At 58.0% G+C, this 70,200-nt stretch overlaps 1 protein-coding gene and 1 long non-coding RNA gene across 2 annotated transcripts; one reads left to right on the forward strand and one right to left on the reverse strand.

Annotated features, from left to right (window-relative positions):
• Positions 1–27,382: 27,382 nt before the first annotated feature.
• On the forward strand, positions 27,383–31,330 carry LOC125754800 (uncharacterized). Its single transcript, XR_007409645.1, has 3 exons — positions 27,383–28,293; positions 30,650–30,955; positions 31,040–31,330. It is a non-coding gene; the product is annotated as an uncharacterized LOC125754800 (long non-coding RNA).
• A 1,735-nt stretch (positions 31,331–33,065) lies between these two features.
• On the reverse strand, positions 33,066–37,510 carry HMX1 (H6 family homeobox 1). The gene is made up of 2 exons (XM_025437868.2): positions 37,126–37,510; positions 33,066–34,511 (listed from the first exon to the last, which is right to left on the reverse strand). The coding sequence occupies exons 1-2, from the start codon at positions 37,508–37,510 to the stop codon at positions 33,856–33,858; spliced, it is 1,041 nt and encodes a 346-aa protein (XP_025293653.1). The 3' UTR covers positions 33,066–33,855.
• Between the last annotated feature and the right edge of the window lie 32,690 nt (positions 37,511–70,200).

The following is a 70,200-nucleotide window of genomic DNA, read 5'->3' on the forward strand; positions in this document are numbered from 1 at the left end:
TAAACTCAGGAAAGAGTCAGGATGGGTATTCTTCTAGATGCACAACTAATTCATTTAATCTTCGTGAAAACCTCATGGGGCAAAGCTCTTATAAAGATCTCATAACGATTTTATTTTAAAAATAAAGCTCTTATTTCCACTTTGCAGATGGGTAAACTGAGGCCCAGGGGGCATAATTACTTGTGTTCAGACCCCAGAGCAAGCATGTGGTAGAGGCCGAATGGGAACCCCGAGAGACCAGAGCCAGGGCTTTGCCTAAGCAGGTGTCTCTGCAGGTGCAGCCATCCGGGGCCTCTCTGCCCAGCTCCCTCTGGGACGTGCCGTCTGTCTACAGATACGCGTGCTGGGCTCCTTCATCTGAGTTCTGTAACCAGGGGGAAGGGAAGCTGGAGCTTGGGAGGGCTGGCTCTCAATCCAAGTGTCCACACCCTCTGGGCCCCTCCAGGACAAGTGCGTCAGGCCGCCTCTGAGGGTCCAACCTGTGGCCCAGCACTGGGCAGTGGGGGGCCTCAAAGCACCACTGTCAATCTGGCTCAAATTGTTCACGTGGAATCATCATGATGTGTAAAGATGTTCATTGTCTATTGTTAGGCTATTAAAGGTGAGCAGGACACAATCGCGTGTGTAATTTGCACATACCGCTGTAGTGGCCGATGCAGGAGACACAAACCGTGTCCTTCCTGGGGGAGTGCAGGAATCAGGACCCTGGAACCCCGCCAGCTGCGGGGCTTTATCAAGACTCCTCAGCCGTGTGGGTCAGGGTCGTGTACTGAGCCCAGGGAGGTGCCCCGTCTACTGGGTGAACACAGGAATGAGCGAGGCCATCATCTGCTCACCGCTGGACACCAGGGCCACGTCGGTGGGGGCCCCCGCGCCCCACGCTCTACTTGGGTCACCATGCTTCCACGTCTGTGTGGTGCACACGGCAGTATCTGTGTAGAAGGGGGCGGGGGGCGGCCCGGGGCCTGCATGCCTGTCACCCTCGGCTGAGCCGGAGGAGCAGCAAGAGAGCCGGAGCTCCCATCCCTCGTCCCAGACACCGGCGCCTCAGCAGGTGGGGCATCAGCCCCGCACAGAGAAGGCAGGGAGGCTCGGGTAGTCTCGGGGCTGGCACAGGTGACCTCCTAGCCCCGGCCCCAGGAGCCAGCCGGGCCACGACCAAAGCCAGGCATGAGGCGCACAGATGGCCGTGCTGGGTTTTCTCGGAGCCTCTCACCCCATGGGCTCGTCCTGTAGGATTCGCGCCCAGGACACCCCACAAGCTTGAGCGGCCTCCTGGCTGGACTCTTATGGGCCCCCAGGTGTCCACCCCCACCCCGCACCCGGTCAGGCAGCCTCCCCTCTGCTTTTCATCCAGTCTGAGGCCCAGGGCTCAGCCAGCCAGCGGCTTCTCTCCCTTCGAGGCTCCAGGTCACCACTCAGCGGATCATTCAGGCTGAAGTCAGAATCTCCCCCCAAACGCCCCACTAATTCAGACCAGGCCCGACTGCTGGACTCTATCTGGGGAGCCTCAAGCAGTCACGGATGCAATGCATCAAATGAGGAGCACGTTTACAGTGCTTGGCCCCTAGCAGACAAATGGAATTCTAGACTCTCTGGGGTGGAAAAGACCTTAAAAGTCACCCCCCATCCCTCCCCATCTACCACCCCCACCATCCAGGGCTCCGAGCTCCCCCACATGACTGAGAAAACCTAACACCAACACTAAGCCTGTCACACACCTCCAGGAATGGGGAGCTCACTACCTCACAGAGCAGAGGTGAAACAGGTATCTCTCCTGCAGTCCTCAGCATGGGCCTCAGAGCCCCCACAGCGTCCTCATGACCCCTTTTCCGTGCCACGCTGTTCCCAGGCTCTGAAATCCCCTTCACTCGGTGACAAGACCTGGCTCCTGCCACACCACCCCCCTGCGTCCTGGGAACCCCCCAGACACAATGCAACCACCCCTAGTCTCTGAACAACTTCAAGGCAGCCAGAGGAGTCTGGGAGCTGCCCCTCCACGGGGCACAGGGCCTGAGCCAGCTCTGAATCTGGCCCAGTGGCTGCACTGTGCCCCCTTCTAGGAGAAGCCACATTGGCCACAGGGCCTGGAGATGGCCCCACATGAAACCCAAAAGAGAGCACTGTTCCTCCCATGGCACAGGTGAGAAAACTGATGCTCAGAGAGGTATAGTGATTCATCCAAAGCCACACAGCGAGGGTGACAGAGCCATTCCTGCTGGGTCCTCTCAGCCCAAGGGTGGCCTGGGCCCATGTTCCCATGCTCAGCAAGCCCGGGGACTCTCTCTGATGGGTGCTGGTCTTCACAGGTGCAGCCCAAAGTGCCAGAGGATCCATGCTTCCCACCCACCCAGGAGCAGCCTCCCCACCATGCCAGCAGGAGTGGATGAATTCCCCAGCCCTGCACCCCCAGAGCAGGACTCCATCCTCTCTGTCCCTTCTTCACCTCCCTCGTGTGTTTCCTAGGACCTCCTCCCAGGTAAATGCTCATCTCGGCTTCTGGGGACCCAAACCAAGACACCGAAGGTCTGAGATGGAGTAGCCTTGAATAGCCTCAAGGACAGCTTCGTAATCTAAACCGTGGGGAATATTTCTGTTTGTGTTTCACGTGTCTGTGCTCTTGACACTTCATGATGCAGTTTGTGTGTCTCAGTTTCTGGAAATGAAAAGAAATGTATCCAAAAAAAGAGTTTGGGGATGGAAGTGATTATGGAGGTGGGAAGATTAGCTTGGATGTCACCGATCCCAGGACAGCCTTAAAAATAATAGTGACAACCCAGCAAGTGTACTCCTGGGTATTTACGAACATAGTGATCTGAAGGGACACCTGCACCCCAAGATTTATAGCAGCAACATCCACAATAGCCAAACTATGGAAGGAGTCCAGATGTCATCAACAGATGAATGGATAAAGAAGATGTGGTGTATATAAACAATGGAATATTACTCAGCCATCAAAAATGATGAAATCTTACCACTTGCAATGATGTGGATGAAACTAGAGAGTATTATGCTGAGTGAAATAAGTCAATCTGGGAAAGGGAATTGTGATATGATCTCACTCATATGTGGAATTTAAGAAACAAAACAGGATCATGGCGGGAAAGAGGGAAAAATAAAACAAGATGAAATCAGAGAAGGAGACAAACCATAAGAGAGAGACCCTTTGCTGTAGGAAACTAACTGAGGATCTCTGGAGGGCGGTCGGTGGGGGGACGAGGTAACTGGGTGATAGGCAGTAAGGAGGGCACATGATGTCATGAGCACTGGGTGTATATGCAACTGACAAATCACTGAACTCCACCTCTGAAGCTAATAATACACTATATGTTAATTAATAAATTTAATCATTTAATTGATTGCATTTAAATAAAAATTTTTTAAAAATTGTAGTGACAGCAGCACAACAGCGACAGAAGAGCCTTGCTCTCATCCTTAAAAAACTCAGGAACAGAACGGGCCCCGGGTTCTGGCCTCCAGCTCCTCCAGTCCCACTGGGAGCAGATAGAGAAGGGCCGGGGCAGGGGGCCTGGCTTCCAGAAGCTGCAGGATCCCACGCTGGAGAATGGGCAGAGGGCCTCATGAGTGCTGGGGGGACACGCCGTGGGGCAAACAGATCCCCGGGCCCTGCTCAGCCAGCCCCACTGCAGTGAGACTTCCCAGCCGTGGTTCTCTCCCAGGGTGCTTCTAAGGGTCATGAGACAAAGCCACACTGCATCGGGCACCAGCTCTCTAAGTGGCAGTGGTCACCAGGACCTGGGCAGAGAAGGGGACCAGGACCCCGAGCCAAATGAGGACAGTGTCATAGAAGAAGCCAGAAAGCCCAGGAGAGGATGGGAAGGTCATGGAGGCCAGGTGGGCCTCACCATCTGCAGAGATGGACGGTCACCAACTAGAAAGGTGACCGTGCACAGATGAGCGCTCCACACGGTCCCCATACCACCGCCAGAGCTGGTGGGCCACACGCCTCTGACTCCAATGTCATACCCTCCTGCACTGGGCGCTCCCCCCCAGCACGTTTACTAAGCACCTACTATGCGCAGGCATCGTGCCCGCTGCGCCAGCCACGTTTTCTCAGCTGACACTTCCCTGGGAGCATCTGCCAGAAAGGATTAAGAAGTTGCCGTAGGAAGCCCTGGCTTTGTTTGGGGATTTTCCCCCAGCTGAGAAGGAGAGAATGACCAATTATTCCCTGTGTTGTCTTCAGATGAAAGGCCCTTTTTGTGGCCCTGCCCGTCTCCTGTTTGGGCTGTCAGCAGCAATTTGACGAGGAATGTTGCTGGGCCTGACCTGTTTTTTCAAGACGGTAACCTATATTGGGGATCATCTCAGCCCAGGAGATAACCGGCCAGCATCCTCCCCGGCACAGCCCCTCCCCACACACCCCGGGAGCTGAACTTCACCTCCAAAACCAGCCAAATTGATTGGAAGAAAATTCAGGGAAATCTCCCACTAATGATATTTTGAGTTCAGGAATCGGGGGGTGGGGGGTGGAATTAAAGTGGCTTTAATCTGACTGTCCCAACATGGATTTCAGCGCTGAATGGTCAATTGTTACTAAATTCTAATTGGTTCTGGGTCACTCCCTTTGAAATAGTGGCTGCGTTCTGTTCATTTTTTCAATTAAATCTTAACAATTCACATCTGACAAAACTCAAAAATCTTGTCAAAAATTGTTCAGATTTGTGTAAGTAAGAATGTGCAAGCAGCACGATGGAGTGGGAGCCGCGGGGAGCTTCTATACGGGAGACAATTTAAGAGCTAATTATGAGAATGCTGACTTCATTGTTTCCAGACTCACCTCCTTGCACTGCACAGCGCGGGGCTTTCTCATCAGCTTGCAAAAACCGCTTCGGAGGAAACCGTAAGAGACCACAAATGCCTTTGCCGAAGCGATGATTGTTCCCTGGATTTAGAAATCCAAGCCCTCCGCACATTTCATCCCTCATTATGAGAAAGTTTTATTTTATTCCCGGAGGTAACGCGCAAGTCGGCTGGATCCAGAAACAGCCGAGGGCTTTGCAGGAAGCAGCCCGGGGCTTTCAAGCTGGCCACCATCGCCCAAGAGCCGGGTGATTGTTTCCCGCAGGGGAACCACACCTTGTGCCTCAGTTTCCCCACTGGTAAAGAGGGTGCACTGCTTCCTAGACCTGTGGTGGAGATGAATGTTGCCCGGTGGGATGAGGGTGTTCTGGAATCAGAAGCTGTCGCGACTGTCTTTCTGATTGCAGAGTTCGTAATGGCTTGGCACAGCCTCCTGATGCTCCTATCGAGGACCTGCAGACCAGAGAGGCTCGATGACTTTCCCAAAGTCACACAGCCAGTTCCTTCTGAAGCCAGAAATAGAAGTCAGAGCTTTTCTCGAAAGTAACACTTTGGAATGTGTGCGTGGCTGCCCAGAGCCCAGGACTGGGGGCTCTTGCCCAGCTTTTCAAAGTGCTGTCCCCGAACCAGCAGCAAGGGCGTCACCCAGGAGCTTATCGCAAACGCCACGCCAATCCACCGCCCCAGACCTGGCAAATTGGAATCTGCATTTTAACAAGATCTCCGCTGGTTCTAGCGCTCGGAAGAATCTAGCAGTGCTGGCTGATGGCATTTCATCAGACTCTGATGGCCTGAGTATCAGAGCCCTTGGCAACTCCAAGAAGCCTCCATGTCCCTCTGCCCTCCCGGTGAGGGCTGCTTCTGCTGCAGGATGGCTGGGCAGCCCTGGGAGCACGCAGAAGGAAGTCTTCACGCTGCAGGAGACAGCCTCGGAACCCTCGGCCACATGGGAGTCTTCCCTCTTCTTACTCACCCTACGGTTCCTGCTCAAATCCTCCCCGTGGCTGCTTCTGACCCCCTCTGAATCCGTGCCACCCTCACCACCTATACCGCCAGGCCCGGCCCTTGTGGCAGGTGTGTGGCTGATTTCCCCCATCAGTGTCCACATTGCTTTACCTGCGGGGTGGGGAGAGGGTGTGAGTGAATCCACCCTCTCAGGTGGCCCTTAAGAAATGACTCCAGAGTTAGGGAGCAGACACAGGCCCCCGCAACCCTCAGGTGGGTGACCAGGGTGGGCAGGATGGCTTGTTGTCCAGGGACTTACCGGCTTCCCTACCCACCCCCCACCCCCCCACCCCACCCCCGCTAACATGCCCTGTACCCTCAAATCGCTCAGCTATGATCTTGCTCTGCTTGGGGGGGAATTCACCAGTGAGGTCCCCCAGCTGAGGAAAGATGCAGGGGTGGTCAGATAGGTTTGGGGGCAGCATTAGGACAGGGGGCAGCACTGGACCACAGGGCATCCTGACAGGCAAGTGTGGGTTGGGTGGCCATTCTGGAGGCTCAGGGTGGGGACAGTGGAGAAGATGAAGATGAGATGGAGGGTGCTGCAGGGAGATGACACAGGCAGCCAGAGTGGTGTTGGGGCTGGAACTGGCAGGATGGAGGCAGTGGCAGGAGGAAGAGGGGCCTGGAGGATGCTGAGGTGGACCCCACATGGTTCATCCTGCCTCCCACCCTCTGGACCAGTCTCAAACCTACTCCAACTCCAAGGCCGGGCTGTATGTAGTCTCACCTCCTCCAGGGAACCCTCCCTGACTGCTCCACCATGACCCCAAGAGCTCTCTGACCCCCACTCTCTTCAGGGGTCCTGCTGACCTCGGCACAGCTCCCAGGGGTTCTCAAGTCTTTCCCCCACTGAGGCACATAACACTGGCTGCCCAGGGAAGGAGAGAGGCCATAGTGCCCTGACCAAGAGAGACGACCAGCATCTGACCTGGGCCCACGAGGGACAAGCCACCTGGCCTCTCTAGCCCCGGTCCCCCTCCTGGGGCCTCTGGATGTGTGTGCCAGGGTGCCCGCAGCAGTGCCTGGCCGGCATGGCCAACATGCACCCAGAGCTGGGGCCCCAAGCTCGCTCCAGTGGGGGCTCCAGCAGAGGCTGCACTGACAGGCAGAGGAGAGGACGCGGGGGTGTCCGCCTGCGGGAACTGAATCCAGACGCAGACCTTAAACCCTCATGGGGAAGCGGATCCGGAACAGAACCGTACAACCCCCTGAAGAGAGCACTGGGAAGGGTGATCTGTGATGCCCTGAAGGCTCCATCTGTGAAAGAAGAAACTGGGAAATTGGACCACATTAAAATCACAAACTTCTCTCTGCAAGAGACCTCTTGAAGTGAATGTAAAAAAGAATTCTCAAAAAAAGCCAACATCAGGGGATCCCTGGGTGGCTCAGCGGTTTAGTGCCTGCCTTTGGCCCAGGGCGTGATCCTGGAGTCCCGGGATCGAGTCCCACGTCGGGCTCCCAGCATGGAGCCTGCTTCTCCCTCCTCCTGTGTCTCTGCCTTTCTCTCTCTCTCTCTCTCTCTCTCTCTCTCTCTCTCTCTCTCTATGTCTGTCACGAATAAATAAATAAATCTTAAAAAAAAAAAAAATCCAGGGATCCCTGGGTGGCGCAGCGGTTTGGCACCTGCCTTTGGCCCAGGGCGCGATCCTGGAGACCCGGGATCGAATCCCACGTCGGGCTCCCGATGCATGGAGCCTGCTTCTCCCTCTGCCTGTGTCTCTGCCCCTCTCTCTCTCTCTGTGACTATCATAAATAAAAAAAAATAATTTAAAAAAAATCCAACATCAGAAAACCATCATCCCAGTTGGAAAAGGGACAGAAGACCCGAAGAGACAGCTCACCGGAGAAGGTATGCAGGTGGCAGATGAGTCTGTGAAAGGTGCTCACGGTCACGGGGGGACCGTGAATCCCAGCAATGAGGAGACACCACTGCACACCTGTCAGAACAGCCGGATCCAGGCCCTCGACCACAGCACATGCTGGTGAGGTCACTGAGCCGCAGGGGCTTCCACTCACTGTGCTGGGGACACAGAATCTCCGGTGTGGCCACTTTGGGAAACAGCCTGACAGCTTCCTATAAAACTGAATATACTGGGATCTCTGGGTGGCGCAGCGGTTTGGCGCCTGCCTTTGGCCCAGGGCGCGATCCTGGAGACTCGGGATCGAATCCCACGTCGGGCTCCCGGTGCATGGAGCCTGCTTCTCCCTCTGCCTGTGTCTCAGCCTCTCTCCTCTCTCTGTGTGACTATCATAAATAAATAAATAAATAAAAAAAAATAAATAAAACTGAATATACTCTTCCTATACGATCCAGCAGTGATGCTCCTTGGTATTTATTAAAGGAATTAAAAGCAGGTATGTGCACAAGAACCTGCACAGAAATGTTTACGGCAGCTTTCTTCATTATCACCAAAATCTGGACCATCCAAGACGTCTTTAGCTGGTGATGAAGGAATAAGCTGTGTCCATCTAGATGGTGGATTATTCAGCGTTAAACAGAAACAAACTATCAAGGCACAAAAGGGCCTGGAGGAGCCTCAGGTGCACGTCACAAAGAGGAAGAAGCCAGCCTGCAAGGCTGTGTGCTGTAGGAGTCCCTCTGCAGCACATTCTGGAAAAGACAGAGCAATGATGGGGACAGGAAAGAGACCAGTGGGTGCCAGGGGCTGGGGTTGGGGAGGAGGACCCGGGGGAGCACGAGGGTGTTTAGGGCAGCAAAGGTCCTCTGTGTGATACCACAGGGGTGGACACCTGTCATTCCGCAGTGGTCCAAGCCCACAGAATGCACAGGGACCCCGCACATACACAGCCCGCTTAGTTAATAATAATGTATCAGCATTAGCTCCTCAGTGTATCATATGGATGCAGGGTGTTGACAATCCGGGAACCTATAGGAAGACGGGGAGCAGAGTCAGAGAGGAGCTCTCTGTGCTTTCTGCTTATTCTGTAAACCTAAAACTGCTTTAAAAGTAAATTCTATTAATTAAATTTTTAAAAATCTTCAGCATGAGCTGCCCCAGAACTGCTGCATGAGGAGGCCAGAGGCAATGAAGCTGAGCTGTGTACACACTAGAACACCTACCAGCCCCACTCTGCTCTGCTCAGGGTCAGGTTTGCATGGGGGCCACCCTGTGCCCAGGGAAACCCCTGGAGGAGTCTGGCCTTGCTTGGGGCCCAGGGTGTGGGGGCGGCCTGGTAACCTTGGTGGGTGGGAGGGTAAGTGACACAGGCCACTGGACTCTCTGGACTCTCAGGGGAGGTGAGGTGATGAAGCCCCAGAGACAAGCAAGGGCAGGCTGGGAGGCTTCCAGGAAGAGGGATCTTGTGGCTCTAACTTGAGGGTCAATGAGGAAGCTCCCTTCCTCAGGCCAGTCCCCGGGGCTAACCATACCACCACCTAAGGTGTAGACACCTCCCTCCTTCCCATTCCTCCCCAACCCCTCCCTTAGGACTTGCCCTCCCACTTGCTTCTCCACCTCCCGTCCAAACCCTCCTCACAGCCCACACCTGGGACTGTGGTTCAGCACAATCCCTTCTGTGGCTTCCCATTGCCCTCAAAAGGGCCAGTGCCTGGGCCAGCTTCCAGCCCTAGAGACCAGTCTAACCCTTGTCTCCCCCGGACCCAGTCACAGGAGGAATGTCTAGATAAAGACACAGGGACACCTCAGGTAGGCTGGAACTGGAGGTCAGATCCCACCAATGACTGAGCTGCTCTGAGCATAGGTTGCACTCAAGGAGCCTTCAGGACACAAGCCCTTTTATCCCTGGCAGATAAAAGAGCCCTGCAAGGTGAACAAGTAACCCCCCAACACCCCGCCATATACCCAGTGGTCAGCCCACTTGTGAGCAGAGGGGTCTTGGCAGGAGAAACGCTCCCCAAGCCCTGGCTGGGGGACCTCAGGCCATTTGTGACCATGACCTCTGCCTGCCCCGGGTTGTGGCCAGGTGGGTCCAGCGCCAGCTTTCCGAGTCCTGGGGAGTGGGCAGGGGCAAGGGGGAGGGACAGCACACAGCTGCAGATAGCTGGGCAGCCCTGGGGAGAAGAGGCATCTTTGGAGCACTTGGCCTTGACCCTGGGAGGTGAAGGCCACCCCTGTAGTGGCTGTAGCAGTCCGCTAATCCATTATTGAGCACCTCTGCTGGCCACCAGGCAATTAGCGCCAGGGCCTCCATCCTGACGGCTAATTGTACTAATTGATAGGGTCGGCCACGGTCCTCCCCAGCCCTGCACTTGTCCAGGATAGCTTCACGCCTGGGAGCCCAGCTTCCCAACTCCCTCTCTCTCCTGGCATCTTTTCCTAGGGGCCGCAACCTAGGGACCATTCAGCCAGCCCTCAACTTTGGCCAGGACTCGACTCCAGTCACCCCTCCCTTCCCCTTGCTCTGACACTTGGTCCTCTGTCTACATCTCTATAAGACAGGTGAGTGGACTGGACTCAGAGCAAAGATCAGCATTCAGCAGGCCAGAGAAAAGGTTCTAGGGGTGCAATGGGTGCACCTCTGCCAGCGTCATGACACTTGGATGCAGTTGGGATTAATGAATTATGTGATAGATACATAGGGCTCCAAGACTGGCTCCAAGTGAGGAGTTCAGTAGATTGTCCAGGGGCCATCACAATGATAACCATGATGATGGTTGGTAATGGTGATGGCAGTGATGGTGATCATGGCAATGATGGCAATGATGATGGTGATGATGACAGTGATGGTGGTGATGGGGATGGGGATGGTGATGGTGGTGATGATGATGGTGGTGATGATGGTGGTGGTGAAGGTGGCAGTGATAAAGGTTAAGATGAGGATGATGGTGATGATGGGGTGATGCAGGGGATGAAGATAGTGATGGTGAGGACAATCTCTCTTACCCTGTAGTAAAGGCTACATTGAGTGGTTAATAGCCTTGGCTCTGGACCCAGCTGCTGGGTTGAAATCCTGCCTCTGTCCTGTACTAGCTCTGTGACTTTGAACCTCTTTCTTGTTCTCTCTGTGCCTCTATTTCCCTGACTGTAACCCAGGGACAATGACAGTCCTGACCTCGTGGGCTGGTGTGAGGCTTCAGTGAATCAATACATACACTGCTATGGCATATGGTAGTTGCCCTTATACTTTGTTATCTTAGATATAAGAATCTCCCCAATAACTTCAACAAAATTTAAATAAAGCCTTTGCCTCAAAGGACTTTCTTATGAAAGTACAAGGACAGTACAAAGAACGGGAGAAAATATTTTCAAAGCATGTGTATGTCAAGAGACCCGTATCCAGAAGATCTAAGAGACTCATAATTAAGAATAAAAAGACAAATAACCCAATCAAAACATAATCAAAGGATTTGAATAGGCATTTTTCCAAAGAAGACAAACAAATGGCTGACAAACACATGAAAAGATGCTCAACTTCACTAGTCGTCAGGGAAACGCAAATCAAAAACCACAAGACACCATTTCATCCCCACTAGGTGATAAGAATGAAAAAGACAAGCCATGGGGCGCTGGAAGGCTCAGTCAATGAAGCATGCAACTCTTGATCTCAGGGCCATGAGTTCGAGCCCTGTGTTGGGGGTAGAGATTACTAAAAAACATAAATAGAATTTTTTAAAAAGGCAAATAGTGACACATGTTGGTGAGGACATGGAGGAGCAAGGACCCTCACATACTGTTTTAAATAAAATGGTGCAACTATTTTGGAAAACAGTCGGATACTTCCTCAAAGACATGGAATTGCCATATGACACAGCAATCCAATGCCCAGGTACCTCCCCAAGAGAACTGAAAACATATGTCCACACAAAAGCTTGTGCGTGGGTGTTCCTAGCAGCATTATTCACAGTAGTCAAAAAGTAGAAACAACCATTTATGTCCATAAACAGTGAATGGACAAGCAAAATGGTGCACCTACCTGCCCAAAGAGACTATTATTTGGCCATAAAAAATAATGAAGTACTGACACATGCTTCGCCGTGGGTGCATGAAGCCTGAGAGCATGCTCAGTGGTAGAACCCAGCCGCGAAATCACACAATCTCACCATTCCATTGACAGGAAACTTCCAGAATATGCAAACGCATAGATAGACACAGATTAGTGGCTGCCAAGGTGGGGAGAGGGAGGGCGGAGGAGGGCTGCTGATGAGTGCAGGGTCTCTATCAGGGATGACAAACGTGCTCTAAAATTAGACAGTGGTGACAACTGCCTAAGTCCAAAAACACTAAAAACCACTGAATTTTATGCTTGAAAATGGGAGAATTTTAGGATATATAAATCATACCTCAATAAAACCACTATTTTAAGAAAGAATTCTCCAGGGAATATTCCCAAATGAGACACGAGGGGTCAACGTGATTCTGTGTTGCTGAAGGGCCTCCTTACTCTTGAACCCCAGGCTGGCTGGCTTCCCACTACTCAAGGGTCCTGGGCTGGGCGTTTGCCGGAGTGTTTGCTTCCAGGGTTTTGAAACCACTGACAGATGGGCACAGCAGACGGGGAGGGACGTGCAGAGGGATGTCCTTCTGTGGCTCCAACCCCAGTGAACTTCCCACCCTCTGAATCCTAAGGACCATCCCCTGGGGAAGCAGCAAATCCTGTTTAGCAAAACTTAGCAGAAAAAAAAATTCAGAAAATTCTGTCTGTAGGGTTTTTCTCCCCCCAGCCCCATGTCCACCCCTTCCATCTCTCCTTTAGGAATCCCACATGTCCACAACAGAATAGCTTTCCTCTCCCTCTCTCCTTATCAAACCTATGCTTCTCCCCACGTTTTCTACTCTACCACCCACATCCCGGTCAAGAGCTTCCCTCACTGTCCTCACAGCCCTGGGCCTCCTCTGCCCAGAGCCTTCCTACACTGATTGCGCTGAGGGTCATTCTACAGCCTGTTGACTTTGTCCAGCGTGAGCTCCTTGAGGATGCACATAACATGCTACTCTTCCTGCATCTTCAGAGCCCAGCCCAAGGCCTGATGCTCAGTCAGCCCTCAGTTAGGGGACAGATGAGTGCTTGAGTCTCCCTGTGTAGGTTGGGCACTGCTGAAAAGTGCCTGGCCAAGGGAGTGGGCCAATGCTAAAGTCCAGCTTGATCTCTGCTCACTGCTTGCGGAGCTGAGCAGACCAGAACTCTGTCCAGAGAGCAAGCCTTCTTGTGATTTTCACAAGGGTGCTCTACAGGCTAACTGCCGCCCTGGAGGCAGGGAGACAGGGAAGGAGATAAACGAAAGAATGGAAGGGAATGGGAGCCTTTCTTATTGTACAGAATGAGTATTCACACACATTTGTAAATGTGCTCACTGGAGCGGGCTCCACATTTGAGTGGATGCATGTGTATTAGTCAAAACAGGCTAAGTCACAAAGCAATAACAAACAAAATCGCAGGTGGGTTAACACAATGAAAATTTATTTCCTGCTCATGTTGCATGTCTTCTGGGGGGATGCACTGGATGCAGTCACGCTGGGACAGGGGCTGACGGGAGCTCCACCCTGTTGTGGATGTACCATCCCATATGTGAAGCTTGCTCAGCCCCAGGGAGAGGGAAGAGAGACTGTGCATGGTGCAGGGCCCTTTGCTGTGCATTCCTGGCCACTCTGCATGGGCCCAGACCAGTCACCTTCCTGCCCTGACCGCACCTGGGAGGTGCAAGCCTTCCCCAGGCCTGTGGGGGAGAAAAGTCAAATACTACGGGTGCTGGCTATGGCTACACGAAGTGTGAGCTGACCTGGATGCTCCACTGACCTGCATCTGGGGCTCAAATGGCAGGGGCCTCAGAGCGCCCAGGAGTTCACCTATATGCAGGTTCCCACCCCAAGACCAAGGCAGGAGGTCCAGGTGGGAAGCTGGGTTTAACGAGCTGTGGGGCCAGGGTGCTGGGATCCCCTGTGGACAGTGGTACAATGCACCCTTTCATACCGCCCTATCCACACGCCCCACCCCACGTCGGACATCAGACCCTGCACACAGCTCCCTCTGAGCCTCCGAAGTCCCTTACCCTGTTATATGTAGGCTCACCCTTCAGAATCCATTCAGACGTCACCTCCTACAGACAGGCCTCCCTGATCCTCTGATTGGAAACACCTCTGAGCTCCAGCACATCATGGTTTCAGCTCTTCTCTTCAGCTCATGTTCTGATCAGTGATCACTGCCAGATGCCTGCCATGGGCCAGGTACAGCCAGGGTTCTGCTGTGTGCAAAAGTGACACGAAGCCACAGGATGAGCGTGACTTAGGTCCTACCTCAAAGTGCCAGACCCAGGGCTCTCAATGTGCTGGCAAAATGGGGATTCCCTGCCCTATCTCATCACAATTCAATGGCCCCCTCAAAGGCTCTGAGAAGTGCCACTGAAAGAAAAGGCTGTGGGACGCCTAGCTGGCTCAGTCAGTGGAATGTACAAGTCTTGATCTCAAAGTTGTGAGTTTAAGTCCCATGCTGGGTGTAGAGTTTACTTTGAAAAAATAAATAAATAAATAAATAAATAAATAAATAAATAAATAAATAAAGTTTTGAGTTGCATTGGACCCAATGTCTCCCAGGAATATCTGACCACAGCATCCATGAGTTGAGAATCACCCATTGATGAACCAGAGGTCTCTGGGAAATGGTTTTGGAAAAGCTGTCCAGGCGAAGCGACATCTGGTCCAGCGTTTCTCTAGCACGATGCTGCCAGCAGCCTGGAACTGCCAGGCCACACGCCCAGCTCTGGCTCCGACAAACAGCGCAGGACTGAAGGAGCACCAGCCACAGGTGCCGAGTGTGCGGCACTGCCAGTCAGGGAGGACAGCTCCTGGGTTGCAGAAGTGGAATCGGAGGCTTCCAAGGAGTTGGAAGCATCCGAATTTGAACTGAGGACTGTAGGGCCTGCTCTGGCTCTAGCCGTTCCTTATTGCATACTGTATACAGTCAGTGCTCCATCAGTGATTTCTGGACACAATGATAAAGGAACAACATTCAGAAGCGGGAGTGGCCTTCAGAGGAGGTGGGTGGCTATTGAGAGGCCTGAGCTGACAGTGGGTGACTAGGATCGGACCGAGGAATTCAGAGGCCCCTATAATCTGAGATTTACGGCAAGGGCCCAGGAGGGCAGCCGGGGGACCCCCTCCCCCTCCACCCCTGCCAGCCCAGTGGCCTGTGACAGGGTGGACACAGTTCTTACAACCAAGGAATTTAATTTTAAATCTAAAGACTGACAACCCATATCCTAGGCATGAGTGTGTAGTACGGACAACTGCTTGGAACAACCGGTGTATGGGCACCTGCTTCCTCAAGTGATACACAGTACGGATGGAGTATTTGCAGCAAACTACCCAGACCGAGGCACGAGTGTAATACAGACGCCATATTTCAAAGACAATAGCAAAAATGTACACTGCCCCAGGTTTTACATCGATTGTATGCTGAAACGATAATAATCTTGACCACACTGGATTAAGTGATTATTTATTTGTACCCATGACTATAACATGGCTACTGGGAAATTTAAATCCCATATGCGGCTCTTGTAGCATTTTCTCTCAGACAGCACTGCCTTAAAGTCTATGATATTTTGATAAAACGGGAATAAAACATCGGTGAAAATTTTATGACTTTTTCACTCACCTGGGGAGAGTCCTCAGAATGGCCTAATTCAATGCCCTGGTCTTACAAAGGAGGAAGTCCAGGCCCAGAGAGCACAAGTAAGTTCCCGGTGTCACACAGCATGGTGTAGAGGTAGCTGGGCCCAGACCTGGGCACTTGCTCCAGACATGCTTGGAGGGGCCAAGTGCTCTGTGACAAACCTAGACTGGGCCCCCGATGCCCCCTGTGCCTCAGATCTGCCTCCCAGGGACTCAGGTCTACAGCCACAGAACCAAGCCAGCAAGACACCCATGAGTGTGACATCTGACCTCAGTCAGATTACCCCGGAGGCAGCAAAAAGGCAGCCAGTGTTGCAGGCAGCATGAGGGCTTTCCCAGCAGGCGGGCCTCTGCAGAGCCTCCACTTTCCCACCTGTGATATGGGGCTAGGTGTCGCGGTGCAGAAGCCATGGGGCTAACACATCTGTGAGCACACTGGCAGCTGCTGTGGGCTGAACTGCACCCCTGATTCCTACACTGGAGATGTGAGAACGTGACCTTACTTGAAGAGAGGGTCGTTACAGAGGTGACCGGCTATGATGAGGTTCTCAGGTGGGCCTGTGTCCTCACGAGGCAGGGAAACCCAGGCCCAGAGACACACACACACAGAAGGAGGACATGGAGATATGGGGAGGACGGCCATGGGATTGGAACCAAGGATTCTGCAAACACCAAAAGCCCACAGAAGCAAGGAAGGACACACACGGACACACACACACACACACACACACACACACACCCCACCCAAATGGAGCCTTTTGAGGGGCCTTGCCCTCACCCTGATTTCAGATCTCAGGCCTCCAGACTTCAAGGGAACACTTTGGCTGCCGTCAGCCCTGCTGTGTGATGCTCTGTTATGGCCACCCCAGGACCCTGACAGGGCATCTATGACCCCCGGTCCTTCTGGAGCCCCCGGCTTGATTCCCACCAGACCCATTTCTGGCTCAGCCCTCCCGATACCCATGGTTGTGTCCCACTCCCCAGCACCCCTCCTGGCCTCTTTCCCTCCTCTTTCCCTCTTTGCTGGCTGGCTCTAAACAGGACATGAGGGTGAACAATCCCCCCTTGGAGGCCGTGTGCACACAGCTAAGGTCATCTTGTAGGGTCTGCAACTTCTCACCTAACCCCATCCGCAGCTCCAGGCGCCAGGAAGTGGGTCCTCAGCCCCTGCATTCTGCCACTGGGGCCCAATGAGGGGACACATGCAGGTGCATGATAAAGCCACGGCCCAACTCCCAGGGCGCTGGTCTCTCTGGGTCTCCTTGGCCCACGGCTCCATGGCTCCAGGCCACCCTCTCTTCCAAACCCAACACTTGGAAAACCCACTGCTCATGGGCCTGGCACCAAATGAGTGAGCAGAGTTTGTTGAATGAGCGAGCGAGTGAGCACAGACAGGTGCTGGCTGGGTGACAGCTGGCAGAGTTGGCCACCCAGAGAGCACCTGCTGCTGTTGTTGGGAGGCAGGAGGGGGATCCGGGAGAGCCCCCAAATCAGCTGAATGTTCAACCCCAAGCCCTGGGCCCTGGGACCTCACTTCTGAGCCTGTACCTGCCTGCAGGAGCCCCCACCTGAGGTGGGGAGTCCAGAATACCTCCTCCAGGGTGCTCCGCTCTGCCCTTTGACACCTTCCCAACTTTGGAAGCATTTCTCCTTCCTGGCCCTGGTTCTCCACCCAACTGGCCCCACTGACGTGCATCACGGCCCCTCCACGGCTGAAGCGAGGAAAGCCCAGGGCTGCCCGCGCCCCTGACTGTGGTCTGGAATGAAGTCCAGACCCCTGGCCGGGGGTCAAAGCCGTGCTTTCCTGCAGGCCTGGCCACTACTCTCCAGCTGATTCCCTGCATTCGGGACTCGAGGTCTCCAGCAATGTCCAACAGCACCCCTGACTCACCCTCAGCCACCCCCACCCCACCCCACCCCACCCCCCTGCCCATCACTTGGGACCTTTGCTCAAACCGCGCCCTCAGTCTGGAATACTCTCCCAGCTCCTGCCCCCAGTCTGGGTAAATCCCACTCACCCTCGGTGTTGGGGCCCCCTCTTGCCCAGTGTCTTGAGCCTGTCGCCACACTTACCAGCCAGGCTGCGTTATCTGTGCTCCTTTGTCTGAGTCTCTCCGGGTAGAATGAGGCTCCTAGACCAGGGACTGAGGCGCCACCTTCTTCTGGAGCCCTGGTGCCCAGCACGGCGCCTGCACACAGTGGATGCCCCAGGAAAGTACATCACGCCTGGTGAGGGGGGTCCGCAGCCTCTGGGCTCATCTGCCTCCTCGACAAGGCCGGGACCCCCCAAACCTGTCTCTGGATCCTTTGTGTGAAAGGCATCCGCGGACCTCTGCAAGCCTGGAGTACATTTCCATCTGCACATGTGACCACTAAGGGTTGCCGCCGCTCTGCCACCTGCCCACTGGACAGCTTCACCACGCAGAGGACCCAGATCCCATGTGTCTGTCTGACTTGCGCCTGGGCACTGACCCCCTACAACGTGGAAGGACGGGCAGGGTCCGGGGAGCATCTGGGTCTGGGTCCAGATGGCAGAACAAAAGACCTGTGAATGAACAACAGGTTTCCTTTCCCAGAGGATGGCCCAGAGGCCCCCCACCCTCAGAAGTTGGGTGCTCCATGGTGGGTGTCTTCCAGTGCAGCTGTGCCGGGCTGGCTCCGATTCCCAGGAATCCCCGTCAGGGCTGCTGCATCTCCCACCGGTCAGGGGGCAGGGCATCGGGCATCCATCACCTACACACAGGACAAAAGCTGGGCCCCTGCCTCCCCACCAAGGCACGGAGGGCCTCAACACCTTGCAGAGGTAGGACGATGAGAAGTGCTCCTCCGTGACTCTGTGTGGATGAAGAGCCCTGCGGAGCAGCTAAGGAGGGAGGCAGGGGGAGCACCCCATGCCCAGGGGGCTTTCATAGTTCTTAACCCTTGGGACATTTTGTGAGCCAAATGACACAGTCCAGGGGCCCCCACCCCACGCAGGCGTGCACACACGGGTTTGGTCCAGTCCGGGTGGTTCACCTGAGGCCCGTGTGTGGGTCACTGATGGCTCCGTGGGCCTCAGGGTAAACCCCCTAGAAGGGCAAGAGAACCCCTGAGATCCATGGTCATCTCAGCCGCTAGCCACTGTGTGCCCTTGGGTAAGTCTCTGGGGCTCTCTGGGCCTCCATTCCTCCACCAACAAACAGGGAGGCCAAACCCCACTCCCTACGTCCGAGGAGCACTCCCCACCTCCGAAGAGTACTCCCTGTTTCTCCGCAAGGTGGATGACACTGGCATTCTGGGCCGACCATGCTCCACGGCACTGCGGAGACCACACGCATTCCGCGCTGACTCCCCAGGGCCAGCCCAGCGGGTCTGATCTCAAGTTGGGCAGGCCCTCGAACCCATGCCTGGTCTCAAGGAAGCCAGTTCCATCGACATCCTCAGAGCCACGCGGGATCTTAAGAGAAAGCTGTTTCTCCGGTGGGGTGTCCCCCCGGGCACGGAGCTCTCCCCGGGGCCCCATCCCTCTTGGCTCGGAGAACAGAGCCAGTACTGACCCTGCGCTCCTTGGGCAATCACTCACGTTATTTTGGGCAGCAGGCCTTGGCGTAAGCCAACTGAGTGGCAACTTATAATAAAAGTTACAGATGGGCCCACCCAGCAGGACAGCCGTCCAAGGAGCCTGGCTTTAGGGGAGGAGCTGAGAGGGCCTGACCTACCTGCGGCCTACGCCCTGGGTCTGAGCATTTTGCTCACAAGCAGCACTGCCGCCGCCGCCGCCGCCGCCTGTGCACCTACTGTGCTTGCCCTACGAGGTCCCACATGATAGGGATTCACTCCTAGGATCCTCTCAGCACCCGTGTAGCCAGAGCGAAGGGAGCATGTGGCAGCTCAGAGAGGTCAAGGGCCTTACCCAAAGCCACACAGCTGGAGAGCCAAAGCGCCAGGGCCCCCTGGTCTGTCTGACCACACCCAGGCTCCCTGCCCTGAACCACCCCACCTTGCAGGAAGCTGCATCCCCTCTGGGTGCACTAGAGCCTTCAGGCCTGGTGTGGGGGGGACTGCACACCCCTCCAACCCGCTCACTGAGCTCAGCAGAGCTGCTGGCCAGGCAGGCGCCTGCAGGAGAACCGGGGAGATGAGTTATGGATCTTTCAAAAGACTTGGTCTTGTTGATGATTTGTGGTCATAGCTCACAACCTTCTCTGCAGGGCCTCCTACTTGCCTCCTAGTACTCAGGCCCACTCCACTTTGAGAAGAAAACTGTCTCTGGAAATTAAGGGTAGCCAAAGAGATGAAGACACCTCTGGGACATCCCTAAAAACTGGGAGGAGGCCTCTTTGCTTCTTGCCTTTCTCCTTCTTCTGAACAGATCAGAGGTATGAAGGCTGGAGCTTCAGCAGCCATCTGGCAACCTGGAGGACAGAACCCATGTATTGGGATGGCAAGAAAAAAGGCAAAAGAAGTCCCTGGGTCTCTGGTGTCTTCATGGAACACCAATCAAGCCCTGGGTGCCCATCTCCAGACTCATTTTATGGTGCTGTGGTCAATACTCTGTCATCAGCAGCCAGACGGAGGTGCTAACTGGCCCAGGTTAGAAAGGCCTCTTGCGTTAGGAAGGATACTGACTCAGTTTCCTGAATAGAAACCAAGTCACAGTGGCTTACCCAACACAGATGGTTTTTCTCTCTCTCACAAAACAGCAAACTGGTGAATGGTCCAGGGGTGAGGCAACTCTGACCAGATGCAGCTCCTTCTATCTGAGGCTCTGCTTTGCTCTAAGTGACATATCCTCACCTGGTCATCACAGCCCCGTCCCAGGCAGCCAGAAAAGGGGAGAGGAAAGCCCTGAGGACCATCTACTCCCTGATAAAAGAAAGATCTGGAGTTGCATATGGCTGGTCCCCCCCCCGCCCCCACCTGTCACAAGTCAGAACCTTGGTGTGACCAGGCTGAGAGCTGCAAAGGAAGCTGGGAAAGTGGCTCTAGGTGAATGGCCAGCCAGAGCTCAGAGGGCCCAACTGGTACAGGCAGAGGGGGAGAACCCATATGCCTCTCCTTCCCTGGGACCATGGGAAAAATTAAGAGTATGTTCAGTCTTTTATGCTTTTTTATTTTGCATGTACATCTTTAATCGCCCAGAGATGAACACAGGTGTATGCTGTGAGCCAATCTTCTGGAACCCTCCTACCCCCTCCACTGCCACCACCTGGACAATGTGGGAGAAACAGCCCAGCACCTGGGACCGGACCACTACCTCTCATGGCACTGACCCAGCTTCAGGGGAGGCCCTCCAGCATGAGAAGTGCTGGAGCCCAGTCCCGAGGGGTGGCGGCTGCTGGCAGGGTTGTCCTGCTCCCCGCGAGCCAGCACCCTCATGGGGCCTGCACTTGGGGATCCCAGAGTGGGTGGAAGAGCCGAAGGCTCTCCAATTCATGTCCTCCATGCCAGTGGAAATCCCAGTGCAGGAGTCCTTTGCTTTTTGATACAGAGGGAGCATGTTGAAATCCACCGGCAGGCCGGAGGACCTGAGATGTTAATATTATGCTTGGCTGATGGTTTGCCCGAACTTGGCCTAGATGTCCCATGAAGGGGTTTTTTAGATGGCATTAACATTTAAGTCAGTAGACAGTGGGCAAAGCAGATGACCCCCATGGGGGGTGGGGGTGGGCTTTGCCCAATCAGTGGAAGGCCTTCCAAGCCAAGGCTGAGCTTTGCAGGAGCAGCAGGAATTCTGGAAACAGCACCATACACACCCTGCCTGAGTGCCCACCCAACAGCCTGCTCTACAGATTTGGGATTTGCCAGCCCCCCAGAGCACATGAGCCACTCTCTGGAAATAAATCTTCTCTCTCCCTGACTGGCTTTCTCTCCCTCTTTCTATATATACACATAACCGGTTCTGTTTCTCTAGAGAAACCTAATACGATACCCAAAAACAATGTGAAGAAAAAGATATATAACTTCTCCCACCAAGTTAAAAAACCTGGAATTATAAGGTAACAAAACGGATTTTTTTTAAGATTTTATTTTATTCACAAGAGACACAGAGAGAGAGGCAGAGACAAGACAGACGGAGAAGAAACAGCTCCATGCAGGGAGCCCGATGTGGGACTCGATCCCGGGACTCCAGGATCACGCCCTGAGCTGAAGGCAGGCGCTTACCCGCTGAGCCACCCAGGTGTCCCAACAAAATGGATTTAAGCATGAACCAGCGACCTCCAGACTCTCCTTGTGGATATAATCACCGCATGAAATGCACTTTACACTCTGAAATAAATCTACAAATACAGAGTGTACAAAACCAATTCAACAAACAATGCTAATCCCAGCAGGTGAGAAACCCTGGGTTTCTTTTTTTCTTTTTTCTTTTCTTTCTTTCTTTCTTTATATATATATATATATTTTTTTTTTTTGGTAGATTTACTATCATAGAACACACATGTGCAGGACGACGAGTCCCTGTAGACGCTGGGTGGCCACACCCCCCCACAGGCTCTCCCAGCCACGCGGAAGCCCCTCCACTCAGACATTCAGTAGAAGTGGGTTGGCCAGTCTCCTGGGGTTCATCGCTACATGAAGAACCAGTCTTGAGAGGCGGGTTTCACAGATTTGGATTCACTCCCCCAGGTAACTGGCTGTGCAGGGCCTGGCCCACATCACATGGTTGGTGTGAGGATCCAACCACAGTCCTCCCACTCACTATTTACTAGATCACTGATGATAAAGAAACACCCATCAGGGGCAGCCTCTGAGCAGCTCACAGGGATGGCAGGGGCTGATTCCTGCCCCCAGAGAGCTCCTCAGAAAGGAATCAGATGAGAAACAGCAGTGACCATAGAGACCAAGCAGTGGGATGATGAGAGGGCATGAGGGCTGTAGGGGTGTGGGGAAGGGGTCACTTAGCTCCGAGGGGGCAGGTGGGGTGGAAGTCCAGGCAGGCTCACTATACGGTGAGCATCCAGTTGAAGGAGTCCTGGTGGAGATAAGACATGTTTCCTTTCAGTACACCTGGGTGGCTCAGTGGTTGAGCATCTGCCTTTGGCTCAGGTGGTGATCCTGGGGTCCTGGGATAATTCCTGCATTGGGCTCCCCTCCATGCAGGGAGCCTGCTTCTCCCTCTGCCTATGTCTCTGCATCGCTCCTGAATAAATAAATAAAATCTTCTTAAAAATTAAAAGAAAAAAAAAGAAATGTTTGTTTTACCTGGCGCTGAGTCCCCGACCCTCTCCTTAAGAGATTTCCCAGGGAGGCTAATAGAGGATTCACCCTCAGGAACTCACTCCTCAGCCAGGGGCCAGCCAGGGGCCACATTCCTGCAGGACGCTTTGAAATCTGGAGTCTGTACCTGCTGCATTCCCTGCCCACAGGGTGTGAACGCAAGTGAAACATGTCCCCGAAGTCACCCAGAAGGCTCCCCGTGGGGGTGGGAGGGCTCAGAGAATCTGGGAGGCCGGGAGTAAGGAGAGCTGCCCAGGGTCCTGTGGCCTTTGACAATGGTACCCAGGCAGAACCGGGACCAGGAGGGTCTCAGGGGAGCCCTAGCCAGTGCTCCACCCTAAGGCATAAGGTCTCTGGGTGTACATGCCCTCCATCCCCCAACAAGACGGGCTTACTGGAAGGGAGTTTGGGGATGGATGAATGGAGGCACAAAGAAAACAAAACGGGAAAATTCGTTGGGGGCGGGCAGAGAATGCGATCGCAGCTTACACCTAGTGCACAAGGATATTTATGGGATGGCAGCCCTGTGAACTAGGGTCCCCAGCTCAGCACCGGGTGTCAGAGGACAGCATTTTGAGGAGGAGGATGGAAGAACAGCGAGTGCTGGATGGTGTGAGCATGACTTGTGAGCAAACGAACTTTCCATCTCCAGACGGGCCTCAGGCACTTGATAGAGCCCTTGAAAATTAAAACAAAACATTAAAAAATGAAATCAAAAGACAGGATAAGCATGCTCTGTAGAAGTGAGGGCAGGTGGGAGCAAACAGAGCTGCTAGCCCCTGGGTAAGGACAGCCTTGTCTGCTGATGGGGGCTGGGGTGGGGAATCTTTTCTGGCTGTGGCTTTTATTCCTTTCTTGGAAGCAGAGGACATTTTAAATCGTGTGCATGAATAATGTTGGCAAATTTTAGTAGTAACAAGAACAAGAAGGAAGGGGGAGGGAGGAAGGGGAAGGTACATTGAATCTCTCAATTTAAATCCTCTAGACATTTATTGGATTTTCTTTTCTTTAAAAAAAAAACGGATTCAGGTGGTGGCTACACGCGTGTGCACATTTGTGAAAACTCATCATATTGTACTTTTAAGATACGTGCTTTTCTCGATAAGTAAGTGTATCTCCAGTTTTAAGGAGCGGAGGGAGCCCTCCCAGGAATACGTGGTCAAACGTTGGAATTCTGCGTCAAGCCCCTGCCCTACCCGTTCTAAAAAAAAATAATGGGGAAAAAAAGCAAATTATTGAAAACTTTCGCTATCCAGGTAGTCGGATTCGTGGTGCCTCGTTCTTTTTTCCTTTCCTGTATTTTCCGAATTTTCTACAACGAACTGCGTTTCCCAGCGAACCCGCAGGGACCCTCCCCAGGGGGAGGCCTCGGAGGGCGCGCAGGGGCTCAGGCGGTCCGGCTGCCCGCGGCTGCCCCGACCTGAGCCCTCCCGCGGCCGCCGCCCTGGAGCGGGTCCCGGGGCCACCGGGGTGGGGTCCCCGCGGCGCCCGCGGCCCCTCCGCGAGGCCGCCGCCTCCCCCAGCTCCTGGATGGGGCGGTGCCCTGCCCGCGCGCGGCTCGGTCCCGGTTCCGCATCCTCCGCGCGGGGGAGCCCGGGGTCCCAGAGGGGGGCCCCTCCCCGGAGCGAGCCTGCGCCCTCCGCCCGCCGCGCGCTCCGCCAGTGGCGTCTACACCCGCGGCGCTGCGGCCGGGCAGTCCCCGGAGCCGCGTCGCCCCGGCCGCGGGCCCCCAAAGCGCGGGGCTGCGGGCGCGCCGGGGCCGCAAGGCCCGGAGAGGGGCGGGCGGAGGAGGGGTGAGGACCGAGGGCGGCTTTTAACGAAAAAGAAGTTGAATCATCAGCGAAACCATTAGGGCTAATGCGCTGCGCAGAGACGCGGGATCAATGCGCCCCCGGGTCGCGGCGGGTGGAGGTGGGGGCCGGGGGCCGAGGGCCGGCGCCCCGCCCCCCGGGGGGAAGGGGATTCGCGCGATTTCAGAAACCGCCTGGAACCCGGGTGAGCGGGGCCCGGATGTGCTGACGCCGCGATCCGCGCGCAGCCCGAGCCCGAGAGCTGCGGCTCCGGGAGGGGGGGAGGGGGCGAGGGGCGCAGGGATGCGGGGCCGGGTCACCCCGGCAGGACCCACCCGGCGGCGCGGCTGCGGTGCGCCCCGGGCCCTCCCCGCGCCCCGCGGGAGCCCCGAGAGCCCGGACGGGGCCCAGGCCTAGGCAGCACCGAGAGGCCGGGCTCCCGCCGGGCAGGACGCGGGAGGCCCGGCGGGGCGGAACCCAGAGCTCACCATCCCTGGCCGCAGGTCAGGCCTCCCTCGCCGCCGGGCTGGGAGAGGTGGGCACTGGCACGCGCAGGCACCCACAGACACACACACTCCACCCCTTGGTCACAGGCGGATTGGCGGGCGTCCTGGGGTCCAGTACTGGGTGCTCCCTGGCCAGGCCCTGCCGGAGAATCAGACTTTCAGAGGAGAGATCCTGGGAAGTCCGCGGGGAAGGGGTGGGAGATTGAGGAGCTCAGGCCTGGCACCGAGCAGACGGGCCTCTCGGCCCCTCCTCTTCACGCTGGGGGTGATGGGAGGGGCGCAGTGGCCCCTCTTGTTCCCAGGGTACCTGGCCTGGCCTGGGGCCTCCCTCCTGGAGCAGAACTAAACTGCTGCTGGGTTCAGAGGCCTCGGTCAGAGGAGGGAGGAGGCTGGCTTCTGGCTTCTGAGGAGCCTATCTCTGCCTTTCTTGGGGGCCACATGGGGTTTGCCTGTAAAATGTGACCAGGAGGTGAGCCAGACTGGCAAGAGTCCCTTTGGGGGGAGGGGGGGCTGAGGCTTCGCAGGGGAGGTGGCTCAGAGGCTGTCACCTGCCTCAGGAGAACGAAATAGTTTTACACAGCCCCCACCTGCAGAAACAGTCTAAATCCTGACAAATCATTGGGACAGCATCCCTCCATCCACCTCATCACCCCAGCTGGAAGCTGGCCAGGCTGTCCTCCAGTGATCCAACACACAGGTCACCCCAGCCAGCCATCCTAGAGGGCCTCAGAACACTCCGAGAAAGGCACTCTGCAGTGTGGGCCCTCTGGGGTACAGCCTGGGGCACTGAGGCACTGACTCTGAGGCCTTCCCACTGTGGGGGACCCATGTAGGGCCAAAAAGTGCTAGTGGAAGAGGGGGAGGCTTGGGGAAGATTGAGAGAGAGCAGTTTGAGGACCTAGACCTTCTGGGGTGAAGAGCTGCTCCCACCCACCCAGTCTCCCCAACCTTACTTAGCCTGGGGCCCAGGCATGGGCTGAGCGCTCCCTGTTCCCTGGCCTCCTGTCTTCTCCTCATTGGAGAGAGCTGGACACCACTCTGTCTTTCCCTACACGTGGCCTGCACAATCTGGAGTTGGACTGCTACTCCAATCTTCCTCATAAATGAGGACACCCACACACACACACCAGGTTATTGTAGGAATGTTTTTGAGGCAATTCAGGTGAAGTGCTGGATCAGTTCCCAGCCCAAAGAAAGCCCTACTGGAAGGTGGATGGGCTTATCGGGCATCCACCATCCCGCAGTGGGTGGAACAGGGCCCTGCGGCTTAGGGCTTAGGGCCAGGGTCTGTGTCCACTTCTGGATACGGAATACCTGCAGCCAGCTCTGCGGTGGGGACTTGAGCTTCAGTTACCCATGGTGGGAAGGGGGTGCACAGGCGTTTGGACATGTTGGGGTCCCTGCAGACAACCAGGCAAAGGGCAGAGGATTTGTGTGCCTTGGAAAGTGGGGGCTTGGACCCTGGCGGGGCAGGTGATGGTGCTGATGGCATCTTCCGGCTTAGGCGGTGCAAGTGTGCTCCTGGAGGGCGTGGTGCCTGCACACGCTGGCCTGCCGGACAGGGTGCACGGGCTGGAGAACCAGGGTGCTGTCCTGGGGAACCAGTGGGACCATGACTGTGTATGTGAATGGAGGCTGGGGTCACGGGACTGTTTCTGCGGCCCAGACCAAGGGGTTGAGCATCCCGATGGCGCCACAGACTGGCGAACTGCGCTCAGAAAAGCGAAGTGAGTTTCCCAAAGCCACGCAGGCGCCGGTGAAGACCGTACAGGGCGCGGCGATCTTAACTCTGCTCCCCATCCTTCTGGGAGGGAAGAATGGAAAAGGAGGAGGCCAGACCCGAGGCCAACCGCAGACTGGGGTGTAGCCGCCCCCACCGAGCGCTGAGCCTCGGGGGAACCGACCGCTGTCCCACCTGCGCGCCGCCTTCGGGTTGGCGCCGCCTCCTCGCAGAAGCCTTGCGGGACCCAGGCGGGCGCGGGCACCTCCCTTCCCCCGGCCCCGTCCTGAGCTGGAGCTCCCGGAGCTGGCTTCCCGGCTGGGGGCGCGGAGGCGGGACGGGGCCGCGGCTCCGGGCCCGGCGAGGAGAGGACCGGGCGGGGGAGCGGGGAGCCGGGGCGGGAAGGGGCGAGGTGAGAACCGAGGGGCGGGGCCCGGGGGCCGAGCCAGACTCCGAGACGCCGCGGCGACGCCAGGTGAGCGGGGCCCGGGGGCCGGGCGGGGGCTCGGGCGCCGGCGGGCAGGGTGGAGGCGGGGCCGGAAGGACCGCGGCAGGGGTGGGGCCCCGGGAGGACCTCGGGCCCCCACCCGCGAGGGTGTCGGCGTTCGCGGCCTTGCGCTTCCGGGGCCGGGGAGGCGGGTCTCTCTCCCTCCAGCTCCGGCAGCCCCGAGGGACACCGAGGCCGGGGGAGGGGCCCCGCGGGGTCCGGAAGCGCAGCGGGTACCGGCCTCCCCGCAGCCCCACCGGGCGACGCCGGCCTCGGTCGGGCCCGTGCGCCGCACGGTGCGCGCCTCCCCCGGCCTAAGTCCCGGACACGTCCCCGAAACGAAAACCCACAACGGAGGCCCCGGCCTCCCCGACTCCCACCAGGGCGGACCCCCAGGGGGTGCAGTCACGTCCCGGGGAGGGCAAATGGAACAAAGGGGGCCGCGCTCGTTGGGGCCGGACGCTCGGGCGGGACGTCCCTGGCCTGGGAGCTGGACGGCGGAGAGCGGAGGAGGAATGGAGAGAGACGCAGAGGCAGAGACCGGCTCCATCCGAGTCCCAGCGAGGAGGGAGGCGCGCAGCCGCACAGGCGGAGTCCGGGAGGCACCGCCAGGGTCCGCCGGGTCAGTCACTTCCACTAGAGCCCCCTCCAGGAGGCTGCGAGACCCGGGGGACACCCGTGATTCGGGGCGGGGGCCCTGTGCGCAGCTCGCCGGCTCCTCACCGGCCTCTCCCGGGGCCGCCTGCCTGGGCGCTCACATCCCGGGGTCCCGGACCTGATGCCCTCAGCAGGGGATGGGTGGGGCGCGCCCTTCGGACCAGTCTGCACCTGGGAATGGAGCCCCAGGCTGTGGGGGCCTCCTGGCCAACCAGGGGCCACCTGGCCCAGCTTCGGCCACAAATCCGGGCGCTGTGCTCCCAGGGACACCGACCGAGGGCGCCAAGGAAGCACTGGGGAGCCCAGGACACGACCGCGGACTGGAGGGGCCGCCGCGGGGTCGCGCCGGGCTGCACCGGGCGTCCGACAGCCGGAGATCGTGCTCCGGGGGCAGCGCCGGCGTCCTGCCGCCCTGCTGCGTCCACCGAGAGACTCCGGGGCCTCCCGCGGGCAGCCCGGCAGCCGGGCAGCCGGAGCGGGCTCCTGGACCCGTGCGGAAGGGTGAGACAGGGTGAGCTTCGTGGGAAAGAGGAAAGCTGGAGACTGAAACAGATCTGCAGATGGAGGGAACGGTTGGGAGCAAGCAGGGTGTCAGCACACGGAGGCCAGACCCCTGATCCGAGGAAGGCAGTCCGCCCCGAAAGGAGAGAATCAGTCGCCAGCAGCACATCCCTCTTTTGGTCCCCGGTGGCCACTTTTTAAGGCACTTTTATCACGGAGGTTTTCAAATGTAAAACAAAGTGTAAAGGAAGCCTCAAAGTGAACCCCCAAGTACCCACCCCCCATTTTAACCACAACTCCTGACGGGCCTGGGGCCATCTGCTCTGGCTTTCGATTCTACTATTTAATTAATTTGTTTATTCTGTTGCAATATTTTTAAGCAAACTCAGACATCACATCATTTCCCTGGTAAATACATAAGTGCATCTTTAACTGGTAAGAACTTTTTAAAATTAGCCATACGGCTGTAAATCACCTCACAGTAAATCCACAGTCTGGCCTAACACTCAGAAGCAGCTGACACTGGATGGTGGAAATGCAGACAACATCCTGTCAATTTCCAGATAAACAATAATAAACACCATTATTTTTATAATTTAAAAAAAACCAAACTAACAAAAACCGAGGCCAGCAGCTTCGGGAGCCGGCAAGGGCTGCGCAGCCAGGCTGCCCTCCCTTCCGTTCCTTGGGCTCTGTGAAGCCACTCGCTGCCTCCGACTCTTGATGTTTCTTTGAGCCTTTGTCTGACCTGCTGGTCCAGATTCAGAGCTCAGCACTGTCGGGACAGGGCAGATCCCCCTCTCCCGCCCGCCCCCCCCCAAGAAGGCAGACTGCCAGAGGGGGAGCGAGCCACCTTGGGTACCCGGCTTGGATCACTAAATCCAGCCATGCTTCTAACGGATTGAATGAGGCCGGACCCCACTTTCTAGTGAGAAACACCCCCCTGCCCCACCTCATAGGCAGGCAGCTTGGTGGTGGATGCCGGCACTGGCTACTGGAGGGACAAAGTAGCCCAAGGCAAGGATCCAGATACTTCAGATGGTGGGAAAGAAGAATGGGCCCTGCCTGAGTAGGCCCCCTCGGGGGCGGGGAGGAACCCCAGTTCGGGTCAGCAGCCAGGATGGGTAGCTGAACTCCTAGAGCAAGGTAGAAGAAAGAAAGAAGGGCCTCTGGGCTGAGTGACCTCTCAGTCCCTGCCCCCAATCTCTGTCCCCCTTTGAGCCTCAGGCCCCCTTTCTGAGAATAGCAAAAAGGCCACTAAGGATGCTTAGCAGGGAGACACCTACAGACACAGGAAACACAGGGACAGGAGCCCACCTGGCTCTTCCTGCCTCCCTCCCGGTGCCCACCTGACCAGCTCCCAGCCCTTTCCAAGAAACTTCTGGATAGCCTAGCTCCCGGGGAGCCCGTGTCCCACACAGCTGGGCCTGGCTTGGTGGAGGAGGGTGGAGGCCACAGAGCACCTCTAACCCATGGCCTGATGAGAAGGGCCCGATGGGCTCTTACCTGAAAGGGCACCTCAGTGGGAAGCCCTGGGTGGGCTGGAGGACAAAGGCCAGAGCTCCCGGTTCAGAGTGGAGGGGCTGGTTGTCAGGGTGCTTATCATTCCCCCAGCAGGGTTCTGGATGAGGCAGGCTGGAGAGAGCCCAGGGTGCTCCCCACTCTCCCAGCCTCGGGCCTGGCAGGGCAGCTCTCTGGGAGGAATAGGGCAGGCATGTCTGCTTCTAGCATGTCTGGTTCTATGGGGAGCAGGAACCTGGCTGGGGAAATGCTTGCCAGCTTCAAGTCCACATTTGCCCTTGACACAAGGAGGGCCCTGAGCCCACAGTGGCCCTTCCCAAGACCTCGAGGGTGAGTTCTGCCCACCTTCCCAGGGTCTGGAAACAAGCTCTGGGGGGGGGGGGTGCTGGTTCTCCAAGTTCTTTTCAGGGCAGTGCTGGTGGGAACTCAGCTCTCATAGTGCCAGGACAGAGAAGTGAGAGGTGCCCACAGGGTCATTCCCCCGATCCCACATCATTGTGGGAGGGTGTCCCCACTGGCCTGGGGTACCTTGTCATCTTGCTTGGGTCAGAGAAAATGAAGCCTTTATAGGTTATAGACCACCATCCTCACACAGGTCTGTCTTGGGGAAAACCAAGCCCTGGAGGCAGGAGGGATTTGCTCAAAGTCACTGAGGGGGTGGGCATGCCCCAGGTGTCCAGGACCTATTGGCCCTGCCCAGGCTCAGGGACTCTGCAATCTGCAGCCCCAGGGCAGTCCACCGTGGCAGGGAATGGCCCTTGCTTTTAAGAAAGAGGTGAGGTGGGTTCAAGAGCAGGGAGGGCAGGTGTGGTAGAAAGACCTGGAAGACATTCGTCTTCTTCCAGGAGCTGAGCTGCGTGCCCCGAGTTCCTGGCGACGGATGCTGCTGGAGCCTGGTCCCGCGCGCCCTCTAGGGCTTCCTGGGCTTCGTGTTAGCCCTGCTGAGACACCCAGGATGCTGGCTCAGTATGGGGCAGAGCCAGCTTCGTGAGCCCAGCCGGACTGACTCCAGTTTGCACCCACTGTCTGTGCTTCAAAGTTGGGCTCCTGGCTCCTAGCCCCACCCACACAGCAGACAGCCCCTCTTTCTACCTCCTGGCTCCCTCCAGCTGAGGACCTCAGAGCCCACAGGCAAGGAACCCTCTCTACAGGTCAGCTTTTCACTATTCCATTGAAAGCCGTAGCCCTTCTTCCACTGAATTTGCAGCTATGGACCCTTTCTCTGTTTGAGGCAGTGACGGACACAGGCTGGGTGTCCAGGTGACGACTGAAGGTCTGGACGGGTCTGCTGGCTGACTGGCTTCCTGGGAGGCAGAGGGGAGTTTCTAGACAAGGCATCTGCACTCTCCTCCACCTTCTCCTGCACCTGTGGCCCTGGCAGCCTCCAGGGACACCTGCTGGAGACCTACTGCAGAGGCGACCCTCCTCCTCAAGACCTCTCCGCCACAGGTGCTCAGTGGTGAGCGGAGGTCGCCAGGCCACCTTGGAACTGTGCCCTCATTGGCCACAAAGTTAAATAAAATGGTTGCGTTGTAGTGATAACCTCTCTGACTTGGGCTTTCATTGTCCCGCTTGAGGTCCCAAAGTCCCCATGACCAAAGCTGTTCCCGAAAACCATTTCCTGTCTGTACGGTGGAGAGGGTGTTCCTGGAGCACTGGAACCTGCCTGGTTCGAGAAGGCAGAGAGCCAGAGTGGATGGCAGCTCCCTGCAGGACCTGCGCTGGCCCCAGAGGCCTCTGCCCAGGCGGGTTTGTGGTATCCTTACCAGAACTGGCAGTGGTGCATCTGCAGACAGTCTGAGGCCACCACGAAAGCAACAGAAGAACAGAGAAGGGCCCCAGGTGGGAGTGTGGAGGGCTTTTGAAGGTGGGGAGAGTGGGATGGAGCAGAGATGAAGGGATGTGTCTGTGCTGGCCCTGGAGCGGCAGCGAGAGGAGACTCCTGGGTACCCCATATCCCCCTTGGCCGCTGACCGGGAGCCGCAGCCTTTGGAAATAACACCAAATTTGTTTTATTGAAGTAGATTATAGGTACTTCCTAAAGTCCAGTGAAACCTATTTTGGAAAACAGCGTGGGTCTGCTCCCCCCTACCCCCCCCCCACCCACCCACCCAAAAAAGAGGATAGCCAGCCCCGGAAAGACTCAGGGAAGGCTGAGGTGGTCACTGTAAATGCACCTATTGAGGAGGAGGCTGGGCTGGGCGGAGGGACCCTGGGAATCTCTATGCCATTGTGCTGCAGGCAGGCACTGCGCTGGAAGGCAGCCACCCAGAGGGGCAAGGACCGCCTAAGCCATAGGCTCCCCCCCCCCAGGGAGCCACACTTTCTGGGCCTGGCCTCTGGGCACTGGGAGCTGACTGGCATTGGGGCAGGGGATGATTCCGGGTCAGGGAGCTGGATGGCAGGGGCAAACAGACAGATGGGTCGCCAGCCCAGGGAAGACCCCTGTGGCGCCTTCTGGGCCGTCTGGCGCCACCACTGAGAACACCGAGGCCCCAGTGTGGCCCGGTTGCTGTGCATCTCAACCTGGGAGCCAGAAGCTGAGACAGAGACAGGTTTTCAAGGGGCCTCGGTTCTGCTAGAGGTGACCCTTTCTAGCTGCAGATGACCTCTCTCCCCAGCCAGAGAAGCACACCCAATACAGAGTCCATCACCTCACCCCCTGTGCAGGGGACCCAGTATTCACCCTGTAACGGTCTATCTTGGGGCCAGTGGAGGCTGGACAGCCCCTGTACTCCAGACTATCAGAATAAGCTTTTGTTAGGAGCTCATAAACTCAGGCCCTGAGCTGGGGCTTTGCCCACAGGTCTGAACCCTCCCAAGCTTGCCAGAGATTGCAGATGGTCCAGCGGGTGAGGAGAGGCTGGGGAGCAGCCTTCCCCATCTTTGGGGAGTGTTGCAGGGAGTGTTGGGGTTTTGTTTTGGTCAAAAGAAAACCCCATATGGTTAGAGATGGCTCTCAGCGAAGGGGGCAGCAGGTGTGGGGGACTACACAGCCAGCACCCCTTATGCCGAAGGAGAGCACCGAAAGGTTCTACCTTCACTTGACTCATGGCTTCTGGGTTTTGTGGAGGCCTCTGGACTATGGGACCTTGGACACACAGTCCCCTCCTTCTCCCCTCCCCTTTACCTTGCCTGCCACAAAGTTCCCTGAGGTCCTGCTGGGAGCCAGGTGTGGGGGCTTGAGCTGGGAGTCCCCAGACCTTGACCCTTCCTGTCCTTTCCACCTTCCCACCGGTCCTCGGTCCTTGGTCAGCAGTGCACAGAGCTCCAGGAAGGAGGGACAGCTGGCACCCAAGGCAGCTGCTACCAGAGGAGGAGCCCTGCCCCTGGGATCACAAATCAGCAGAAACAGTCCAGAAAAGTCCCTTTTATTCCATACGCAAATAAGTAGATTCATTTTTAAAAAAAGTCTTCGCCAGAAGAATTGGAGGCCACGGCCCAGGAGAGATGCCCCAGTCCGGCCCTGTCTTCGGAAGGGACACTCTGACAGAAGTACAACCCCGCCGGGTCTTTGCCCCTTTCCCTCACAGGGTGCTCTCCCTGGGGTTCTCCCTCTGCTGGGCCCACCGGCAAGGCCACGAGGCTTATCACAGTCCTCCCGGAGGCCCACTGTTCGGGGGGCCTGCACAGTCCTGGGAAGGGACGTTCATGTCAGGGTGGGGGCTGTGTTGGGGAGCAGTCACCCGGGAGCACTCGGACAGCCTGTTTGCGGCCCAGGCAGCGGCCTGGGCCTGGGCACTCGCTGGCTGCAGCGGGGTTGTGTGAACTTGCTGCCAGGCTGGGGCCCGTCCTGCAGGGGCTCTGGGCTGCCTGGCGCACTGTCTCTCTGTGATGCCCTCTTCCCTGCCAGGGGTCCAGCCTGTCTGGGAGCCGCTGGAAGACATCTCCGTTACATTCTGGACGCGCTTCCTTCGGCCAGGGCTGTGGCCAGCGCACAGCCCGCCCTCCGGCGCAGAGGGGCCCTGGAGCGCCCCAGCCCTCCCCAGCTCTCCCTGGGCCGCCCAGGAGGTCCCCGGCGGCCACGGGGAGTGGGCCCAGCGGGTGCGGCTCACACCAGGCCAGGCATCTGCGCCCGCAGGAAGGGCACGGAGGCAGCGGCCGGGAAGGCGGCCAGCGGGTAGGCTAGGGCCCCGGGGAAGCCGAGCAGCGGCGGGGGCGGCGCGGGCGCGGCGGGCGCCAGCGGGAAGGGCAGCGCGGCGGCGGGGGGCCCGGGGGCGGCCGCGGCCTGGGGGCTCTCGTGGTAGAGCACCGGCACGCGGACGAGGCGCTGCGCGCCCGGCGGGGACAGGCTGGCCGCCTCCAGCTCGGCCGCCAGCTGCCGCTTCCACTTGTTGCGGCGGTTCTGAAACCAGATCTTGACCTGCGTCTCGGTGAGCTGCAGGGAGGCGGCGAGCCCCGCGCGCTCCGCGCTGCTCAGGTAGCGCTTCAGGTCGAAGGTGGACTCGAGCTGGAAGACCTGGCTGCGGGAGAAGACCGTGCGCGTCTTCTTCTTGCGACCGCCGCCCACGCCGCCGCCGCCGCGCGCCTCGCCCGCCGCCGCCGGGGCCTCAGCCAGCTCCGCCGCCTCCTCCGCGCCGGCCGCCGGGCCCCGCGCTGCCAGCTCCGCGGCCTCTCGCTGCACCGCTCCGGGCCCGGGGCCTCGCTGCCAGGCGCCCTCGGCGCGGCCCATCTCCTCGCCCGTCTCCGGTGAGTCCCGGTCGCTGGCTGCAGGGGAGAGAGGGGCACACGGTTGGCTCCGGGGCTGATCCCCAGGCCCAATCGCTGCGGCCGGCGGCTCCCCCCGACCCAGGGCTCACCCGAGCCGCCGGCAGGGGAATGGTCCCCCGCGGGGCCCTGCGTCCCTCACCGCTGTCTCCAGATCTCACCCAGGGATGTGGAAAGGCAGAGGCAGGAGAAGTGAGCTTGAAGACCCGAGAGCCATACCCAGTCCCTTAAACCAACAGGCTGGTAACACTCTCGCTCAGAACTGCACATCCCACCCCCCCAACACGACAGAGGAAAAAGGAGAGAAAAGAAACACAAAAATGCAAACAGAAACACAGAAAGAAGAGAGATTCTCAAAACTACTGGCTCCGCGCTGAAACACAGAAAAGCCTGGCAGGAACGACCCCCGCCCGCATGGGAGGAAAGATGTCCTTCCCAGATCTGCACGCGCTGGAAAACAAACAGCACAAGGGCACCCGAGTCTCCAGCGCTGGGCCCCACACCAGGCCCCCCAGACACAGAAATAAAGACCTGCAGTGGCCTTCCCCATCCACTTTCAGTGGCCAGTAGCCTAGGCGAAATTCCCGCTTGCATGGAATCACTCCGTAGAAGGAGAATAAACAAATGCAAAGGATCCCCAAAACAAAACTCTAGGTGACACTAGCATACCCACTCCGTCCCCATTTCCTGCACCTGTCACCCAAATGCCCACAGAGACCTGAGAGTCTGCACTCCCCCTAATCATGCTCAAAGGGCGCATACAAATGGGGCTCTGCAAAAACACACAGCGGCCTCCGCGCAGCAGCACCCCAACCACCGCAGCAGCCGTGGCTGAGCCTGTGGGCTTGGGGTTACAGAGGTCCACAGGGGTTCCTGAGCTCATGCTCCAAATACCAGGGGCTCCACTTGATCTCCCGCAAGTAAGAAGATGCCCTCCCCAGGACTGGCAAGGGGCAGTGCCTCCAGGCAAACGAATCTGCCCGCGATGCGGGTGCTTGTCCAGATTCCAGGCCCCCGCTTGAAGACTGCAGCAGCCAGCCTTCGAGATTCAGGCCAACCGGGGCCAGTTTGCCCTTCTGCCTCGCCTTGGCCCGAGCCCCCCCTCTCTGCCAAGGCTTGGCAGGTGGGCAGTCTACGTGGAGTTTGACCCCTCCAGCCCTCCGAAGCCAGTGCTGTGCTGGCAGTGTGTTTACAAGGTGTGCAAACACCGGTGGGCTTGTGTATGTGGCTTGGGCCATACCCCTGTGCCCCTGCCCAACCCCTGTGGTGTGTGCTACCAGATACGAGGAGCCTCTGCCTCCCCATGACACCCCAAGCCCTGAGACTCACAGAGACCCATGCACTACCACAAGTCACCACGCCAGGCCTGCCGGTTCTGGTGGAAAACCCCGACCGTAACCCGCATTGCACGAAATAAGAAGCCACATCTTGAGGAGCTGCCACCTGGGCTGCAGGGGGAGAAAAGCCTGGGGCAAGGTGGGGACTACATTCCACCCAAACAGACCTTCTCAGAAACACTCCCAGAGGGGCACTAAATGCGATCACTTGATTTCAGGAAACCACTGAGCCCAGATCCAGTGTATGTGAAAGTGTATGCCCAGACTTTTCCGGGCATGGGGTCTGTAAGGTGGGTCCCTTTGGAAAAGGGTCACTCCCACTTCAGAGAGGGGGGTTTATCCACGAGGTGAGAGGGGCCTGCCCACCCCACCCCCAGCATACACTAACGGATTTCGGAACAAGAGCCTGGAAGAGTCCACAGCTGGCAGGGACTGAGTGTGTGTGTGTCTGTGTATGGGGACAGAGTTGGAATGGCTTCCTGGTGTTCCTCCCAGGGGTCTTCCTCCAAAGGGCAGGCCCTGGAGAGAGGCAGCGAGCCCCGGGGAGAGGGAGCAGAACTCAGGGCTAAAGGGGTGAGCAGCTCCGAACCCCCCACTCCCAGCCTCTGAGCCCTCAGCAGGGAACAAAGGCATAGGAGGGGGAGGGGCAGAAAAGGATGAGAGGGGTGGGATTGGGGGCTTCGGTCTGGGGGGACTGAGAGGGGGGCCAGCAGGCCCCAGCCCCTGTGTGCATGTGTGCAGCTCTCGGGGGAGATGGGATTTGGGGGCACAGATGATCCCCTCCACTATGCGGCCCTCCCAACGATGGCTCCCTCTGCTCCAGCCCCTTCACATTTCCCCAGGGGACTCTACTTTGTCTTCACTTCTTTCCTGCCCGTTAGCTCCCTGGCTCCTCACCATCACCCGCGGGCTTCTGTCTGTGTCTGGTCCTCTCTCACTCCTCCCCACATCCCTTCCTTCCTCCATCCCTTCCTCTGCTGCTCCCTCTCTTTCCCGACTCCCTTCCCTCGCTCTTCCGAGCCGCCCGCGTCCCCGGTCCCCAGGCTCCTCCTCGCAGGCTCTCCAGCCGCCCCGGGACCGCAGAGCGCGGCGACGGGTGACGCCGGGGCCCAGGCGGGGACCCTGTCCCGGGGAGGGGGCCTCCAAGCCCGCCCAGGCCGGGGTTCCGCGGGGGCCCCGCTACGCACGAGCAGGGAGGCGAGCGGCCCGGAGAGGCCTCCGGCGGACCCCAGCCCCCGGCCCCGGCCCCCCCGGCCGCCCCGCCGCGCCCCACTCACTGTCAGGGCTGAGGCCGCCTCCGTAGCCGCCGTGCGCCCGAGGGAACCAGCGCGTGGCGCCGCCGCAGCCCAGCGCGTAGGGCGGCCCGGGGCCGGGGGGCGGCCGGGGACCGAGGCCCAGCGCCGGCCCGAGCAGCGCCCGCGCCCGCGCCTCCCCGCCGGGCCCCGCGCCCGCGCGCAGCTGCCTCCGCCGCTGCAGCCGCCGCCGCCGCGCCTGCTCTGCGTCCTCGTCCTCCGGGTCGTCGTCGTCGTCCTCCTCGTCCTCGCGGCCGCCCTGGGCCGCGCGCCTGGCGCCCTTGGCCTCGGCCGCCAGCAGGTTCTCGATGAGGAAGGAGGAGGCGCGGGCCGGCGTGGCACGCCCGGGCTCCGTCAGCTCGTCCGGCATCGCGGCCGCGGGCTCCGCGGGCTCCGCGGGCTGCTCGGGGCTGCTCGGGGCTGCTCGGGGCTCCCGGCGGGACAGTGGCGCGCGGCCCCGGGCGCACGCGGGCCGGCCCTGGAGCGGCCGCCGGAGCGCAGGCGTCGGGCCCCGGCTCCGCGCGGGCTGGGCTGGGCCGGGAGGGGTGCACGCCGACAGCCGGCCGGGCAGCCGCCTCGCTCGCCTTTCACGTCGCCGCGCTGGTCGCCGCCCGGGCCGGCCCGCTGGGGGCGGGGAGGGGCGGGGGGGCGGGGAGGGGCGGGGCCGCGCGGGCCGCGGGCGCAGCCGGAGGACGCGGCGGCGGGACGGGAGCACGGCCGCGGCCGGGAGACGCCGCCGGGGGCCGGGGCCGGGGCCGGGGCCGGGGCCGGGCGGGCCGGGGCCGAGCGCGCGGGCGGAGCGCGGCCGAGGGCGGGCGGCGGGAGGGCTGGGCGGGGGTCGCCGCGGGGCCGGACCCGCGTGATCGGTTCCCCGGCCCGCTCCGGGGGGCGGGCTGTGGGGGCGGGGCCTCGGCAGAGCGGCCGCCCATTGGCCGCGGGCCCCGAGGAGAGGCGGGCTGGCCAATCACCGGCCGGCCGGGGCCGTAATTGCCGGGCCGCGGGGAGAGTGTGGGACCAAGCGTGAGTAACTGTGCGCGCGCTCGCGAGTGTGGTATGTGCGTGTGTGCACGTGTGTGTGGATGTGCGTGTGCACGGGGGCCTGAAGACCCCGGGACTTCCAAGGAACCGTAAGAGGCTGGGTCACAGCCATTTTTTTGTAAGACTCCGGGTGTCAGGGCTGCAAAGCTGCGGCATATTTCAATATTTACACTTAATAAAATATGCTTTCCATGCCAAATGTGATGCCATAGAAGTCTCCAGTTCCCAGGCTGAGGCCCAGGACGTAAGGAAGGGTTCGCCTCCACCCCCGCTCGCGTGGCCCTGCCTGCCCGCTGCGCGCCCAAAGCCCGCGGGGTGAGCGCCCCTCCCCAGCATCCCGCCGCCCCTCCCCGGGAGCCCGGGCCTCGCGGGGGGACGACAGCCACTGCCCCAGGTCGCGGAGGTCTTGGGGGCAGGCCACCTCCCTCCCGGAGCCTCCGCTTCTAGACTGCGAACCCGTGGGGAGTCTCCTCCCATTTCTGCAGCAGGGCGCACGATGACAAAAGTGCATGGCGTCCCCCGCCACTCTCGGAACTGTGCTCAGGAGCGACCCTGTGACCCGGCTCGCAGCGCGGTCGCGCGGGTGGGGCCGGTTTCATCGGACGCGGGTTTTCTCGGAGAGATACATCCTGCCCCCCGGTGCCAGCCGGGCGCCTTCGCTCCAACCGCGTGCTGCCCCCGCTCTCCCGGGAGGGCTGCAGGCCCAGCTCCCGACTCGCTTCAAGCTCCCGATCAGCCACCTCGGCGGAAGCATCAACCCCATTTTCCAGAGAGGAAAACGGAGGCGAGGAGGGGAGAGACCATCCCCGAGGGTAAGTGGCTCTGGCAGGCCTCCCATTCCAGTGCTCTGGGCTTAGGGCCCCTCACCGCAGGGTCGCGGATACCCGGGAATGGGATCAGGGCACCAAGTGGTGAGGCCCCGACAAGGCATAGCCCTGGGACTCTGCTGGCCTCCTGGTGGGGCCATGCACCCCTCCGTGTCCTGAGTGCGTGTAATGCCCTACCTGCTGAGGAGCCAGCTTCCCCTGGTCACCCGCTCACCACTCTGCCAACTCCCGGTGCTGCGAAGGACATGGGGAGTGCTTTCCTTCAGTCTCCAGAACCCTACGCAGGACCCACCTTCTCTGGCCCCAGAAGGGGCAAAGACCACCAAATACCAGGACTACCACAGCCTGGAGGCAGACAAGGATGAGGGCTCTTCCCACTTTGCATAGATAAGGACACTTAGCAAACGTGGATAGAGCCCGGTCTCCCGAGGGCACCCAGGGTCAGAGAAACTCCTGAGGATGGATCCAGAAGAGGCTAAGCCCCGACAGAAATGGCAGCCTCAGCCCTTTGGGAAGAGAAGTGCTAGCCCCAGGTTAGACACCGACACCGTCTAATCTGAGTGCACTTCTGATAGTTAAGGAGACGGAGGCCAGAGAGGGACGGGGATAAAAAGACAGTGGATGTAAGGATGGGTGCCTTCCAGATAACTACCTATGTTAGGCAAGGTGTCCTGGGCCCACATTCAGCACATTTCTTGAACCACAAGCAGGAGAGATTGGTGCTGTCACTCTCATTTCTAAGCATCTTAAGAGTGGGGGCTTCCTGGGGAGCCTGGGTTTTGATTCCCTCTGCTCTGGGCTGTGTGGCCAACCTCACCTCTGCTCAGGTTTCTTCTATGAACCTCCGGTAGTAGTAAGTGCCCTGCCAAGGCAAGCTCTTGGGAGGGAGGCTGGGTGCGCCCAGGATGGGGAGCGAGTGTGGGTACAGGGCACCACCAGGGTCACCCCACTGTCTCTGCTGCACAGAGGTGGGGACGGTGGGGGTGGGAGGCGAGGGAGGAGACAGGCTGAACTGAGCGGAGGAGAGTGGGCCTTCTCTCCGGCTCCCAGCACCAGCCTTCTGGGGGTTTCGGAGGTGCTTCCCTGCAGCCGCAGGCAGCAACCCGCAGCGGTTGGGGTGCCCAGCAGCGCTGGTCCCAGAGCCAGAGCCCTGGAGACCAGACCGAGGCAGCCCCTCGTTGAGCTGGGGGGAGAGGCGGGTTCTGAGACAGGATTGCTCACCGAGCCAGAGCCGGGGATCACTGCCTCGAGCAGGCTTTGTGCGTTCAGACGGGCGGCCAGCTCCGAGGGGCTGGCTGTTCTCAAGCCCAGGACAGCCTCCAGGGGCAGTCGGTGGTCCCGACACCTTTTCCAGACGGCTCTGTCAGGCCCTGACCTGAGCGGGATTTCTGGCGCTCAAGGGGCCAGAGCTCAAGTTTTCTGTCACCCATGAGTGAGCACGGGGCGGAGGGACTCCTGGTGCAGAAGAGTAGAGCCTCCAAGTCAGGCTGTCACCTCTCTGTCTCCATCTGTGTGAAGTACCTCCACAGCTGCCCTTCCTTCTGTGTCCACTCTCCTCCTCGCTTACTCCTCCAACTCTCTCTCCCCAGTGCAGGGGGGGCCCTGTAGAATCCCAGCAAATGGTCCTAGAGGATACCCGTGCTCTTCTCATCTGGACAGCCAGCAGGGGAGCAGGGACCGTGCCTTGTCCCCCATGTCCCAAGTGCCGAACTCAGGGCTGGTAACCACGGATGCCCCTTAATGCAAAGAAGTGCTAGTGCAAATAATCCCAGCAGCTTGGATCAGGAGTCAGCAAACTGCAGCCGGCCACCACCTGTTGTGTTTGGTCTCAATAAGCTTTCTTTAAAAAAAATAATTTTGGGCAATGTCCACTTTTAAATTCAGATTTTTGTCTTACTTTTCCTTCATCTCTGACCCCAATCCCATTTGTCCTTAGCTCCCCCTCATGCCATCCTACATACATGCTCTTGTGTATTAATTTACATTACATATCTCCCCTATCTCTTTCTCTCTTTTGGGGGGGGGTTAAAGTGCAAATTTGAGATCTACGGGTGCTGGTAAATGTCATACTGATTTTTATATTTTATTTTATTTTATTTTATTTTATTTTATTTTATTTTTCATACTGATTTTTAAATCGCTATGTACTAACCCAACAGCCACGTATGCCATTGTTCTGGTTCCTATGACTGCAGTCACACATTTCCCCAAAACTTGGTGGTGTAACACAATAATCAATGTTAGTGGCTTATGGGGTCTGTGGGTTGAGGGTGGCTCATCTCCAGGGCACGATGTTGGGGCCTCAGCTGGAAGACTTGAACGTGGGGGTCGGGGGTGAGGTCCAGATGCATCTGAAGCCCCAGTGGCCCATCCGTCTGAGGGCTGAGGCTGGAGTCAGCTGAAGAAGCCCCACAAGGGTCCTCTCCACGTGACCTGGCTCTCACACTACTTGGGTTTCCAGAAGAAGCATGGAGGGGGTAGAGGGAGAGGGACACAGAGCCTGACCTGAAAATTCAGAGCATCGCTCCTCTGGGGTCCATCCTCTGTGGACCGCTGCAGGCCGAGGGCCCCTCAAGGCTCAAGACGAGGGGCCTTGGACCCCATCTGTCAGTAAGAGGGCCGTCAGATTATGGGTTGAGAAATCTGTAGTCGGTCAGGAAAAGACACTGCGAGGCCCAGGGATAGTTGACTGCCCCTTTGGGGGATGTTTAGGGTGCTGCCAGCTTCTGCTATTATGTATGTCATTGGGATGCATTCTGGTGCATGCCCCCAGAATGGCACTCCTGGGTTGAAAGGGTCTATATAGATGCAACCTCACGCAGCACTTCAGATTCTTCAGAGCAGCTCTGCCAGTGTCCGTGTTCTCATATCTTCATACCACCACAGGCAGGGAGATGAAGGGGGGTGGAAGCGAGGGCAGCATGATGTGGGAGAGCTGCTGGGGTGCAGAAAGCAGGGATAGACACAGTTGAGTCAAGAGGGCTGGTGCACGGAAAGCTAGAGAGTATGGTTCTTAGTTTGTAAAGCAATGGGGAGCCACTGAAGATTGTTTAACTGGGGAGGTGGCTGGGCTGAGCCTTAGGAGGAGTAACCTGGAAGGGATGCCACATGCAGGGTGGATGAGAGATGGCCAAGCACAAAGGAGGGTTCAGATGCAGGCAGTGGCCAAGCAGAGGGTCCCTGTCTCCAGTGTCCAGTGACTGTCAGCTGGTGCACAGGCCAGAGCGGGGATTGAGGAGAGCCCAGTACATCCTCAGTGGCTTGTCAAGTGGTCTGCTCCCCACATCACAGCCAGCACCAAGTGTCCTTGCAGCTGTCCAGATATGCGGTCAGGCACTCAACTCGGCTGCTGAGTCCACCGGGCTGCTGAGTCCACTGTGCTTGTGGGCCATCACTGGCCCCCCAGGAACCTGCTCTGACCAGCGAGAAGAGCAGTGCTGCCCACTACGGGGGCTGGTCTGGGCTGAGTGGAAATCATGGTGCAATCAAGTCTTTGGTGTATATTTTAAAAATTTGCTTTGAAAAAGACCAAACGTCTGAAATTATTTGGACTGCTTTTTTTTTAAGGGTCTAGCCACATATCCGTCTTTGTGAAAGCCCCCCTTTTAAACACTGGAAAGAGGAGGCTCATTTTCATAACGTATTTAGTGGATGATTCCCAGAGTTCCACTCCCTGGGAGGGGGGGGAGGTGGTGAAGGAGGAGGGGTGGGGCAGAGGGAGGAGGGAGGGAGCCAGAGGAAGGAGGAGCAGGGGTGGAGGGAAAGGGGGTAGGAGGAGTAAGATAGCGTCCTCAGCAGTGGAGCAGTGGGGATGCTCGGCAAGGCGCCTGTGGGGCACCCTACTCCCCACTACCTGGGTGACTTCTCCCCACCAAGGCTGCCTGGCCAGCCCTGAAGACACCCCCTCCCCCACAGAAGCACCCCAGAGGGGCCCAGCCCTGCTCACCACTCTGAGTCTGTGGGGTTGGTGGCACAGATGAAAAGATGCGGGGTCCGTTTGGCGGGGAGGGAGCAGGGAGCCATGCCAGGAAGGCTGCTCCACCTCCAACTGTCGGAACACCTGCCGGGGGCCGTGGGTGGGCGGAGCTGGTCTCTCTGCCCCTGCTCACTCATGCCCCAGGCTTGATGACTGTGTCCCGACCCGTCCCTTCTCAGAGTAAGCACCCACCTGATCCCCATGCCCCCCTGGAACGGATGCCCAACAGACCTTGGACCTCTCACTCACCAAGGGATATATTTTCTCCCAACATTTTATTTTGAGGGCAGCCCAGGTGGCTCAGTGGTTTAGTGCTGCCTTCAGCCCCAGGTGTGATCCCGGAGACCTGGGATCGAGTCCCACGTTGGGGCTCCCTGCATGGAGCCTGCTTCTCCCTCTGCCTGTGTCTCTGCCTTTCTCTCTCTCTCTCTCATAAATAAATAAAATATTTTTAAAAACATTTTATTTTGAAAACTTCCAAACATGCACAAGTTGAAAAAATTGGTCGGAGAACACCCAAATCCCCACCATCTAGATTCTTCCATTAGCACGGTGCTTTTCTTGCTTTACCACATCTGCCCATCTATCCATCCCTTTATCCATCCATCTGGTTTTTGTTTTTGTTTTCAATGCATTTCATGGGAATGTGTGAATCTGGGTCCCGGCCCTGCCACTGACCAGCAGTAAGACTCAGTGAGCACCACCTCCTCCTCTGGAAGTGGACGTAATAAACAACGGGGGAGCGGAGCGGAGCGAGGGGAAACTGCGTATGCAAAACTAATGCCCTGCCCGAGAAAACACTCCTTAGATGGACATCTTGGGACCTTTTTGAAGTGTGATAACAGTCTTCCTCGCAGGACACGGGCTCTGTGTTCACAGTCACACCTTGCTGGCTGCTGCTGTTTCCTGCCTTGATAAAGACCTGCAAGTTGCAGTCACAAAAGCTCGAAGGCTGGGGGTGCAGGGATGTCTGGTTCTAATAGGAAGAGCATCTCAAGGGGGAAGCAGGTTCTGGTTTCCACAGTGGAACAGAGATTTGCACTCAAGAGTGGTCCAAACCACTGGGGACCTTCAGACAGCTTGGGCTGCCCGTGACCTTGATTGGAAGTGATTTGAAGAAACGGGGCTGGAACAAAGGGCCATGACCACAGTGTGGGGAACCCCTTCCCAGGAACTGGAGGGAAGTTTCTGGAAACCTCGACTAGACCAGTCAGTGTGGGAACCCCACATTCTGGCTGGGCTCCCCCCTTGTGATCCTGGGATGGATTGGATGCCTGTGGCCTGGCAGGGTGTGCTGGTGCCTCCTCCTCCCCCACCCTGCACAGGGTGCCAGCGTGAACATCTGGCTGAGGAATGTCCGCTTTGGGGCTCAGCTACCCTGCTGCAGGGCAGGGCGCTCCTGGGGGCAGGCGGGAGGGAGCCCCACTCCTCACCAGCCCTCCTGCACGCCCAGCGAGTTCCCGGAGCCCCAGCTCTGGACACACCCTGTCTGGGGGCTTTACCAGGATCACAAAACTGCCTCCCCCAAGACTGGGGGCGGGAGGGCAGAGGATATCGGGGTAGCTCACGGGGTAGCTCACCACGGCAGGACTGCTGTGATGGGAAAGACAGAGCAGCGGGAGCCCTTACGAGGAATAGTGACCTGGGAACAGTGACTGGGAATAGACCCAGGGCAGCTGGGGAGGGGACCCGGTGCTTCTGATCCGCCACCCTCCCAGGAGATCGGCTTCGGGGAAGGCAACAGGAGGGCACAGAATGTGTGCAAACGGGAGAGGGGGAAGTACAAATAGGTCTGTACACACACATAAGTACTGTGCAAGGGTTTGTTCACGCGCACTCTGGCGCGTACTGCTGTGACGGGCTCACCTGTATCCCCCGACAGTCCGGTGTTGAATTTGAACCCCCAACACTGCAGAACGTGACCTGATTTGGAGAAAAGAGTCATTGCAGATGTCACTGGTTAAGCTGAAGTCACAGGGACAGCGGCAGGTGCGGGGTTGGGGGTGAGGACTGCTGCATGGTCCTCTGCCCTGTGCGGATCCCACCTGGAGCCTTCAGTGGAGTGCGGTTCTGGGACACCTTGACCAGAGCTTCTGGCCCCCAGAGTTGTGGGACAATGCATTTGTGCTGTCCTAAGGCCCCTGGCCCCATGGCACCCACTTGCAGCAGCTCGGCTGCCTTTGGGAAGAGACGCCAAGAGACCAGGGCCTGCTGGCTGCTCCGTCCCACGGGGACAGGGCGGGAGGGCATCCAGCTGTCACACTGTGTGCATCTGGGCGCAATTTGGGTTTTTTACCAGGTGCAAGCTTTACTGGATTAAAAAAAAAAAAAGGACTGTGGGGGCGGGGCGCCTGGGAGGCTCAGGCGGTTAAGCGGCTGCCTTTGGATCAGGTCAAGATCCGGAGTCCTGGGATCCAGCCCCACTTTGGGGAGGGGGTCTCCTTGCTCAGTGGGGAGCTTGCTTCTCCCTCTGCCTCTGCCCGCAGCTTCCCCTGCCTGTGCTCTCTCCCTTGCTCTCTGTCAAATGAATGAATACAATCTAAAATAATAAGAGAGAGAGAAAGAAATGGGAAAAAGAGTCCCAAAATGATATCCTGGGAAGAAAGAATTGTTAGGGTGACTTGGCAAAGGAGCTAGAGGCTGGGACCGCCCATTCAGGCCCCTCAACGGTGGGCTGGGTGTGGAGGGTGCAGGGGAGAGGCCCAGGGATCCCGAAGGACCGAGGGAGTCCCCCCAAGGCTGGCGAGGGGTTCTGGGGTCCAGAGGCAGCCCCTGGGCCATGCTGATGAGGGCGCCCCCACGTGCTTGCCCAGCTCCCCAGGCCCGACAGGGCCTCTGCTGTCTCCCCAACCTTTTATTCCCTGAAAAAGAGCGTTTATGTTATATAAATAATACATGCTCAACACAGAGAAGTTGAAAATGTGAAAAATACGTGATGATGTAAAGGAGATAATACAGGCCATCTGGAAACCCGCCGCCCCGAGACCCCACCGCTGACCCTCCGCCACGGCCCCTCCCTTTTCTCCCCGGGGCAGCCCCAGGCTGGGGCACAGGCACGCCCATGTCCACACCCCCACACACCCCACGGGCGGACTCGCACCCCCACCCTGTTCACACACACCCCATACCCCACACACATCCCCACGGGCGCACACGCACCCCCACTCCGCTCACACCCCCCCACACCCCCACATACATCCCCACGGGCACACACACCCCCCACCCCGTTCCCATACACCCCACATCCCCATGGACACACTCCCTCCCACCCCCTTACACACACCCCACATCCACACCCACTTCCATCCACACCCACATGCACACCCACACCTCCAACCTCTTTACATATGTGCACGCATGCACACACACATCCCCACAGGCACATGTACCCCAACCCCCCTAACACACATACACACACAACACACATGCATACACACACCTCCAACCCCCTCACATACACCCACAGTCCCACTTGCATCCACCCCACACACAACACACATGCACACATGCATCCCCAACCCCTCACACACACGCACATACCCACACATACAACATGCGTGCATACCTATACACATGCACACACTCCCATCCCCCTTATGCCCCCCACACTCAAATAAGTGCCTACTCACACCTATGCCCACACCCATATGCACACCTCTTCCCATACACTCTCACCCTTCTTCACACCTCCCATTACAGGAGCACAAACCCATAGCACCCACCCACAATCACACATGGTGCCCCCACACCCACACGTATGTCCCACATGCACACAGATTGATGCCCCGTACACGTCCCTTGCACACTATGCCTGCTGCCATAGGCCCCCTCATTGCCCACCCACCCCATCTCGTCCCCCTGGTGCCCCTTGGTGCCAGTCTAACATACCCTTCCCCTGTTTTCCCCAGACTCATCTCATCCTGCACAGGCCTACAGACACACGTGTGTGCGCGGCTGCAATGTCCAATGCATCAGGGGCATTCAAGTTAAGGGATTGTTGGTGAGGTGACGACTGTCTCACTGCCCCCTCTGCTCTGTGGCCCTGGCGTGGCCCCACTGTGAGTGGACAGGCAGCTTGCAATCAGAAAGAAAGCACTGCATTTGGAGTCTAGTGGAGCACGTGCTGCTGGTGTGCCCCAATGAGATTCAAGCCTTCTCTCTCTTCCTGTGTCCCTGTGAGCAGGGACCATCCGCCTCATACTCGCCTGCCCCCTCGAATCTCAGTCAGTGAGATTATTATCAGTTTGCAGACTGGAAGGGGATAAAAGCACCCCATCCCAGCCCTCCACCCCCAGCCTCTGGCCCAAGGCTCAGCACCGAGTGGAGAGAGGCAGTCAGCACTCTGCTGCACCCATGGCTCCGATCTGTCCTCCCAAACTAGAGAGCTCTTCAGCAGGTCCCAGAGGAGATGAAATATTGCCCCAACGGAGGGGTAAATTTAAAATGGCATCATTGCCCTTCCCATCCATCATCATCTGCACACAAGCCTGGGCTTCTCCAGAGCTGCTCCGGTGGGACGTGGAGGCTCGGCCTGGGGAAGACCACACAAATCAAAGCGCCTGCATCCCGAGGTACTCTCCTACCATGCCACATCTAATTTTTTGTTTTATTTATGTATTTGAGAGAGAGAGAGAGAGAGAGAGAGACTGCCCAAGTGGCAGGAGGGAGAGAGGGAGAAGCAGACTCCCCACAGAGCAGGGAGCCCTACTCTGGGCTCAATCCCAGGACCCTGGGATCATGACCCGAGTCGAAGGTGGACGCTCAACCAACCAAGCCACCTAGGCACCCCCACTCCACATCTTATTACTGAGGCTGCAGAAAGCATCTCCTCTGGCATCTACAGATAACAGAAGTTTGAGAAAGATTTTGAAGGAGATGGGCAAGACGCAAACTTTGCTTTTCTCCCTGCCCACCTGCCCCCCAGGCTCTGCTACCGTGGCTATGTGTCCGCGAGGGGGAGGACAGCCCTCCCCATCGACATTCCTGGGGGAGCCCCAGACCCCAGACCCCAGACACGACTGAGGAGCGTGCAGACCCGGCACCCTTCTGCTGGGCCCCTCTGCAGACGCTCTGAGCCTTTGGGGCCCCAGGGACCAAGCTGGCCACAGGGCCCTCACCCACACTCATCTATCACCACGTACAACAGAAATGTATTCTCTCATAGTCCTGGGGGCCAGAAGTCCGAAGTCCACAGCCCTGGGTGGGAGTCAGGTGTCAGTAGGGCCGGTGCCCCCGGGGTGGGGGTGAGGTACTCTCGGGGAGGGGCCTTGCTGCCTCTTCCAGATTCTAGGGGCTGCAGCCGCCCCTGGGCCTGGCTCCATCTTCACGCAGCCTCCTCCCCGTGAGCGTGCGTGTGTCCATGTGTCCGATCTCCCTCTGTCTCCCACTTACTAGCACGCATGTATAATTGCATTTAGGGCCTGCTCGGGTAATCCTGGGTAATCTCAGTATCCCTAACAAACCACATCTACAAACGCCCTTTCCCAGCCAAGGTCACAGCTGTATGTTTTCAGGGATTAGGACCTGACATCTTGGGGGACATTGCCCAGCCCACAACCCCCACTGCATCCACATCAGCTCTCTGATGCAGCAGCATGGGCCCAGGCTCCTCTCCGCTTCCTGGGCACATGGGCCATTTGCTCTCAGCCCGGGTGAGGCCAACCCCGTGGCCAGTGGCTGCAGAAAGCAGGCTTGAAGCCACACCTGGAAATCATCCTGGGAGATGAATTCAGAGGGAGGATCCCAATAGTGTCTCAGTGTAGAAACCTCTTCACAGGGGTCATCTGCCTGCTACTCGCACACCTCTCCTAACAGGGAACTCACTACCGCACAAGATCGCTTGCTCTGTCTTTCTCTGCTCCACCATCCCCTTTCCTTGCACTCATAAGGCTGTGCAGTGAGACTGGGCCTCGGCGAAGCCTGTGAGCCTCAGCTGAACAAGAGGCCAGCTTGTTTGAGAAACCGTCTGTGACAGCCCACTCAGTACGAGCAAGAGGCAAGCTCCAGGCTGGTGCACACACTCGAGGCTGGAGCCGGGCTGCCCCTGGCGTGCGCCTCTCTGATGGAGGGGGCTTTGAGCCGTGAGCTGAGTGACAGCAAAGTCACACAGGGGCGGGGTGGGTGGGTCTCACACGCAGGTCCAGCCTCACCGCAGGGGTTGTGTCTGGGGTGGGCATGATCACACCCGCCTCCTGGTCTCCTCTGCCTGCTTCTCTCCATGCTCCCTCCTTGGGGTGAGCTCACTGAGGCTGGCCAGAGCCTGCCTGGGGACAGCTATGTGCATGGGGCAGTAGGAGCAGGCGGGATGGAGGAGCCCAGGATAGAGGAACCCGGGATGGGGGAGGTGGCTGGATTGCTGAGCTCCCAGGCCTGTCAAATCTGACATGCTGGTCACCCAATGTCACACAACACCCCAACTCTGTGCCATTGAATGGTGTCAGGTCATGGCGGCTTTCCTGAACACTCCACACCTGAGGGGGTGCGGTGTAAGCCTTGCTTCTGGGATCCAGACCTGCCTGAGACCCTTAGAGGCCTCTGACTGTGTGTGTGCCCTGACACTGATGGCAAGCCAGGAACCATGCCCCCTGCCCCCACCCCAGGCCACGCTGTCCTCTGCTCCCCTGCCTGTTGGCCGAGCCCCCAAGGGTGTGGTCCTACATCGTGGCCCTAGGTGGCCGGGTCTCTAACCTCACTCGGTGCATGCCGCCCATGTAGGCCTCTTATGCTTACAATTCTTCATGATCACTGAGGTTTCTTTGCGGACTCACCAGCCCATTGGAGCACCCCAAGAGGACCCATTTGGCAGGGGTCACAGGGCACCAGTGAAGGCAAAGATCTGTGGCCGCAGTTTGCAGGGTGGGGCTGCCCCCACCCCCCACCCTGTGGCTCACGGCACAAAGACAGGTGTGCAGAACCAGCTGTAAAATAAGTCTTGTGTCGATGTGTCCACTGAGTGTCCGAATCACCTTACGTGACATTCCTGAGGCCAGGGGAGGACAGGCTGAAACAAAACAGTTTTTTGGACCTACATCTATAAATACACCAGATTCTGCTGGAATTCTGCTTCTTTCCGCGGCAGCACAGCGGAGGTATCCACCTAAGGCTAATTTATTCTGAAAGCTTAAAAAGCAGAAGCCACGCAGGGCCTGGATGCGCGAGTCCTGTCCCGAGAGCACCACCATGAGGAGACTTCTAGAACTGGCTCGAGGTAACACCCTTCTGGGGCAGCGATGCGCAAATATGCACCTTCTCCCCTAAGACCTCCCTGCGTCCCTGCAGCCCACACCATTCCGAGGACAAACACAGTGCCTTAAAACAAGTTCTCTGGTTTGGGGGCTACCGTGGGGTGGAAGTGAGGTGGGCTCTAAGAGAGCCTCCTCTCCATTCCCCAAAATGCTTGTTAGGCTGCATCCAGGGGAATTCAGCAAGCACAGCCTGCCCCTCGCCAGGGCAGGGGGACAGGGGACCTTGGCCCAACAGCCTGGGCTCAGGCAGACTGGTGGGCCCAGGGCTCTGCGAGGGGAGTGGTTGGGTGGTCCCTGTGGCTCATTGCACGCCCTAGCCAGGGCCAGCTTTACCCTTGGTCCACAGACTAAGGACTTGGGCTCCGAGAAATTCAGCCACTCCATCTGTTCTATCATTTGTTCGACAACTACTGATGTGATACAGCCGGGCATCAAGGCTCCACTCGGGGCGCAGGAAAGAGCCCAGTGGACTTGGACCCAGCCTTGGCCACGAGGGGAAGACAGGGTGGACGGTGAACACTTGTCATGACCTATTACACCAGAGAGAGGCGTGGGGTGCAGGAGGGGTCCCGAGTCCCCAGCGTCCTTCGGGACCTCTCTTCGTGGTCCTGCATAGCCAGGGGGAAGGAGGATCCCTGAGCCCCAAGGACCTAAAGTGGCCTTCAGAATCCATGAAGGATAATACAGTGTCACCAGGCCCCAGTGCAAGTCCAGCAGCCTCAGAATCCAGGGGCGGCCAGGCTTCTCTGTTATGGTGGCTGTTTCTGAGCTTGCACCGTGCAGGAGGCCAGTGGGAGGGGAAGGGGGGTCCAGTCTGGTGGCTCTTGTAGATGTTTTGGTGGAAATCCACACACTTTCCACTTAACTCTTCCTAAAACAAGAAGCAAGGTGGAGGGCAGAGAACTAAAATGTCTTTCCATCAGGGCCCAATCAACCAGGAGCTGTTTGCTGGGCCCCTGGAGCATGAGTTTCCTGAACGCCACTCTTTCTCCTCCCCATGGAAGGGGAACATCACTTACTGAAATGGCAGCTGAGAAGCCGGGGCTGGAGGAAGCTCAGTGCGGGAGCTGCTAAGACTTTAGTCCCACATCATTGGTCCCTCTCCCTGAGCGGAAAATGGGTCAGGGAGGGCAGGGGGTAATCTGCTAGCACCCCTGGGGGCACGGCACGCTGCCTGCAGAGGCCAGTGATGCTGTGACTGAACCTGACTTTCAGGTCAGAATTCCCAGACGGGGAAGGAGATCTGATGGCTTCCTGGGCTGCTTCCTCTGGTTCCTGCACTGGTGGGTGGAGGCTTCCGCCCCAGGGAGGAGCTCCTCCTGGAAAGTGTGCAGAAACAGACCTTTCCCCGCATCTTCATGTAACGCCTCCAGGTGACACCAAGAGATGGGTGTCCCCAGGGGTGTGCTAGGCACCAGGATCACAGCACCCACCACTACCACCACCACCACAGGGCTGCTCAGGGCGTCCGAAAGCAGCTCCATCCCTGCCCTGCCCACTCCTGGGATGGTCACTAGTGGAGACATGGAGGCTGTCAGCAGCCAGTCTCCGGCCTCAGGGTACCCCAAGCCCAAGGTCCGGCCTTAGCCTCCTTCAGCATCTGTTTCTCAGTAGGCAGGTGAGTGGACCAGAGACCCCCCAACTCCCTGCAGCTCACTGGGCACACACACCATGAGGGCAGACTGAGACATCTGTTTGATCTGCGCAGCTGAAAAGTCAGTGCCCGGAAAGAGGGGGCCACCACTTCCCCAATGCCTAGCAACAGAGACCCCCCCAGGGCGGGCCTTCCCCAACAGGCTGTGCACCCCACGATGCTTTGTACACTGGGCAACACCCTGTATTGCAGGAGGAACCCAGGCTCCAGGAGCTACCTGGCCCTAGGAAGAGAGGGAGGGGGAGAGGGGTGCTGGGGGTGCATGGGCACCCCTGAAGCCCTCCTTCCCAGCCTTCTCCTGGCCAGGCTGATGAAAAATGATCCAAAAGCCTCTCCAGAAAGCAAACGAAGGGCTGTCCCGCTATGAGTCAAGACTAGGGGCAGTGTGCTCCCTGTAGCCAGCTCCAGGTCCTCCCTGGCCCCCTGGGTTCCAGTCCCAGGCCGCTACTCCCCGGGCAGCCCCATGGGGAAGCAGCCCCAGAGAGGCGCTGATCCAGGGCTCCCCACGGTGGAGGCAGAGCTGTGAATCTCCTAGCCAGACTCACCTCCAAGGAGGGAGAGGCAGGTTCCTGGGACAGGAATGGGGTGCACCCCAGGGTGGGGGAGGGGGTGATTCCTCCCAGGGGTTCTGCTTAACGTCTCTGGGAGACAGCTCTGCAGAGCAGAGTAAACACACGGACAAAATAAATATATTTGGAAATAAATCAGAAAGTCTAAGCCAGCGGAGGAGGTGGGGGAGGCCTGGACTCCCTGCGGGGGTCCTGAAGCTCTGAAGCCTCAGCACCACCCTGCCTTCGCCCCGGGCTCTGCTCTGTCCCACCCCGGGGACGGACGACAGCATTTCATTCCTTCCTGGAGACTCGGCAGCCTCCGCCTTGCGTCTCCGGGTCTCAAGGCCTGCCTCGGGCTTCTCAGGTCCGCTTCCCTGCCTCCGGGACTCCCCTGCCTCCGGGACTCCCCTGCCTCCGGGACTCGAGGATCCCCCGAACCCTGGCAATGGAACCAGCGGTGGAGGGAGCAGTGGGCCGCAGCCCCTGCCTAGGGGGGCCCAGAGCCTCAGGCGCAGACCAGTGAACACGGGGTGCCGGATGTCACAACTCTGGGGCCACTGTGGGGCTCAGCTTCCCGAGAAGTCTCTACTGGGTGTAGTGCAGGGTGGGCGCTCTCCCCCAAATTCCCCCTCCCTCGCTCCTTCCCTCCATCCCTCTGTCCCGCTCCACCCTCTGCCTCCCTCCCTCCTTCTCTCCCTCCCTCACTCCCTCCTGCTCCCACAGGCTCAGTCCCTCCCTCCCTCCCTCCTCCCTTCTCTCTTTCCCTTCCTCCCTCCCTCCTGGTGGGAGGTGTTGGGGCTTCAGCCGAGCCCGAGGCAGAAGAGTCAGCCAGCACACAGTGGAAAGGAAACTAAGTCCACAGGACCCCTCCCTGCGGCTGACGTGTAGTCCTGGGGCCAGACCCACGTGTGTCCAGGCTTTGCCAGGGGAAAGCAGAGGGCCTGAGAGGTGATGGCACTCACCCCGGGATCTGCCCCTGGAAACCCTGGGGACATCCTCCTGACAGTTCCCTGGAGCAGTGGGCTCATCCCCGGAACCTAACCACTGAGTCGCATCCCCTGGGAGCCAAGGGAAGCCGCAGAGGCCAAGAGCACAGGGACTTCCCTCTGCGGGAGCGGCAGGAGCAGGGAGCAAAGGGGCAAACCCCAGCCAAGCACCCCGACTCTGAGGTTCCACACAGGCGCCAAGCAGCTGAGCATCACAGCAAACCCCTCCTCCTACAGGTGCCATCCCTGGCCCCAGACCCCAGTGTCCAGGGAAGGATGTCCAGGGAAGGGACTTCCAGGAGGTGAGGGGGACGGTGGGAGGCCCATCTGGGCTCCACACACTTACATTCTCTCGATTTAAGCGGCTTAGCCGGCTCTGCCCAGAGTTACCTCGCCAGCCAATTCCGCACCTTTCCCCCAGCGGCTCTGGGTCAGAGCTAACCCCAGCGCCACCCGCCCTGGACCAGGCCGCCCTCCCAGGACCCTACGAGCTCCCGTCCCCAGGGTGTGCAGCAGGTGGCAGGCCAGTTGCAGTGGAAGAGTGCTGTCCTGGCCCTGGCCCTGGCAGTCGCCCCCACGGCTCCCACAGCTTCTTCCAAGGCTGTGCCCAGCCGAAGAGGTGGGGTCCTCTGGGACCTCACCCCTCCCCCTCCTCAGGCACCACACCTACCTGCCCCCCACAACCATTAGTTCCGCTGTGAATGCACTGGATTTTGGGGGCAGAACCTGGCCTCCGTGGGGCTCAGTTTCCCCAGAGTCAGCTGTTCCCCCAGACTGTGAGGTGTTTCCCTGTGGTTTGACCTCAACAGTGGACCCCAGACCAGGAGCACCTCCTTCCCCTGCGTTTAATGCTATTTTGTTGTGCAGCTCGAACCGTTTTCTCTTCTAGAGACTGGAGACAAGGATGGTCCTGACCTCGCAGGGCTGCTGCAGGGACTGGGTTACCCACCGCCCCGTGCCTGTGGGCACTGACCTATGGGAGGTTGTGGGCAGCTGCAGGGCCGGCCCATGCCTGCATCTCCCTCTAGGCACAGAAACGGGGTGGGGATCAGGGCTTAGCTGTTCGGAGAGGCTCTGCAGCACCTGCATCCTGCCATCTGCCTCTCAGCCTGCCTCCTAAACCCTGGCACTGGCCACAGGCCGTTCCTTGCCCACTGCCTGGGCACGGTGACACCAAATCCTGTGCCTTACATCTCCGCTGACCCCCCAGCAGGGCAGGAGGGATCTCTCCTGTCACTTGGGCCCAGCTCAAGTCCTCCTCCTCCCTCCCTGACACCTTCCCAGACCTCTTGCCTCTCTCGCCCCTCACACCGTGCAGTGTGCCCCCACTGACCTGCTCACTGCCTGTGCGACCCCCTCCTGAAGCCTTGTGCTCATCCTCAGGGCACAAGGAATTTGATCAAACAGTATTTGCAGACGGAAGGAGTGAATCTCGGTTGGCAGCCACCTCTGTTAACCTCACCGCTGTCCTTAGCAGGAAACAGAACCTGGGGACCCTGGGGGAGGAGGAATGGTGGAGGGAACTACCCTTCAGTGGGAGGGACTACCCTTCCCAGTGCAGCCTGCAAGTCACCTCCTCCAGACAGCCCTGAGCCCAAGTCCACCCAGCTCTTCCTTCCCAGCTCATGCCTAGTGTTGTTGGAGTGCGGTGCTGGGGTCCAGGGCAGGGTGCTGGCCGGGAGAGCAGAACCGGGGAGTCTGCAGAGCTGGCGGTCAGGGCGCCTGTTCCGGTCCTAGGCCCTCCTGGGGCAATAGGGGAGCGAGAGAAGCCCCGCAAGCCCCTGCGCCCCCAAAGGCCACTGCGTCATCACCCAGGCAGCCGGGTTAGTCACATTTCATGGAGGCCTCGCCTGAGGCTCGGGCATGGAGCGTGGCGTCACCCCTCAAACATGGGCACGACAACTCCTTTAGTGGGCCGTCCCCGCGGTCACTGACCAGACCTGAAAACACACCCTCCGACCCCCGCTGCACTCACTCACGGAGGCTGGAGAGCTGGGGCCTCCTGCAGCAGCAGCAGGGGAGCAAGGCTGAGCGGCCCCACACTGGGCTCCCGCCACACCCTCTGGGCACGAATCCACTGAAACCACCAGGGTCCTCTGCCCCAGACCCTCCTTTCGTCCAGCCTGCAGCGTTTATGCAAATTTTAAGCAGGATCGGCGCCTCCCTCGGGGTTTCTTAGTTGGTTTCCCTGGACTTGGTTTGCTCTCTCCACGGAGGACACCTATGGCCGCACTCCCACTCGCGATGCTGTGCGGACAACAGGTGGCTTGGGACTGCGGGCCGAGAATCACCCTCAACCCCGTGGGTCCTCGCCTGGCTCCAGAAAATGTCTCCTCCAATTCTTTCAGCCGAGGCGAGTCAGGGGAACCTAGCAACTTGCTGACCTGTCTCCACCACGGAGACGCAGGCCAATGACCACGCGCTGTGGGTGTGCACCGTAGTGGCAAGTTAACGGGCACCCAGCACCCGTCCTGAGGTCATTTACCCCGGGCGTGGCTTGGGGTCCATTAGTCGAGGCCCCCAGCCCTCGTACCTGGCACAAAGCAGGAAGGGATGGCCCAGGACTGCTGGGTATCAGAGTGCACAATAAGTGTTAAGCCTTTAGGGAGAAACCACTCTGGGAAATGACCTGGGGCAGGGCTGACTTCTGCACCAGCCCCTCCATTCCCACTGCAGGCCCCTCCCCAGAGGGACGCCCTGGGCCCCCGGATGCTCTCCAGGGCCACGCACCAATGTGGGCACACGGAGCTGGTCTCAGGGTCCCTTGGCCCCAGCCCTGGAGGACCTATGTCCTTGAGTGACACGATCGGATCGCTGCCCAAAGCCTGAGGCCACAGCCCAGCCTTTTGTGGGCCTTCAGAGCAGGATTTGACCTGTCCTGTCCCAAGGGTGGGTGCTCCCCTTGCATCTTGGGCTGTGGCTGGAGTGCAGGCCAGAGCTGCTGGCGTGGCACCGGCGTTATCAATCTCTCCCTTTACCTCTGCTCTCCTGCCCCATGGCCACCCTGAGTCCTCCTCGCCACACTGCCAGAGGCTGCCTTGGGTTCCACAGCCCGGACAGAGAAACTGAGTCTTAGCAGACAGGAAGAGAGGCTGTACGTGCCTCAGTTTCCCTGAGGGGACCTCAGGGAGTGATACTGTCTTTAAGTGGGTCAGGGCCTGTCGCCTGCAGGCCACAGCCCAGGCCTCGAGCAGAAGCAGAGCTCTGCGGCAAGCACAGCAAAGGCCATCCCCAAGCCCAGGTGGTGGGGAGCCCCAGTGCCTGTGACACCTACCGGCTCTGGCTCTGTGGCCACAGCGACCACAACCCTGAGGGGCCAGTGCTGCCCTCAACCAACACATTGCCTGCCAGCAGCGGCATACATTGCATACATTGTCACTATCGTCCCTATCATCCCTGCTGTCCCTATGGTCCCCACCAGGGGCCAAAAGCTTCAGCAGCAAGAACAAAGACCAACCCCGCCTTTGCCCTGGGTCTTGGCTATTGGCCCAGTGCTCAGGGCTCCAGCTTCTCCCCCAAACGAGGCCACCATCTTCCACCGAGGCGGCACCTGGACAGGGGTCCTGGGAGCTTCAGACACTGACCTGGGGCCCTCAGGCCCCCGTCCCTGGCCACCCCGCCTGGGTTCCCGGCTGCCACCTCCCCCCCCCACCCCCCCCCACCCCCCCCCACCCCCCCCCACCCCCGCCCAGGCCCGCCTGCCTGAGTCTCCCCAGTCTTACCGAGGCCAGCCCGGGTGGGCCCTGCGCTCCTGCCGCTCTGTGCTCCCCGCTCTGCGCTTATCACTCCTGGGGGCCATGGGGCAGGCGGCCAACCCTAGGCCTCCAGGCGGCCTTCTGCTCTGGTGGATGACCTCCCCTCCCCCAGCAGGCCCCAGTGGGGCCACTGACTGGCCTGGAGCTGGGCTGGCTGCAAACTCTCCCTGCGCAGCCCCAGCCCCCTTGTCGTCTGCTTGTTTAACCTTCCCGCCCAGCCTTGACCCCACACCCCGCCAGGGGCTGCCTGGCCGGTGGAGGTGGGGCCCACAAGCCTCCCCTCCGTCCTGCCCGGCCCATCCCACAGGGTGGGAGGCCTAGCTGTGCCCCAGGCCCTCTGCAACCTCCCTGGGAACTAGGGCTCTCTCCTCTGCAGACTGCTGTGGCTACACAATTCTGTGGGAAAATGCATATGCAAATTAATAAGCATCATGACTTTCAAGGCAGTGACAGGGAAGGAGGGCCTTTCTGCGTGGAAGCAGAGCACCTGTGTGGTTGTACAGGTGCCCATAACCCTGGAAACCAGCCGTGCCTCAAGGTTTTGGGCTGAGTGGGAGCGCGAGCCCTGAGCCCCACCTGGGCCTCTCCCAAGCCTCCCCCCACCACACCGCATCAAGTGCTCTCCCATCCTGGGGCTCTCTGCAAGGCGGTGGGTCATTGTTCTTCCCTACAGACTGGGTGGTGCTGTCCCCTGAGATGACCTGTGGGCTGTCTTTGGCTGCACTGGGAACCCTAGAGGAGTGCCAGCTGGGCGGATGGCAGGGACGCTGGACACCTGCAGAGTCTCCCAGACGCCTGTGTGTGAGTCTCCCAGGCCTCCCCCCAAAGCCCCTCCATCCCCTCATCTGCTTCCCCACCTTCCTTTAGGCTCTGAGGCCAAGGGTGTGTGTCCCCTGCCAAGCTGCCACTGGGTCACTCCCAGCCAGGGCTGAGCCTAGCCCAACCTTCCCAGAAGTGGCCTACAGCTCAGCACAGGCTGGGAAGCATGGGCTTAAGGGGGAACCCAGTACACACACACACACACACACACACACACACACACACACACACAAACAGGTGGGGTGCTGGGCGAGGCTAGGGGCCCAGAGACAGCCCCCTAGAGCACCAGGCAGGTCCAGGCAGCTCCAGGTCAAGCCTGCTTGCACAGAGATCTTCGAGACCCTGGGCTGCAGAAGGGGTGCCTCAGGAGGGGGTCTGGCAAGCTAAATTCAAAGGCAGATTCACTGAAAGGAGGCAGAGGTGAGGCGCAAGCTTCACGGCCAGGGCCCCTGTCCAGGCCCGAGAGGCCAAACCAGCAGCTCACCAGCACATATGCTTTGTTTTAAAAAAAACAAAATTGCTATATCTTCCTTTATTTATCAATCGGGAGCCCTATGACTACATAAGCTTTAGGACCACCAGGGCCCACCTACCTGTGTGTCTCTGGGTGCGTCCCTCCCATGCCAGGGGTTTCCCACTCTGGACAGGGAGGGAAACAATGTGGCCTCCAGGTAAGGCGCTGGGAGGGCTGGGACACAGGAAGTACACATTCCGTGCTCTGCAAGCCTCACCCACCCGGACTTTCTCTTTTTAGCCCATTTTAGCCCCATGATACTACCCACAGTTGTGCCTGTGTTACCCCCATTGGGAGCCAGGAATGGAGGCACAGAGGGGCTAGATGATGCCCCTGGCCTCTCATTGATGCTGGGCGCTGGCTGTGCTCAGGTCTGACATCATGGACCCCGCGGAACAGCCAGGTAGCCTCTGTGGGCACCCACAGCCAGGCTTCTCACTGCCTGGGCAGGGGATCAGTTTCCTCTGTCTGCATAAGACCTGCCTCAAAGCTGAGGGCTGGGGAGTTACTTCAGCCACGAGGCCCTGCCCCTCCCTGCAGAGCACACTCCTGCTCCTGCCAGAAGGGGCTTCTCTTCTGGGGTCTGGGGACCCTGAGCCACACACAGGGAGGGAAGGGACCAAACCCCAACTCAGCAGGACAAACTGGGGTGAGACGGCCCCTTCAGGCCTCAGTGTGGGACTGTCACCTTGGGTGGGAGCAGGTGGTACCAGATGAAGCAGATGGTCACCTGGACATATTTTCTGAGTCTCTTCCAGGGAAGGGGCACATATGTGGGGTGGACCCACACCTACACCTCCGGATGGATGTGGACACTAGAAAGGCTTTTGGGTTCCCGGAGGACTTTGTGGGGGGGTGTCGGCACTGATGGGGCCTGGACGCTTTCCCAGCTTGGCCTTCCAAGGTCCAAGGTCCAGCCAGATGTCCTATCCCAGCCTCCTGGAGCCTCCTAGAACGCAGAGTCCCCACTGCCCACCAGACCCCCACTTGGCTTCCCTGGCCCCCAGCGGGGCTGCAGGAGGTTAGTGGGACAAGAAGCCAGGCAAGTGTGTGGGCCCCAGCCTGGACCGAGCCTGAGCAGCACCAGCACGGAGCCCTCTGTCCCCGACCTTGCACCTGGCTTTGGAAAGTTGTGGGGACCTGTGGGATGAGGCAGGGCCCAAGATAAGTAATCCTTTTCCCCACTCCGCACAGGGATGGGGGCTTGGGTGGAGGGTCAAGGAGGATGCTTCCGCAAACCCGGTGATGAAATAAAGGGCCACCCTTTGCTCACTGATGAGGAAATGGCGGCACAGAGAGGTTGGGAAACTCAGTAAGACCACACAGCAGCAGGAAAAAATGGACTTGAATTGGGGACACCTCTGCACGTGCACACACATGCACACTCCCACAATCAGAGATTGAACACCCCGCGAGCTCAGAGGTGCCTGGCAGAGAGCCCGCCACACAGGATGCGAATACAAATCCATTTCCTTCGAGCTCGAGCTCCGATTGATTTCACTTCAAGAGCTCCTGCATTATGCAAGACGGAGGGGCTCCGAAGGGCAGCCGATTTAAATGGAAATAAGTCCGGGAAAAACAAATCAGCGCGGCCCCAGTTCATTTCACTGGAAAGCACACGCTAGCTCCGAGCAGGGGTGGACGGAACAGGACAGGTTTAAAGAGAACTTGGCAGAGCTGTTAACCCTTCTCCCGGGGGTCTCCGCTTGGGAAGATGTCTCCAGGATCGCTGGTCCTCCATGAGATCACTTCCCATGCCGCGTGCAAATGGATGTTACCAGGGAAACCTTGGAGGGTTTTTAAATCCCCCTCCCCCCTAAGGAGTCTGGTTTTTTTCAACTGAGCAGTTTTTGGGATAGTTCACCCAGAAGGGTTTGGAATCTCCGGCAGCAATTTCCAGACAGCTCCAAATTCCCAGCAAAATCTATACACGTGTCCTCCCTCCTGCTTGCCCTCCCCACTTCCAAGAATCTTTACTGCATGCCTGGGGGGTGCCAATCACCATCAAGTTTCTGGAAAGGCAGCTAGCGAGCAAGTGAGGCCCTGCCTGCGTGGAAGTCGCGGGCCTGAGATTACACCTCGGTTGGCCTGTGAGGCGACTCACGGTCTTCATTTCAAAGAAGCGAAGCGGAGCAGGAGAAAGGTGAAGTGATTTTCCCAAGGTCGCCCAGCAAGTGGGTTCCTTAACCTGGCACCAAACCCTCCCCGCCAGGCCCTCCTCTCAGCTCCCTGCTGTAAGTCCCTCCCTGTAGGTCCACCATGGGCTAAGCTGATCCTAATTTCTGTGTCTCTGCCTTTGGTACCATCTCTCTGCTTCGCCTGCCCTACTCTTCATCCTAGAAAGCCAGATAGCTCATTGATAGAAATATCTCTTAATGTCACCATCTCCGTCTCGTCTGTGAGAGCCTGCCTGTGCTCTGCGCAAGGAGACTCTCTGCACCCTTGGGCACAGTCGCCTTCCCTGCTGTCCCCTCGGGTCAGTGTCCCTGCTCTCACTTACCTGCCCACCTGGCCCAGTCCTGGCTGCCCACCCCCCAGCACAGCGCCAGGCACACGGCAGCTATTTCCAGGGCAGCCTGGCCAAGTGAACGAATGCAGGAAAAACCTCTCCAGCAGGAAGGGATAGGAAAGTGAAGATAAGGAAGAGGAAGTGTGTTTGGAGAGTTGGGGACCAGGATGACCAGAGTGGACAGTGGCATTAGATGGAGGGCGGAACTGACAGTGGGGAGGTGGCTGTGGCCCCTGAGGCAGGCAGGTGGACAGTAGGGAACCAGAAGGATGACTCTCCCTAATTCATGTCGTCCCAGCCCGTGGTTTTAATTAGATCCTGGCACTTTCCAGCACCCCTCAGGAGCTAAAAGCCCTTTGGTTTGCATCTGCTGATCAAACATGGGAGGAAACCCAGAAAAAAATAGCATCCATATTGTTGTTGGAGCATATTTTTGGCTCTAGATATGAGATTAGCATAATACTCATCTAAAGCTAACAACAGTAAATTTTTCCTGTCTGGAAATGTGTTAATGATATTTAAGGAAAAGTATCGTTTGATGGAGGTAAAGCCGGCTCCCTGCATAAAAATTAATCACGCTCAGGGGATTTTATTTTCATATGGTTCTTTTGGGGGGGAGGAAACAGAGACATCTGGGTACTCCTTATCATGTTTTTTATATTTTAAAAATATGTGCTCCCCCACCTTCAGAGCCACTGAATTATGAGAGGCAGGTAGAGCCGATCCCTGGAGAGCTGTTGGCATCCTTCTCATCACGGGCCATTGAAATCTAGAGTCTCATGGCTCCGTATCTGCGGGTGACAGGTGGACCCCTGTCTGCTGATGGGTAGCCCTGGGCGAGGACTGGGGGGGCTGGGGGGATCCCAGGTCCCGCCTCCGTTTGGATTTTACTCACTGAGCCAATAGTGAGTGTTGCCCCTCTGGGCTGGAAGGAGCCCCACTCTGCTGAGACTGCCCCGTCATGTCGGGGCTGCTGGCCAGGCTGCAAAGATCCAGATTGGGAATTGGAGGTTTGTCTTTAGCCCCCCCACCCCCCAATGAAACTCACCATTTGAGAGAGAAAAGAAGCACTTGCCTCTCCCGGAAAACACTGTCTCTTGGAAATCTAACCCCATCCACTCTGGTTCAGAGCCCGGGGTGGGGAGGGAAAGGGAGGCTAGTCTGACTGCAGCCAGACCTCCTCCTGCCTCGCTGGAGAAGGAGCCCTGGGCTGGAAGCGTTGCCCCCACGGTGGGCCTCAGAGCCTCCAGCACCTGAGCGAGGAGGGAACGAGGGATGGGCCGTGTGTGTGAGGATGCTGTCCACCGGGCCGGGCTCCTCAGAGTGACGGGAGAACCCAGAGGTTAGGGGCCAGTGGAACAGCAAACACCTACTGGGTTCCAGGATGAATTTTGGGGGCTGACTTATCCCGTAGCCCCAACTCCAGCTCCCTGGGGCCCCCTGACCACCCGAGTCTCCCCAACATAGACTCTGTGAACAGGGGTCCTGCTGGGCTCTTTGGGCAAACGGTCTTGTGACTACTCAGGTGTGAGAGACGCCTCAGACCTGGGATTAACCCCTGGAGACCCCTGCGGAGAGGACCTTACCCTGAGGTGTAGGCTAAACCGGCACTTCTCAAACTCAGGCCCACAAAAATCACTTTCTTCATCACTTCCCTCTAGCAGCGTCCCCTCGGGACAGAGTCTGCTCCCATTGTTTTCACAGGGAGAATTTCTTAGAAGGAATAGTTAACTAGGCATCAGAGACCTGGAAAGGCAAACAGAGACCCTAAGAAGTCGGGAGACAGCCACCGGGAAGTGACTACACCCCCAGGGCTTGGACAAAGACCAGAAGAAGAGGGAGGGATTTAAACACAGCAGCCAGATGAGGACCCAGACCTGGGGGAGAGGGGTGGGGTGCAGCCACAAAGGTGTCTGAGGAGCCACAAGACTGGTCCCAGGGGAGACTGGCTCCAGGGGAGGGAGGAGCTGATAACTGAGCTCAGAGCTGGCAGGGGAGAGGACTGCCCAGCCCAGGGAGGAGTGTTGCCATGGTAACTTGCAAGGAGCAAGCAGGGAGTGGCAGGACCCTCCTCCTCCCCTCTAGCCACTCCCTAGCACCCCTGGTGACAGAGCTTGCGGGGGACACAGTTAAGGGGGAGAAGGGACACAGATGCCAAGTCCCAGAGCTGATTGCAGAAGGAGGGGGCTCAAGAGAGACTGTCACAGTCCTAGGAACCAAGGGTCTCAGAGCTCAGCCTGGGGGGAGCAGCGAGGTATAAATTACTTGGATGGAGGGGCTGATATAGGCTGAATGTAAATCTCCCAAATTCCAGTGCTGAAGCCTAACCCCCCAGAGGGAGGGTTCGGGGAAGCAGGGCCTATGGGAGGTGCTGTGGCCAGGAGGGTGGAGCCCCCACCACAGGATTCAGGTCCTCACCAGGTGAGACCCCCGGGGCTAATGTCTCTCCCCACAGAGAAGGATGTCTGCATCCAGGAAGCAGGCTCTCCCCAGGAGCCCGATCAGCGCCCTTCATCTTGGCAGGCCAGCCTCCTGATCCGTGAGAAATGAAGGCCTGGCGCCCGAGGCCCCCAGTCTGTGGCACTCTGCTGTGATAGCTCCCACGGGGTGACGTGGCTGGCCCTCTGGTCAGCACACAGCCGCACCCCACCTCCTGCTCCCCACTGCAGGAGTGTCCCCTCGTCCTTCCCATGTGTGGCTTCCTCTGTGTGGAGCACCTCGCCCTGAAACCTTGCCTGGAAACTTGCCTCCCACCATGCAGGAGCTGCTCCAGGATGGCACCTGGCGTGCCCACCGTTACCTGGGCGGTGGCTCTTCTATCACTAGGAGTCCCAGGTCAGGGTCCTGACTGCTAGCTCCCGGCGGCTTCTGGTGCTCCTGGGCACATCCCGCCTCCGCCTTCATGCATTCCTCATGCTCCGTGTATCTTTGTGTCTGAGTTGCCTTTCCTTGTCTCTCAGGATGATACCAGCTGCCGGGAACGGGGCTCTCCTTCCTGCAAGACGGCCTCACCTGGAGAGCTCCAACATACTCACGCCTGCAAAGACCCTCTTTCCAGTAAGATCAGTCACAGGGCCTTGGGAGCTAGGACATGGACCTGTCTCTTTCAGGGTCACAGGAAGCCCCACAGGAGTACAAAGGGACGGAGTCCTGTGGGCCGTGAAGCCTCTGCGACTTCCCACTAACCTTAGCCACGCCGCTCCTTCCTTAGAGCCTGCTGGGTGCAGGACGGGTTCATTAGCCCATCAGCCCTCACTCCGGAGCCTCCGGGCCCCCGCTGAGCTAGCGGGAACCTGGGAACCAGGAGCCGGTGAGGCCGCGTGGCCGTTAGCAGCGCGTGCTTGTGCAGCATCACCAGCCAGTCCGTGACCGTGACCGTGGCTGCCGCCCAGTGAAGCTGCAGGCCTGGCCGCTCCCCGCCCACCACCTCCTCCGGGCTGCAAGTGTGTGGATTCTCTGGGCTGCTTTCCTGTGATGGGCTGATAATGCCTCCTGGTTGATAGGAGGGTTACGTGAGCTTTGGGGGTGGTAGCGGCCACGGTGCGTGCCCAACAGGCGCACCCCCTCTACACCAGCCTTGGGTACCGGATGCTCCAACCATCCCAGGATCCAGGGCATGCTCCGTGGGAGCCTGGGCCAGAGAAGGGAGGAGGGAGGCAGGGCTGGGCCAGGGAGTAACCCTCTTTCTCACACCTGAGGGCAAATGTCCGACCCCCATCCAGTCTCAACTCTGAAAGGCTGGTCTGCAAACGTTTTGGCACCGAGTGCTCCTCCCACCAGAGAGGCTGCCTGGGGAGGGGCTCTCAGCTACCAGGGGGTGGCCAGTGGAGGCCATTCAGAAACAAATGGCCCGGGAGAGAGAAATCCCTGGCCTTGTCTGAGGGCTTCGGGGATCAGCGGGGAGCTGTGCCCCATCCCTAAGGGCCATGGGACTGTGCGGGTGGAGGCAAGGTGGCCCCCAGCCAGCCCAGGGACCCTACCCCGCCCAGTGACCCCCCCAGCAGGGGCGGCGATGGTCTGAGGGAGGGGCGGGCTCCCTGCCCAACTCCCCAGCTTTCTTTCCTCCAGGCCCCTGGCAGGGACCGCTGATGGATGGCTACCTAATCTGTCCTGAACGGAGCAGAGAGGACCCAGCGGCCCGTGAAGAGTCCTTATCCGCACCCTTCCTCCCCACCCTCCCCAGAGTTTGCTTTACAAATTAGAGAAGGGCATTGAGGTCACATCTGAGAAGCCAGCTTGGGGTCATAGCAACCCGTGGGAGCGCGCCACGGGGCTCCGTTCCTGGTGGGCTGGCCCCGGTCAGCCAGCTGGGACTGGATCCTCACAGAGGAAAAGGCAGAAAGAAGGGGCCTATTGCTGCCAGGGCGTAGCAGGGCAAGGGGACCCATACCTAGCATCTCATGTAACCCCACATCAGTCCTGCAGTCCTGAGAGCAGAGTGTGTGCTCGCCCTGGCTGGGTGTGCAGGCTGGGGCTTGGGGGTGTGGACTGGGGCTAGGGGTGTAGAGAGGGGCTTGGGGTGCAGGCAGTGGCTGGGTGTGCAGACTAGGGCTGGGGGTGCAAGCAGAGGCTGGGGATGCAGACTGGGACGGGGGTACATGCTGGGGCTGGGGTTGCAGGCAGTGTCTGAGAGTGCTGGCAGGGGCTGGGATGCAGACAGAGGCTGGAGGTGCATGCCAGGGCTTGGGGTGCAGTCATGGGCTGGGGGTGCATGCCAGGGCTGGGAGGGCATGCCGGAGCTAGGGGTGCAGGCAGAGGCTGGGGGTGCAGACAGAGGCTGAAGGTACAGGCAGGGGCTGGGCCAGGTCTTGTACAGGACGAGTGCAATCTCCGCTGAGCTGCACAGTGCAGCTACCTCAACCACAGGAGGACCCACAGGGTAAACTCTGGTACAGACTTTGTGCCACAGGATCAAATCACAAGCCTATGGTGTCCTGCTCTCCCAGTAGACTTGTCTTCCAGAGATGGCCCTGTCTCGCCCCCATCTGGTGGAGGAGCTTAAATCTGGCCTGGCCACTGGCTTGAACTAGAGGAAATGGAAATGGCGTGAGGACCTCATAGGAACTCTGAGGCCTTGTTGGGGCCCTCTTCGATGATTCTAGGCTGACACAGGTAGGAGCCCTACTCTCACCCTCCAGCGGGTGAGAAGCCACGTAGAGAGAGGTGCAGCCACTTTCAGTGTCATACTCCACCTACATGGAACTGCTCAGCCCCTGCCCAGCCCCTGAGCAGTGCTCCCTGCCCTCCAGCCCCCAGCCCAGCCCAGGCTGAGTATGCTGCACAGGCCTGGGCACACCTACTGTCAGCTGAGCCCACAGAACCACGAGCTAGTAAGTGACCACAGTGTCACACCACTATGGTTAGGGTGGTTTCCTATGGCAGTAAGTTATGAATAAATATGCTTTATGTCTTGGTCCCGAAAACTGGGAAAAGTTGCTCTTCTGTTCAGAGCATTCAAGGGGCCCTTTGCACTGAAAGGAAATGTCTTGGGTTGAATTGTGTGTCCCCGGAATTCATAGATTGAAGCCCTGACCCCTAAACCTCAGAATGTGACCTTATTTGGAAATAGGATCTCTGCAGATGTAGCTAGTTAAGAGGAGGCCATACTGGAGCGTACTAATCCGATATGACAGGTGTCCTTAGACAAAGAGGAATGTGGCACAGAGACACACATGGAGAACGCCACATGAGGACAAAGCTAGGGCCAAGCTGAGGTGATGCAGCACGACTCAGGGGGCCACAGATTTCCAGCAGACACCTAGCTGCCAGGGCAGAGGCCGGAACAGGTCCCCCTCCCAGCCTCAGAAAGACCCTGTTGCCAACACTTTGACCTTGGTCTCCTGGGCTCCAGCTCCGGGCAGGACAGTACATTTCTGTTGTACTAGGACTAGTTCAGAAATAACTCAGAAGAGAGGCCAGTTAAAGACCCAGTCTCCTCGAGGGTGGGGGGCTGGCTGGGGGTTCCAACTGTCTTTAGGCAAGAGCAGGAAAGGATTTCCCCCTGCATCAAAATCATGGAGGAACTATTTTGAGAATCAGTTTCTTTGCCAACTGCCCGGTGTTGGAGGAATTGCAGCAGATACACCCTGAAATGCATTGCTGAATTTCCAGCAAAACCGTGTCTGTATTTACCCTTTTACTCCGCAAGGCTACCTTCAGGAATTTGCTCCAAAGATGCACGGGCATCGTTACAAAGTGACTTCCATTCCTGACTGTGGGTTACAGGACAGGTCCCCCGTGCCTCCACACTGGGATGGGCGATGGTCCTCACGAGTCCATTGAGACTTTACCGCTTTGGCAGGAGAATCCCAGAAGTGATGCTGCATTGATGCTCACAGTGTCTGACCCCGAGGCTCCCAACTGTGATCTGCCGCATTCCTGGTGAGGGCACCTCTGATCACTTGATTGAGGTGGGGCCTGCCGGGTGTCCGCTTTGCACAGTTCTCCTTTTCTCTCAGAAATCAGCAAGTACTTTGTAGGCAGGGACATTGAGATGGAGGAAAAAGCCCATTCTCCATCAGGCTTACAGTTAGCGGCTCCTTAATTGAATAAAGCTATGGGCTTCTGGATTCCTATTTTATTCAACAGGTTACAATCTGTGAGTAACGTCACTGACTTGGATGCACACATTATCCCGTCTGTGGCCCGTGGAGACTCCTCCAGGGTGCTGGCGCTGCCCATGGGACAAGTCTCCCGCACGGAGCACCTGCTTACTTTCCAATGCAGCAGGATGACACAGGTTCACCTGGCTCTTCCCTGACCCTGTCCTGGAGCAGCTGCTTCTCCCAGGATCTTGGCTCCTGTTTATGGAGAATGGGAATTGGAAGTCAGGATTGGGGGGTTTCTGTCCTAGGACCTCTCGGTGCTGGGGTGGGGGGCAAAGGGATGCATCTCGTGCGTGCGTGCACACACACACACACACACACACACACTCTTACACACATGTATCTACATGCATTTCCATATCTGTGTATATCCCAAACCATGACTTTGCACCTGTCACCTGTGATCCTTATACACACTCAACATTCCAGGCTTTTTTTTTTTTAAAGATTTTATTTATTAAAAAAAAGATTTTATTTATTCATTCATGAGAAACACAGAGAGAGAGGCAGAGACACAGGCAGAGGCAGAAGCAGGCTCTATGCAGGAGGCTGGACGTGGGACTCGATCCTCGGTCTCCAGGATCACGCCCTGGGTTGAAGACGGTGCTAAACCGCTGAGCCACCTGGGCTGCCCAACATTACAGGTTTTGTTCCTGTTTCCTACCTTTCTCTGTACCTGTGACTCTCCTCAGGGACCATGGAACCCTGTATTTTCTTATCCTCGGCATATTTACTGAAGCAGTCATGCCCCCAAATGGAACCAACCTCTCCGTGTCCTGCTGCACCTCCCTCTTTCACACCCCACGCCAGGCCACACCCACAGAGGTGCCTCTGCTCACCTTTCCGGGCTCTGAGAGCCAATGTGGGCTGCCCTTCCTGCAGGTAGACACCCCCTCACGCAGCTGGAACAGCGCACTCGGTGCCCCTCCTCACCCTGTCAGGCCCCTAACCCTGCTCACTCCTGCGGGGTGCCCCCTCTCTCTAACACCAGTGCTGTGACCTCATGCTGGGCCCCTGTGCCAGCCCACCTCGGGACTGCATTGTCCAGGCCTGTCCTCTGAGCAGCGCCAGTTCCAGAAGCCGAGGTCAAAGCCAGCCATGGGCCAGCCGAGCTTCTGGAGGGCGGGGATGGATGGCGGGGGGGGGGGGGGGGGGGGGGGGAGGATGGGTTCTCCCTCTTGGTGAGAGAAGCTGCCAAATCTTGCAGCTGTGTTTCCAATGATCACAGCCTTGTGGCCAGCAAAGCCAGACATTCAGGGGACATGATGCACCTTAAGGCAAAGGACACTGAGAAAAATGGCAACTGAGATGTCGAATAGCACCACCAGCAGCAACCCCCTCAGGGCTGGTCCAGGCCCCCTCCAGGGAGAAGGAGCGCCCCTGGGGACTCTGAGATGCCAGGAGGGACAGCATAATTGCTGTCTTTGTCTTTGTTTTGTTTTGTTTCAGGGGTGTAATTTAGTGATTCATCAGTTGCATACACACCCAGTGCTCATGACATCACGTGCCCTCCTTCATGCCCATCACCCAGTGACCCTGTCCCCCCACTCCCCTCCCCTCCAGGGACCCTTTGTTTCCTGTGATTAAAAGTATCTCATGGTTTGTCTCCCTCTCTGATTTCATCTTGTTTTATTATTTCCTCTCTTCCCTTATGATTTTTTGTTTTGTTTCTTAAATTTCACATGAGTGAGATCATATGATAATTGTCTTTCTCTGACTGACTTATTTCACTGAACATAATACCCTCTAGTTCTATCCACGTTGTTGCAAATGGCAAGATTTCATTTTTTGATGGCCGAGTAATATTCCATTATATATATATATATTTCACATCTTCTTTATCCAGTCATCTGTCGATGGACATTTGGGGCTCTTTCCATAGTTTGGCTATTGTGGACATTGCAATACTAGGGATCTACCCAAAGGATATAAACATAGCCCCTTTGAATCACTGTGTTTATATCCTTTGGGTAAATCCCTAATAGTGCAATTGATGGGTCATAGGGTAGCTCGATTTTCAACTTCGTGAGGAAACTCCATTCTGTTTTCCAGAGTGGCTGCACCAATTTGCATTCTCATCAACAGTGAGTATCCCATCCTCAGCCCCATACTCAACCCCTGGCAACCATGGATCTACTTTCCAGCTCTCTGGATTTGTCTATTCTGAGTATTTCACATAAATGGAATCCTACAGTATGTGGTAATATCCTATTCCTGCATATTCTTGCACACACACATGGTTTGTGGATATACCACATTCCATGGAGCCATTCTTCTGTTTCCCCTCAACTATACTGAGGTATAACTGGCAAATAAAACTGTATAAATTTAAGGTGTACAATGTGATGATTGACATGCAAATATATCTTGAAATGACACCCACAATTAATTAACATGTTCATCACTTAATTTATACTTTTGTTTTTGGTAAGTACACTCAAGATCTACTCTGTTAGTAAATTTTAAGTATAAGATACAGTAGTATTGGCTGTAGTCACCACACTGTGCCTTGAGTCCTCAGAACTTACTCTTGAAAGTCTGTGTCCTTTAACTGACATCTCCCCTCCTCTCACTGCAGTCCC

Source organism: Canis lupus, chromosome 3 (assembly GCF_003254725.2).
Source record: "Canis lupus dingo isolate Sandy chromosome 3, ASM325472v2, whole genome shotgun sequence".
NCBI lineage: Eukaryota > Metazoa > Chordata > Mammalia > Carnivora > Canidae > Canis > Canis lupus.

What these genes read in the sequence shown, in the direction of transcription:
- HMX1 (XM_025437868.2), bottom strand. Translation starts at nt 37,510, where the DNA reads ATGCCGGACGAGCTGACGGAGCCCGGGCGTGCCACGCCGGCCCGCGCC. An exon ending in AGGCGGCCTCAGCCCTGACA is followed by an intron (nt 34,512 to 37,125) that starts GTGAGTGGGGCG and finishes TCTCCCCTGCAG; the next exon opens with CCAGCGACCGGGACTCACCG.